Genomic DNA, 72,089 nt, shown 5'->3' with positions numbered 1-72,089 from the left:
CGCTGAAAACCGGCACTCTTGGTTCAAAAATATTCAACTTTGAGTGAAATCTCCGCTCGTCAATGTCAGTTCTCACACGGCCGTCCAATTACAGCGGAGGAGGGGCGGGACATTACCACAGCAACCAACCGGCTTACAGCTGAAGTATCACAGCTACCAAAGCGCTCGGCTGAAAAACAGCTGGCACTCGGCGTCCTCAAGGCATTTTCAGCCGCGTTTAAAAGTTTTGGTGTTTCCAGCCCCTAAATGCCTGTGGTGAACGACTGTTACACCTGAAATGTAATGAAATGTCTGCTAAATGTAGAAATGTAAAATATTTATGGAATCTTCTCCTGTGATATGATTTGGAGAGGTCAGAATCTTTTTGATTGAGTATGTTGTACAGTATGTTGTATGTTGACAGATACTGGTAAGATATAAATAAACCAATATGTGGTGTGAAAGTACAGAATATTGTGTGCATTCTCTCCCCGTGTATTAGTGCCATTGTTAATCCTGTAAAATGGGGCATACAGGCAGAGGCGAACCAACACTTGAGCCCTGTGCATACAGGTGCAACGCTGTTGCCCAAAAAATTGGTAAAGGGGGGCCTTTGAGACATCCGTGCCCAGGGCACATCATCGCCATAATCCGTCCCTGCCTTCATGACGCAAATTTCCACGTGAATGTCTCGAATAACTACAATTTCTTAATTATATCTTAATTATGTCTTAACATAATTGTATCCTCCATTTTATGTGTAATCACACTGTTAACCCAGAAATTGTCTTTACTCAAACAATCAAAGCAAAATCATTAATATTTTCTGTTTTGAAGCCAAAGCTTAAAAATTTTAGTTGATTTAACTGTTAACCTTACAAAATCTATTAAACTAAAACATTCAAGTAAAATGAACTTAAAATTATTAGTTCACGTTATGAGGAATACCCATAATCCTTTGCGCCTGACTATTTAGATTATTTTTGCTTTTTCACAAATTAAAAACTGATAAGACCTTTCTCTATTCAAATATTTGTTAATAAAATGTCATATAGGTTCAAGCTCTTATATTATTGATGTTGTTTTGTTGTAAATGATAATTTTGTGAAGTCACCGTTCAGGTGATCAGTGTTTCCGTACATGAACCCTGTTCAAAACATTTTATTGTATTTCTCTCCACTGTACTTACAATGTATGTCAAAACACATTTTTTGTGTGTTTCTGTGGAGAATCACGTTTATTCAATGATTGACTTAAAGTCAGTCATTAATTTTTGTTATAATACCATTTATAACATCAAAAGTAATATAAAGTGATAAAAACTAAAGTTATATGCAACAGGTTTCCTCACACATTTCTAGTAATGTCATCTAATCTGGGTTAAGAGTGCATTGGAAGAAATTAAAACATTAAGTACATTAAACTTAAAATTAATTGTTATTTCAACCAGGCAAAATCAACTTTTTTAGGGCAACGAGTTTCCATAAATTTTTTAGGTTCAATCAACCTGTATGGGCTTACAGTGCAGATAGCATGTAACCATTGAAACAATGTTAAAAATCGTTGATTTGTCAATGTTAATACCATTGAATCAATATCAGGTTTGCACCCTCCATTAATATTGAAATATTGATATTTGTTTGCTTTAGTTGGGCCCTTTGCTCTTGTGTTTTAATGTTAAGTTTTCTTTAGCTGTTGAAGCAGTGTTTTAAAATACATCTGCTATTGCAAAGAAAACAAAGAGCTAACGTCATCAAGTAGTTTAATTCTTGTAGATATACATAAATAATATTAATGAAATGCTGTTAAAGTTGTGCAAGAAATGGATGTTATAGTACTAGTTGGAAACAGTGGCAGGTTATTTTGAGGATTACAAAAACACATTTGAAAGGTTAAACCACTGAATCTATCTCTGACATCATAAATGCGTCTATGAATCTCATCAATGGTGACGATCAACAAAAGAAAGCTTCATACTGCAATGCATGCTGGGTATCATCGTAGTACTAAACTAATTTATAACTCCCAGCATGCATTGCAGTTGATTATTTTATCTGAATTTGTTTGATGATTGTCACCATTATTGAGATTTGTAGGATGAGTAATGATATCTGAATGTGTCAGCAGTTTTTCTGCTTATTATGTCACAGTGGATTTACAAACCAGAACAATTATAATGGTCAAAAATGGATCAACACAATCATATAAAGCGGTTTAATTTTATATCATCTTGACATCTACAAAAAAGCAATCGGTTTCAACTTAATTTTTAAACACATCTTTCTTTTCCAATGCACATGAGTTTCTACACAAACGAGTAAAAGAAAAGAAAGATTTAACTTAGTGAATGTCATGAGTCAAGGACCCAACTAAAGCAAACACTGATCACAATAATGTTGGTTTGTTGAAATTTCTATATTTTTCCATATTATTGGAGGGTGCAAACCTGATATTGATTCAGTGCAGTTAACATTGACAAATCAACTGTTTTTAACATTTTTTCAATGGTTTGCATGCTATCTGGGTAGCAAATATGAAAAAAAAAACATATCACACATAGACCATATTACCCATAGACGTAAGTCATACATACCACGTAATATTACAATATGTACCATTTGGTTATGAAATACTTAATTTTCCATATATTCTTACCCCCTAATTACCCCAAACTTAAAATATTGTTCCCTTATAACTACAAGTATGTACTGAAGAGGTACTCTGTTGTTACAAATTGGTAGGCTGTAAAATCGGTTTAATTACGCGGTACTTTGCAGGTCGTAAAATAAAGTGTTACCAAGATTTTTTTTAATGACACGTTATGTGATGTTGCAGGACTGAGATTTACTTATGTGATGTTGCAGGACTGCCTTTACTTTAACCTAGGTTTATAAGCAGTATATACTGTAAGCAGAACAATAAGACTTTCAAGGAGATGTTTGTGAAAGCCCTCCAAGTAGTCTGAAATTCACTGTTTTTTGCTTATTTTCATTCAGATCGGAAGTAACAAGTAACTGACTACTTGAGTAGTTTTTTCATCTGATACTTTTTTACTCTTACTCAAGTAAATAATTAGATAGTTACTTTTACTTTTACTCGAGTACAGATTTTGCATACTCTACCCACCTTTGCCGCACTGGCGCAAATGTGCATGTGACAATTCTGTCAACTACAGCCCAACCATCATTTACACTGAACCCAGGCTGTACTGTAAGTTGCCAGGTTGAGGTCACAAATTGGGTGAAATTTGTATGATGTGTTGATTTTGGGGTATTTCCTAAAAGATCTGGCAACTTGTGAACAATGCATTACTTGTATAACAAGGTTTAGGTTATACAAATTTAAGGAAAAATAGGAGTGTTTATGGGTATGTGTGCATGTGTGCATTTGACTTTGAAGAGGAAAAAGAGAAAAAATTTCCTCATCACATTGATGAACAGATAACTGTGCTGTTTTTACTTTTGACACACAAATGTCTCAGTTTAGTTTGCTGTTGGAAGACCACCAGATATAAAACTCAGGTAAGATTTTGATTCTCCTGATAATAAATCTATTGATGAACTGCCAGCAATACAACATTTTGTGTATTTAGTGGCGATTTTGTCTTTTTTCTGAGAAATTAAGTTTATGCTTTTTTTTAAATATTATGGATAGTCAATGATTGTGACATCATGTTGAATAATATGACTGGATCAAACTGTAGTACAGTATTAAGAAAGGAATAATTAACAACATGCCATTAATTAGTTGTAAATTTCATGCACTCAAAATAATGCAATGTTTTGTTAACTTGTAAGTTAACATGGTGAAGTAATAAAGAATTGTAATGTGGCTGACATCTCTTGAACTACTTCACAGATAAATCATGCACACATTAGAAAGTTTGTCAACCAATTAGAATTAAGCATTCAACAGCCCTTGGGTATAGTAGATGTAGTGTGAAAATGTGTAAACTCATCAATTTATGTTTTTACCAAACATCTTGTTTACACAATTTCTCGATTAACACAATTAAATTAATAGGTAAAGACTTATTCGATTTAATCTTTTTGTGCTGTCACAGTATTTAGGTGTGTATGTAGCTGTGTCTTCATTCTTGCTTCTGGATTAAAGCTAAAAGTTTTTGTTTCATTGCCTCATATGTGTTTAATAAGAGCTGGAAGATCATGGCTCTTTATGAGCAAGCGTCAGTTTGTTACTCTAATGCATTTTTTTCTCTCTAAAGAAACTCAGCCAATGACTTTGGATGAAATAAAAAGATACTGGTGTGTCAAAAATGGTGTCAACCTCTTTTAAAAGTAAGTGTGCTTTCTTGCTATTTAAGAGTAATTAATACTGATATAGATGGTTTCAGCAGCAACAACATAAACGGCTTTTGTGGCCCAAACTTAAAGTCCCAATGAAATCAAAACTGACCTTTTTTTTAATGGACTATTGCAGTGTTTATTATAAACATTTGATCTGTGTGGGTAATTTTTTTTCTTGCGTCATGTGCAGTGATGGGAATAATGACGTTATACTCAATTGGCGTTACGAACAGCGCTATTTTTTCAGTAACCATACTGGCAAAACAAACCTAATTCACTTCATTTTTGTAATTTCTACAGCTCATTTTTGAGAATTTACAAGATTCTGATGTTATATTAAATATGTTTTGTCACCATCGTGATGATCAGTGTTTCCTTTAGTTGGGTGTTTGACTCTTTGTTTTTATATTGTAGTGTGTGCGCTTGATTATGGTGTATGTTAAAAAAAATAATTATTGCACAAACCGTCTGTTAACAATGCAACTTACTCGTGGCTCACAACATCACTGAAAAGTGCATTAATTACATTGCTGGTCAGGAGTGGTGGTATAATATAACTGAGAAATTTTGTTGAAAGTAAACTTCTATCTCATGAAGTTTTGCTTGGAGCTGCAATCAACGTATTAAGGTGCATATGGGAAATGAAACCTTGTGGCTGTATTTAAAAAGGTAAAGTCCAGAGTTTTTTGACACATATGTGACCCGTCACGGAAACCAGTGTCACAAGTCGGCAGCACAAGTTTCGAGAAAATGAGAAACAAAGGTTTTTTTTCAAAATTTTTGATTTTCGTTTTATTGCAGAATCTGTTAGTTGAGATCACGAAGAAGCGAGAGATAGCAGTTTTTGTATATTTATATTTGAAATAGGCTTGTTTTTCCGGAGATTCTAGCTTGCAGCGGGGGGCGTCATTGTCTGTGTGTATATTTACATACTGGATAAGCTTGTGTTTTCGCCTCCGCCCCCAAAGGGAACAGCGTGGCTCCTTAAAAGGGATAGTTTGCCCAAAAATGAAAATAATGTAATTAATGACTTACCCTTATGTCGTTCTAAACTCAGAAGACCTCCATTCATCTTCGGAACACAGTTTTAGAGGTTTTATCGTTAGATTTAGTCCGAGAGCTTTCTGTCTCCTCCATTGAAAATTTATGTGCGGTTTCCATGTACAGAAAGGTAATAAAAACATCATCAAAGTAGTCCATGTGATATTTAGTGGGTCAGTTAGAATGTGTTGAAGCAGCGAAAATACATTTTGGTCCAAAGATAGCAAGAATTACGACTTTATTCAGCATTGTCTTTTCTTCCGGCTCTGAACCGCGTGAAGTCACGTGACTGTAGTGACGTGGCTGACCTGTCCATCAGACATTTTTGCTAAGTTTTTGTTCTTTAAACAAAGCTCGGGCGCACAAAACAAAACAAAAATAAAAGAAGCTGGGGGGCGGAACAGATAACAGCCGCCTCGTACGTCGCGTCACTGACTTTATGCTGCGCCGCAGTCGGATGATGTCAAAGTACCCGCGAGAGTAGTTTAATTTGGACTCGCTCTCGCAGTACTTTGACGTCATCTCTATGTCAGTTCTTGCAGCGCAGCATGAGTCCAAACACACAGAAGTTACACAGAGATCGTTGAATTCTTTATATAATTGGCTACATGTTTTGTCTATAAATATTTTCCATGAAGTCATTGGCTGATGAAGGAACGAGCGAGCAATTGGTTACATCCCTAAAGGACTTCACGTTTTCGACGGCGCTGTTTGGATTATCTATTATACTACCGCCCTATTTTAAATACAAACTTTGAAGGCGGGTTCATGTGTTTAACAGAACTTAAATTACCGGAGTGTAATCTCATATACCCTTACATGTTACGATGTCAATAGTCCTCAGATTGTATATTATATTCTATTACCATACGGTCATGCGAAATCTGATGTAAACAATAGACTAGCCGCCAGAGCGCCCAGAGCTGCCGACGCAGCCGCCAGAGCGCCCAGAGCCGCCGACGCAGCCGCCAGAGCGCCCAGAGCCGCCGACGCAGCCGCCAGAGCGCACAGAGGCGTGGACTCAGACGTCAGCGCAACCCCAGCCGTGTGCACAGTCAGCGCAACCCCAGCCGTGTGCGCAGTCAGCGCAACCCCAGCCGTGTGCGCAGTCAGCGCAACCCCAGCCGTGTGCGCAGCCAGCGCAACCCCAGCCGTGTGCGCAGCCAGCGCAACCCCAGCCCTGTGCGCAGCCAGCGCAACCCCAGCCGTGGCCGCAGCCAGCGCAACCCCAGCCAGATTTTGCCATTTTCGGCCATGAACCGTCCAGAACTCTCCCCAAGTTTACCCAGACTCCTTTCCCACCCTGGACCACCCCCTTTGAACTCTTGTGTTCCCCCACCCCCCCTCCCTTATTTTTATTGTCCCACCCTAGTCCTGTCATAGTTTTTTCCTGTTTGCCCTTGTTAGTCTTTGTTATGTTTTCGTGGGTTATGTCTTGTATGCAGTCTGTTTTGTCCCGTGTTTAGTGTTCCCCTTGAGGAGCGTCTAGTAGCCGCTCTTTAAAGGGACCATTTAACATGTCCGCCCCAAAAAAAATCAATTCATACTCCACACTCCAAACAGACGGGGGCAGTATACCTCCAGAAAAGTGAGTTGGTCTATTTTAATTTAGCAGCTGCAAATTTAGCAGCATATATCAAGTTTGATTTACCTTAGCAACTAAGTTATCATTAGTCACAAAAAAAACAACATTCGGTCTCATTAAAATTGCAATGTTATTAAAATTGCAATGTTTTCCGCTACGTTTCGTGCGTCCATTTGGTGTTCATTATAATCGAAGACATTTCAAGCTTCTTAGCTAATGTTACATTTTAGCATCAGCTTGGTAGATAACGGGTGAAAACCGGATCGGATCCGTGGGTAGAGCTAACTATTAAACGCTAACAGCTAAGGATGCGCAATAATTTGCATGCGATAGTCTTGCGCTTCTCGTCAGTGAAGCCGGTTTCTTGATTAAAAGTGAATCGCCATCAGCTGCTTTCAGATGGAGCCACATTTACTGCACAAAGCCGTAGTTCATGTACAAGCAATCGCAATGCCTATTATAAATGAACTTCTAGCAAATACTAACAGCATCTTACTTACCAATCGAAAACAAAAGTTGTCATTTCGGAGTCGAACCTCATTTCTTTCATGTCCATTAGTTGTCTCCAGCGATGAAAAGCAGTGCCAGTATTTTCTCTGGTTCGGTTACTTTATTTATCATATTTTATTTGTGAATCCGAGCGCGTTGTTCCCAGCAGCAAATGTTTGTGGTAGTGGTAAATGTCTCTTGCTTTAGCCATTCTTCCGCTCTCTTCCCTGAACTGAAATACGTCCGAAACCCCTATTGCAAGGCAGGAAGGCATCAAGGCATGTCAGAATTGCATTTCTCTGAGCTGCCTTCATGAATCTTAAGCGAACAAGTCAGCTGCCTTAGTTTTCGGACGCAGCGGTAGTAGTAGAGGGCTGTACTAATATCTATGGCTGTACTCCCACACATGCGGACTTATTCGTGTATTGCAGTTTGGCTGGCGGTTATGTGCGTGGCCCGCATACCGCCTCCCATGGTCGAAACTGGTATTACAACACCAGTCGGGCTGTAGCTAGTAATTTAGCATGCTAATTCAGATTGATATTTCTGCAGCACTATACGTTGTCATTTTTTTAATGACATCTTTGCCCTTATTTCTTCTCATTCTTTTGATGCGTGTAGATAATTTTTTTAAATCTTTTACCTCAATTATGACAAATGGCACCTTTAAGGGGGGGCTACTGTCAGGATCCGTCCGAAATCATCTGTTTTATTACATCTAGTCTTTGTGTTCGGGGTCCTGGCAGTACCATGTTTTATGTGGGAAATGTGTGGTTTTTGTATTGGTTTATTCTGACCACACATTTCCCAGGTCTCGTCACTTTTTCCCCGATCCCTTACTCGTGATTATTTTCCAGGTGTATGTAATTTACTTTCTCCCTATTTAAGAGTCCTTGTGTTTGTTGTCCAGTGCGCGTTCATCTTGTTACATATCCTTGTCATGTTCCTGAGTCGTGTATTTGTGAGTATTAAGAGTGTTAGTCTAGTTTATTATCTGTAGTTTATTGTTGCTTTATGTTTAGTTTAATGTTAGTTTAGTGTTACGTAATCCTGTCTTGTTTTGCCCCCTTGTGGGTTTTGTTTTCTCTGTTTTGTCATTAAATTGTTAATTTTTAGTTCTGTCTGCATTTGGGTTCGTTCTTTGTGTCAAACCCTCACAATAATGAGGAATGACATTGCTGGCAATAAGTACTTCCATTTATTGAGACGTCCTTTTATTTTTTCCATAACACCTTCCCAATTTCTTTGTGTTATTGATTCATCGCCAAAAACACACCTAAATATTTAAGACCTGATTTTACCCAATTTAGGCCTTCAGGCAGTTGTGGTCTTCCATTTGACCACTTGCCCAATATAACCGCTTCACTTTTTTTTTCAATTAACACTTGCCGAAGATAATTCTTTAAAATCACCAAGTTATTTTGACAAAGCCTCTATGTCACTTTGTCCGCTAATCATTACCATTAAATCATCAGCATATGCCGATAAAGTAATATTGTTATCACAATTTGGCAAACAAATACCCTGAAGTTTAAGTCTTATTTGGTCTAAAAGAGGTTTTATTGTCAGCGAGTATAACATACCAGACAATGAACAGCCCTGTCTAACACCTCTAAAAACATTAAAAGGGGCACATAAACCTCCGTTAACCTTCAGTATACTCTGAACAACACTATAGAGGACTTTAATGTGATTAATAAAATCTTGACAAAAACCAAAAGCTTCTAAAACTCTCCACAGATAACAATGCTCAACCCGGTCAAAAGCTTTCTCTTGATTGAGCGAAATTAGACCACAATTCATGTTAAGCATCCTGGAGATATCAAAAAGATCTCTAATCAAAGAAACATTATCAAAAATCAATCTAACGGGAATGCAATACATCTGATCAGTATGAACTACACACTCCATCACCCCTGCCAACCTATTGGCCAATGCTTTGGAGAGCAGTTTATAGTCAGTACAAAGTAACAAAACAGGTCGCCAACACCTACTATTAGGTCGCCTTTCTTCGGGAGGAGGGTTTGCACTGCTTTACGGCAGCTCAAAGGTAGTTGGCCTTCCGCTAAGCTCTCACTCAGTAAATCCAGCAAATCTTTGCACAGTACTGACCAGAAAGACTTATAAAACAGTGATTCTTGGGAATTTGGATAAAATTTAGAAAAAAAAGTTATATCATTGAAGGTATATCATTATAGATCAAGGTCTTGGCTGTTCAGCAATTTACTGGTGCAACCTCCCCTGTTTCAAAAAATAGGCGTTTTTCCAGTTATTTCTCATACAACATTTACTTTAAGCCTACATAGAAAAAGTAATGATTTTTTTATTTAATAAACATATTTTTGTATTAATAGAGACTATTAATTTAATAATTCAACAGCACTGAAGAAACATATTGGAAGCATATTCATTTAAAACAAATAAAACTATGTCTGATGGTGGTGACATTGGCCTCATTATTCCAAAATGTATATCACTCAAGTCAATGGCTTCTTGTTTAAACTTTATGTAAATATTTGGTCCAAAAAATAACAATCCTGAGCACTGTGATGAACAAATATCTAATCATAACTTCCTAAAATGCATAAAACCTGACAGAAAAGACAGAAAACCTGACGGTGGTGACAAAAACCTAATATAGATAAAAAAAATAGATGAGTTTTTATAGCCATCTTGTTTCTCCTCTGTTGCTAGCTACTTCAGACCTCTTCTTAAAAATGACACATTTATTTCATAATCTAATCTAATATTTTTTTTACAAAGATGACGTTGTTGACATGTTATGGTTGTCACAGTAGCAGTGTCCAAAAATATGAACAAGTTTAAGAGAAAATAGCAAACATACAGGAGCTTGAGTGATCTTGAAGTATGCAGTGGAGCTGAAGGTTTGAAAATGGGGTCCTCAGGAATGCAGTTTACCCTGTAGTTGTCTGATTTTATTGCTTTTTATAAATATCTGACGGTGGTGACGAATATGTGGGACACATTTTGAACATTCACAAAATAATAGTAAATATTGTTCAAAAGACACTGTTTGTAGTTTTTAATACATATTACAATGTACCCTTTCATGTGGTAAATATATTATTCAATTCAATTATTACTTTTGGCTTTTTTAATCAAGTTGATTATGATTATCTTATGGCCAGCATATAATCATTAAATTGATAAAAAATAAAAATAAACCTATAAAATAACCTTACATATGTGCAAAGGACCCCCTGATTATAACATTGATTCTTTTTCTTCATGAAAATGTTATTAATTTCCAACAGAATTAGCACTTTTCTTAGTGGGACATGTTTTTGCCAATGTTTCAAGAATCAGTGACAAGTCAACTGGTAATCCATCGAGTCCTGGAGCCTTCCCAGACTCCATACCTTGTAAGGCTTTATACACTTCCTCCATTCTCAAATCACCTGAGATTTCGGTGTTGGCTTCCTGCGACAGCTGAGGCAAATCATCAAAAAAGTACTATCATCCTTAAAATTATTCCCAATCTCATCTTGATATAAAAACTTTCATAAAAAGCCACTCTCCTTCGAATGTCTGCAAGGTCCGTTAAAAAGTGCCAGATTCAGAACGTAAGGCATGAATTGCCCTACTCTGCCCATTTTTCTTTTCTAAATTAAAAAAGCATTTTGATGGAGCATCCATCTGGTTTACCCTCTGGAACCGTGACCTGACCAGAGCTCCTTGTGTCTTAGTTCCCAGCAAATCAGCTAACTGAGTCTTTTTGTTTGCTAATACATCTATCAAATTGCGATCACCAGTTTGTTCAGCCAATTTTTGTAAATTTAAAATTTCAGTCTCCAAGATGTTCATATTAAAATTAGTCTCTCTAGTGATGTTTTGCGTATACTGTACACAAAATCGCTTAATTTGGGCTTTGCCATAATCCCACCACTGCCTCAACGACTTAAATGAGGCTTTCGTGCTCCTAAAATCTGACCAAAACAACTTAAATGTGTCTTTAAAATATTTATCTCTTAACAGGCTAGTGTTATACTGCCAATATGCACTCTTTGGCTTTATAGAGTTAACAAACACAAAGCACTGTACTATGCTATGATCAGAGAAACCCAATGGAGTGATCATACATCTCCTTAATATGTTACATTGGTGCTTAAAACAAAAAATCGATCCAGTCTACCAAGAGAAATCACGTTATCACACACATGTGTCCACGTATACTGTCTCTGTGTCCCATTAAATTGCCTCCAAATATCGCATGACTCATGCGTCTTAATGAGTTGGATTAAACGATTTCGAGAAGGCATATGAGGCTCGACGTGGTTCCTATACAGATTTGACATACAATTAAAATCTCCACCCAGGAAAAAGTAATCATCAACACAAAAATTCTGTAATGTGGAACATAATGAGTTTAAAAATAAAACTCTTTCCACTCCTGATGTTGGAATGTATACACATATAAAAACAAATGAGAATTCATCATAAGTGGCTCTTACTCTTAAAAGTCTTCCCTTAACTCTTTCACCGCCAGCGTTTTTTTTTTAAGTTGCCAGCCAGCGCCAGCGTTTTTTATGATTTTCACCAAAGTTTCATCCTACCTTCAGTGGTTCTTTTGTAATCAGGTTTTGAATATGGTAGGTACAAAAACACCATTAAAATTCAATTTTTGTGACGGACCTTTCATAGAGATCCCATTCAGACCGATCTTTAAAACAGACACGAACATGCAGCCGCTTGCCATAGGGCAATACTTCCGGGTTTTAAAAGTTGTGAAAGGGCGCCACCTGGTGGATAATAGCGGTATTGCGGAAAGACAGAAAATCTCGTCATTGGCAGGGAAGCGTTTTCTCTTAATTGACGAAATATCTTGTCAATGGCGGCGAAAGAGTTAATTATTTCATCCACCTGATAAGAGGATGGAGTAAAACTTTTAGCGAAAAGAATGGCAACTCCTCCACTGAGTGAAGTATTATGACTCAGGAAAGAGACCCCATCCCACTCTCTTGCCCAATTGGTAGCATTACTTAAATCACGATGGGGCGGTTTCCCGGACAGGGATTAGCTTAAGCCAGTACTAGGCCTTATTTAATTAGGAAATCTAACTAGGTTTAACAAACATGATTTACTAAGAACATTACTTTTGTGCATTTTGAGGCAAAACAAAGGGCACTGATGTATTTAAAGATATGTCAGTGCAAGTTGTTTTCAGATTGGACAGCTCTTATATTTATTTTAGTCTAGGACTAGTCTAATCCCTGTCCAGGAAACCACCCTAATGTGTCTCTTGCATCAAACAGACATCAATTTTTCTTTGTTTAATCAACTCAAACATTTCTGCTCTTTTTTCATTTCTCTGGCCCCGTTAACATTCATCGTTGCAATTTTGACTTCACAGAAAAAATAAAAATAACACCATTCTACGTGAATACAACACATCAAAGGCTAAAAAACTAAACTTTGTCTTCTCCATCATTAGTATTGTCAGCAGTGAGCTTCTTTAATATTTTCTTCATTCTGTACACCTCTTTGTTTGTAAATAAACCCTCTGACATAAACAGTCTAGTTTTATTTACAAACTGCTCATTGTCAGAAAAGAACTGATTTAGATTTACCTCTCTCTTATTTTTGAATATTTTGAAATGTTACATTTTACAATTTTTAAACGTTATGACAATGTCATGTTTTGATGTTCACACAATGTTTAAAACAACAACTGTTTATTATATTGACGTGTTTGATTGTTATGTAAATGATAAAGAAACATTTATTTTTATTATTTTATAAAACATTATTTCTAAATGTTCAGTAAATATATTGCTGTAGAAAACACAAGTCACAATTCATTAGGTTTAGATGTTGATGTTTTGTTTCATTTTAAGTCACAAATATTGTGATTAGTGTTTGTTTTAGTTGGACTCTTGACCCTTGACTTTTTGCTTGCTAGTTTTTTCCCTGGTTGTGTTACCTTTGTGTTTCTAATTGTTTGGTATGAACATGTGAAGATAATAGCGCATTTCTGTGGTGGTTGGTACATAATAGTAAAGATCATCACCTAATTAATTTAATAATCAAAAGCTTATTTTCTGTCAATAATGTATATGAGATCCAGCACTTTCACAGCAGTTTGTCATTAGGGACTTTTAGAAACTTTGGTCAAAATATATCCACTGTGTAATCGGGATGCACAAACATCAAGAATCAGAGTATGAATCTCAACCATGGTGACAATTAAATGAAAAACTTCATGCTGCAATGCATGCTATGTATCAACAAATTAAGAAACTCATTCAGGACTCCCAGCATGGATAAATAATTATTTTTTTACAATTTTATTTGTCACCATGGTTGAGATTGAGATCCGCTTAGAAAAGCGCTACGTTTTATTTTGTACCACCAAACTTGCTCGTTTAACTACTCGTCTTAAATAGGAAAAACGTTGATGTGTTTGGTCACTTCTAACTTTATCTCTGATTGGTACCATTGAATGAATGGGGCTAAGCTAAATGCTATCGTAGTGTCGCAGCGCGCTCCAGCGCTTACGTCAGGGGTGGGGTACCCTGGTCCTGGAGGGCCACTGTTCTGTAGAGTTTAGTTCCAACCCTAATTAAACACACCTGAAAATCTAATTCAAGTCTTCAGGATTACTTGGAAATCAAATTCAGGTGTGTTTGATGAGGGTTTGAACTATACTCTGCAGGAAAGTGGCCCTCCAGGACCCAGGGTTCCCCAGTCCTGGCTTACGTGCACGCACACAGATGATAGAGGGATGTATCAACTATTTTTAGTTAAGGTAATAACATAGTTTAATATTGAAAATGAGTAGACAATTCCTTTAAAACATGAAATTGTCATAATGTTTAAAAATGATAGAATGTAACATTTCTCTAACATTCAGACGACCAAGAAACATCTGAAACAGTTTGGAACAGGGGGGCGAGGACTGGGATTGGGGACCACTGATTTAGTAGACAAACAAACTATCAATTCTTAATTTATGCATTATTAATTGTGTTTATATTTTATTTCAGATGTTACTATGGCTCTGTTGACCATCATCTCTGTTATGCCGTGTAAGTGTAACCACATGTTGATTGTGCAAGTGAGACATTTGTCAATTATTGAAAACATACTTGTAACCTTTGCATTTAACCTATACCAGTGAGTTGTGGACACACTGCAGCGCCTAGTGAGCAATTGGGGTTAATACAGCAAATATTAGAGACACAGAAACAAACGCCATTATTTAAAGAGGCCATGTAACAAGACTTACTCTGGTGTCCCCAGAGTACACATGTGAAATTTTAAAGGGGCCATGGCATGAAAATCTGACTTTATCCATGTTTAAGTGCTATCAACCAAGAAAATATGACAAAGATCAACACAGTAACTTAGTTTTGGTAAACCATTCTCTACAAGCATGTAAAAAAGGTCATTGAAATTTGGATCTCCTTATGATGTCATAAGGAGCCATTTAGTGCAGAGAGAAAGAGAGAAAAAAAATATTTGAGAGCACAATTGAGTTTTAATTGCAACAAACCACCATCATTGCTATCAATGTTTGAATTTCATCAGCTCATTTGCATTTTAAAGGACACACCCAAAACGGCACATTTTTGCTCACACCCACAGAGTGTCAATTTTAACATTTTATAATAAATTATCTATATGGTATTTTGAGCTATAACTTCACATATGTACTCTGGGGACGTGAAAGATTTATTTTACATCTTAAAAAAGTCTTGTGACATGGCCCTTTTAACTCAAAATACCATATAGATAATTTGTTATAGCATGTTAAAATTGACACTTTAGTACTATTCGGACGGGATTAGTTTTCCAAACGACGTTTGAGTTTCAACGTGTCCCCCATGACGTCTGTGATTTTATGTACCGATTCGGACGGGATTAAAATTCTCAGGCTATTCCAGAGATGGGAGTGTCTGTTTCATGCATTTGGGCGTTGCAGAAGAGCACGTGCTCTGGATACGTGTTTGTAATGTTTAATATTTTTTCGTTAAATGTAAAATTATGACAGAACATGTAATTTATTAATTTAATTTTAACAAATCAAAATAAAATATACAAATCCTACTAAAGTAGCCTACGTGTTTTATATAAATGGTAAATGGACTGCATTTATATAGCGCTTTTAACAGACCTATGGCCATCCAAAGCGCTTTACAATTTGCCTCACATTCACCCATTCACTCACACATTCATACAACGACGGCGTATATAACTGGCTGCTTATAATAAATCTTATGAAGAAATAATGATTAATAACAATTTATTATCTTTATTAATTAACATTACCATTCCGGAGCTGAAGAACTTTGAACGGAGTTTCTTATAACGTTAATGATATTACAGTGGCCAGTCTTAACAGTGTTTGATATTCAGCTCGTCTTGATTTAATTATTTTATTTTGCTGAATGCGAAAAAACATTAATATCTGAATGAATGGGACTCAGGAAATACAATATACGCGCATTAGTAAGACCTTACGGCAGATCACGTTGGCCAAAACACGAAATGAACCGCGTTTTCAAAAGATATTGCGGGCAAACACAGACGGACGGGATTAAATTTCTCAGAGGACCTCTGAGTATGGCGAAAAACAGTAGGTAAATTGCTCTGGAATTCTTACGGAGGTCGTCAGAGAAAAACACAGACATGGCCGATTCGGACGGGATTAAAAACACAGAGGACCTCTGAGAATCACGATTTTCTCAGAGGTCCCCCTGTAAAACTAATCCATTCCGAATAGGGCTTTTGTAGGTGTGAGCAAAAATGTGGTGTTTTGGGTGTGTCCTTTAAAATGCAAATGAGCTGATGAAATTCAAACACTGATTGCAATGATGGTGGTTTGTTGCAATTGAAACTCAATTGTGCTGTCAATTATTTTCTCTCTCTCTTTCTCTCTGCACTAAATGGCTGTGCTGTGGTTGGATAGTGAAGATTAAGGGGCGGTATTATTATAATAAGATCTCCTTATGACATCATATGACCTAATTTTTCATGTGCATTCACGAGAGTGGTTTACCAAAACTAAGTTACTGGGTTGATCTTTTTCACATTTTCTAGGTTGGTAGAAGTACTTGGAACCCAGTTATATCACTAAATGGAAAAAGTCAGATTTTCATGCCATGGCCCCTTTAAATCCCAGCACTCCGTGTCTTGCCGCATTATCACCTTAATTTAGCATCCCTCTGTATAACCTCTGCATTTAATTAAAATTACTAACCTATTATTTATTTTAATTTTGTCAAAGGGCAGTGTCATTTTATTTTAGCTGTAAAAGACAGGTAAAAAGGAAACAATATTTTTTTTATTAGACAAATATTAAATGCACTTATAAACATAATTTAGTTTGTAGGGTATGTGAAACTCTCAGATCTACCCTTCTCCTCACACTGTGGCTTGCACTTAATTTGAATTAATAAACAAAATACAATTCGAATTTGCTTTTATTAAATACATTTATTAAAATGCTGTATATATTTTGTAGACAGATGTAGATTTTGTTTTTATATATAACAAATGTATGTATAACTATAACAAAGTAATTTTGCTACAAAAATGTGATACTCTGTTTACACTTATACAGCTTTAATTAAAGGCGGAGTCCATGATGTTTGAAAGCCAGTGTTGATATTTGAAATCGCCTAAACAAACACGCCCCTACCCCAATAGAATCTGGACCTTCTGTTGATAGACCCGCCCCACACATACGCAACCCGGCATTTGATTTGATTTGATTGGCTATAAGTGTGTTTTGGTAGTCGGCCCGTCTCCTTTTCCAAACCGTTTTTCAAACATCGTGGACTCCGCCTTTAAGCTATTGAAAGAAAAAGTCTTCATTGTTTGTAAGCTTATTTTAAACCATGAGCATTGTTCATGACTCAAAGCCTATAATATAAACATTTTTTATATTTACACAATAAACCCCACATGTATCTGCACATTTTTAATTTTTTTCTTATGTTTTCATCAAACAGATAATCTCTCCGTTGACCCCTGCGACAGCTACACTGTGCTGGACAATGCTTGGAGAGCCACCAACTATACCCCCTCCTCCTCTCCCATGTGTGACACCTCTGTCAATTGGGTTGGCTGGTATCGGCTTTACCTTAATGGCCAAAATGTTCGAATGCCAGAATCATGTGTTCTTAACTCAAGGTGTGGTACTTCTACCCCACTCTGGCTAAGGGATGGACACCCAAAACCTGAGGATGGAGTGGTCACCAGAGATGTTTGTGGTTACTCTTCCTATTACTGCTGCTTTTATCAGTCAAATCCCATTAGAGTCAAAGCCTGCACAGGTGGTTATTATGTCTATGAGTTTGTTACACCAACTACATGCAATATGGCATACTGTGCAGGTAATTATATTTCAGTCTGTCTATTTGTACATTTGATATTTGTTAAAAAATATATGTGTCTTTGTTCATTAACAACACTTCATAAAACTTTTCAGATGTTAGCAGTGTCAACTCCATCAATACAACAATCACTTCAACAGGTACAGTAATGTATACAGGTAGTGTTGTGTTGTCTGTGGTTGTGTGTGAGAGTTATGTGAAGTTAAATGAAGGGCTTGACAGGAACTTAACTGCAAGTCAACATTTTCACTCTTCCCCCTAAACAAGGTGTCTCAAAAAGACGTCTTACGATGTCCCATGAGGAGCCAAATTAAAGTTTTTATGACGTCTTTTTATGACATGTTCTGAACATTCAACATTGATTTCAAGGGGACCTCAATGCAAAGTAAAACTATTTGAAATGTGGCAATTTTGGACATCATATGTATTATAGATCATTCTAAACACTTACCAAAGATAGCTAAACACTTATTTGGAAGTTACATTTTTATTTCATTTCTTCATAAATTCGTCTATTTCATCCCCATGCCGCCTTCTCATAGCATTCACAATTTCAAATGTCTCATCTTTCTTCCCCTGCGCTGTTTACTACACTTTTTTACAGACTCTTTCGCAATTATTGCCGTGTGGCTCATCACAATGAACATTTTTGGAATGTAATTCTCGTGCTGCCCTGCACCAGACTATTTTACAATTACTGCAGTGTTAGTCTTAACACCCTGGACATGAATTACTACATGTTAGACAGAGACAAAATAGAATGAATGCCTAAAGAAGAAGAATTTTATGTTTTACTTGAGAATTATTATGTGATTTTAATAAAAACAGTTTAAAATATGTTAAAAAGAATAAAACAGGAGTAAAAGTGATTTGAATTTAAAAGTACATATAAAATATAGTCCAATCAGTTCGGACATAACATAGTGCTCATTCAGTAAATGCATTGCTAAACAGATGTGTTTTTTGAGTATGGATTTGAACGTGACTACTGTTGGAGTACATTTGATCTCTTTTGGAAGCTGGTTTCCAGCTGCGACTGGCAGAGATTGTCCTCACTGCAGAACATGAGATCCACTTTATATACTTTGTTCCGGCAAATGAACCTGTATATTTGCGTTGTTGCAGCCCGCAATTAATTGCATCTTGTGGTCGCCAACATTTGCTCTTATCAGTTTAAGTCTACGTTTGATTAATAATATAGTCGAGAATGATTCATAATTTAGAAAGTAATGATCACAGTTAGTGTACTAGGTGTCATGATTCACAAGAACGGGACCCAAGTGCAAGGTAACGGTGAACTCAGACAGGGTTTATTAAACCAAAAAACAAAGGCCCACGTGGGGGAAAACAGCACAGGAACAGATGACTAGACTAACTTGACTAAGACAATTACAAAGACTAACAGACTTGAATAGAAACTTTGACTGAGTTGCTAAAACCAGCACGGTACAAAACATACAAAACGATCCAGCACAGGACCAGGCATGAAAACGGGTCAGGGGTGAAAAAGGTGAGAAGGGCGCTCGAGGGGCGATGTGGCCTCTGAAGGGGCCGCGAGGTGGGAGGACCCCCCCAGAATAAATATTATGGGCTCATTAGGGAACATCCTGTAACTTAACTTATTTATTCTTCAGGCATGTGATGGGCCAAGGACAAAGAAGAAGTAAGGAACTCAACATCCCTCCACGTGCGCAGAAACAAAATTCCCACCATAACATACATGACCATTATTTCAATTATTTAATTCTGACGGACAATTTAGATTTAAAATGTAAACATTTGACTAGTAACAGAAACCATGTTTAATTAAATGGGTTTATAAATGTGGAAAGCTGTAACAAGTAGAATTCCCTTACTATTTTACATCTGCAATAATTTTATTTTGCCATAATCAGACAATCAGTCACAAGACCATACAATTTTAAGTTGGCCTTGCAATAGGGTGGACCTGAAGGCCTACATCTAATTTAAAATGACTTAATTTTACAATATAGTACTGGTTAAATGAATTACATTATGGTTTTTGAGTCATGGGTTGAATAATTTTCAGATAAGCAAAAAAGTGATGTGGGAAAATAAAATAAGAACAAATCAAGACATTACAAGCATATAAAATAGAAAAGAACAAAGTTACAAATAAAGTAAGATCTAACAGTATTGATTAGGTAGAAAAACAGTATCATATTAACATAACACTGTTTTCATACTATAAATTAAATATAATTAATCTTTTTAAAGCTATAAAAGTGATTTTCCTTTTGTCTTGTAGTTTGATTAACATTATGACTCAAACATAAGCATTTCTTATAAGACGAACTGTCCCTTTAACAACGGAGAAGCGATCTATACACTGACACATGATCAACTTCTCACTTATAATAAACGACTGTTTTTATGAGAATACTTTCAGAGACTGTGGTATTACAATAAAGTTTGTGCGTATATCTCCTTTCAAGCCCAAAAAAATATGCGTTTGCTTTGCGTGATTTTTGAAACGCGCGTTGGGCGTGGGCTTTTGAGTTTGTGCACGTATGCGCACTGAAAACAGTTCACTTTAGCATCTTTGTCGCTCAAATAGTCTAAAATCGCTTAAATGTTACTGTAAACGGTAAACTTTCTTATTAAATGTATTAGTAACAGTATGTTATTATTGCAGCATTTCATGCAATATTTTGCAGTTTCACCATATTTACATTTAAGTACTTACAGCCGTAGACTAGTAGACCAATGTGACTTACAAGCGGGGAGTACGTCCATAATTCGTTCCAATCCATTCCAACAAAAAATCTTTTAGGTCACTTTGCAGTGTCAGTCTGTGTAGATATGTTGTTTTAACTGGTTGATGCCTAAGAATTCTACAATGATAGTTTTACAGCGTTTTGTTTTGACTTTACGTCCCGAAGGCAGTCGCTCTACGCATCTTCAACAAGCTTGTATGACGAAGAACACAGAAATGCGGATGACATCACAGTAGCGCGAGAGCTGTTGGAAAGCAGACTTCCTTATGGCTTCTCGATTCACTCTCGTGATACTTTGATGTCACCTGCCTGCCTGTCGGTTTTTGCAGCGCAGCATGAACTCAAACAAATTTAGGTAACACTTTAGAATACTGTATCTTACTTACTGCATAACTAATAAGGAATTACTGCAGAATTATTCGTTAGTTCTTCATTAACACTCAAGTCACTACTATTAACTACTAAGGAATATGTGTCAATTAATCAGTATGTCATAGCGTTTTTTAAATTGTGTTAAGTAACTATTAGTTAATCAGTAACCAATCAATTCAGTCATGACTCCTGAAGAACTACGATGAAGTAACTACTAATTCAGCTTCAGGAGCAATAACTATTAAGTAACTATTAATGAACTCTGATGCTCAGTATCAGGTTATGGTCTGTCTTCTTTACTACTAATGTTAGTTGATTTATGCCTACTATACTGATATATATCACATTCAGGTTAAAGGTTGAAGGCACACATGTAATATCTGTGAGTTTTGTAATATCTCCCGTTTTGCAAGATAGATGGGACTGAGGGTTTCTAACTGTCAGCGGAGAGGTGCATCGCTCTCGCATTTTAACAATGCGCTGTCGACACTTAAACTAATCACTGTAGATACCACATTAATGAACTGTAAAAGCAGAAGAAAGTTGCGTCTCAAAGCTGCAATACATAATTATTCCATTAACGTTATGTTTTTTAAACGAATTGTGAATTTCTCTTGTTTTTCCTCGTGATCGACCATTTCCGTGGATGGCGCTTGAGTGTTAGTTTTTTTTATTTAAGTGTTGTCTGCACTGCAACCAGAAAATCAGGATGGAGCCGTGGCCTGCCAACACCTCAGATATGTTTATGGCCTTTTATATATTTTGTGTGTCTGTTTTTACTCAAGATATTTCACATCACTTTTAGAAAGTGATGGCAAATTAATTCTGTATTTAAATCAATGATGAAAGAATTACCACATCATTCTCAAATAATTACTTTGAACCCACTGATAATTAATAAAGAATTACCACATCATTATTAAGGAATTACTGAAAACCTGGAACAGTATTCTAAAGTGAAAACAATGGGAACCCATTGATAATTAAAGAATTACCACATCATTATTAAGGAATTACTAAGAACCCAGACCAAAATATTCTAAAGTGAAAACAATGGGAACCCATTAATAGCGGCAACCTATAACCGCTGAGGGGCAAAGTATCAGGAAGAAGCATTGCTGAGGCGTTCCACTTGTTTTTTGATCGGTTTTATTGTTGAGACATTCATGTTGTACACATATATGAAAACAACAAACTCATAAACAAAACACATACGATGATGCAAAACACTAAAGACATACTTGTTAACTGATCATAATGAAGTTGTAAAGCCACATTAAAATAGACCAATAAAGTTTTATGGTCAACAGAAAGTAAGCTTTCCCACTTACTTCCCTCCATTCCTTCCCATTGTTTTCACTTTAGAATATTTTGAGTAAAAACAGACACAAAATATATAAAAGGCCATAAACATATCTGAGGTATTGGCAGGCAGGCCCGGGGTGGGTAATCTGGAAAACCGGGAGAATTCCCGGTGGGCCGCTTCACTTTTGGGCCGGTAGAGTTTTTATTTTTTTTACATTTGTCACGTTAGTGAGTCTATCTTCTCTTAAATGACACTTCACACGTTTCGCATTGACACTGCAGCGCGCAGCCTCTGCATGGGTTGTACCATGTGAAGGAGTTTTCCCCTCCCCTCCCATAGAGTTGGTTCGGTCCATAGCACGTCCAAGAAAACTTTTCTCCGGTAGGCTGGGCCGGCCCTACCATAACAATACGCGTCTGAGAGGAGGAGGGCGTAAAAAACAGGTTGAAGAAAAAATCCATTGGAAGAGGATGCTGCCAAATGTGTCAAACTTACAGATTTATTTTCAAGAGGACAAAAAAAGTGACAACAGGTAACTTAAATAGAAATAAGTCTAGTAATGATTAGCATTAGCAACGTAATTATTCGGCTAATACCGAATAATAACCTAATAATTTTTTTTTTTAAATATTACCCTTTTGTGTATACATGGCGATTCATAGACTTTGCAAATATTATGAAAGCAGCTTCTGAGCAGCATATAAGCCAGTCCCCCGCTGAAAATGAGGATGCAATGAGTAAACAATATGAATTAAAGTTATTTAACCCTCAGGTTGTGTTCGGAACCCTATAACACCTTTTGTTTTCCCAGTCAAAAATGACCAGCCTAAAAAAGCTAAGAAATCACTTGTTATGCTATTCTTTTTTAATTAGGACTTTTATATTTCTATTTGCATTAATCATCGGCCTCATAGCAATAGCAATGCTAAAAATTTATCAACCTTTCCTTGTGGAATACACTCTAAAAAGGGCTGGGTTATTTATATATTTTATATATTGGACAGAACACGCTGCTGGGTTAAAATTGACCCAGTGCTGGGTTGTTTTAACCCACCTGTTGGGTTATTATAATGGTTGCATAACAACAACCCAACATTGGGTTATTTTTAACCCAGCATGTGTTCTGTCCAATATTCACCCATTATGGGTAAAAAGTAACCCAGCCTTTTTTAGAGTGTAGAGGAATATTTTTGTTAACTTCTTATCTTAAGTGAAATATTATATAACTTTTAACTTATTTGTTGAACCATGATATTAATAAAAACTATGAGCTGAACTGTTGCTTTATTTAACCAATTTGAAAAAAGTGCTAATTTGGAATAACACTATGGAAAAAGTGGGCCGGTCTTGGGCCTGAAACTCCCGGGCTGAAAAGTGGCCCCACTCCGGCCCTGTTGGCAGGTCACAGCTCCATCCTGATTTTCTGGTTGAAGTGCAGACAACACTTTAATAAAAAAAAACTAACACTCAAGCGCCATCCACGGAAATGGTCGATCACGAGGAAAAACAAGAGGAATTCACAATTCGTTTAAAAAACATAACGTTAAATGAATAATTATTTATTGCAGCTTTGAGACTCAACTTTCTTCTACTTTTACGGTTCATTAATGTGGTGTCTACAGTGATTAGTTTAAGTTTTGACAGTGCATTGTTAAAATGCGAGAGCGATGCACCTCTCCGCTAACAGTTGGAAACCCCCAGTCCCTATTCTCTTACAAAACGGGAGATATTAAAAACTCACAGATAATAAATGTGTGGGCTCAAATATTTAACCTTAATGTGATGCAAGACATGCAACATTGTAGCGTGGACACACCTACAGTAGTAGTGCAACTGATATATATATTTATATATCAGTATAGGTATAACTCTAAGTAAATCAACTAACATTAGTAGTAAAGAACATAACCTGATACTGAGCATCAGAGTTCATTAATAGTTACTTAATAGTTATTCCTCCTGAAGCTGAATTAGCAGTTAATTCATCGTAGTTCTTCAGGAGTCATGACTGAATTGATTAGTTACTGATTAACTAATAGTTACTTAACACAATTTAAAAAACACTATGACATACCGATTAGTTAACACATATTCCTTAGTACTTAATAGTAGTGACTTGAGTGTTAATGAAGAACTAATGATTAATTCTGCAGTAATTCCTTATAAGTTATGTAGTAAGTAAGATACAGTATTCTAAAGTGTTACCAATTTAATGACTGGGATACATGTTTGGATGACGGCGAAGGGCGCATCTTCAAACAACGGGCGCATCTTCAAACAACGCGCGCATACCCCCCTCCCCCAAAAAATGTTTTCTCATCGAATCTACATGATTCACGTGGGTCACCTTTTTTGGCTTCAAAACGGCGAATTTTGCCGAAAGGTGAGGGATTTTCATGCCTGCAGGACAGAACACACTGGGGCCTTAAATAAGAAAACTAAACAAGACAACGAGGGAAGGACAGGTGAGGAGAGTTAACCAATAATGAATTATTAACGAGGAGACAAGGGGGCGGGGATATAAACGAGACACAGCAGCACACTACCCAAACAAAAGACCATGTGCTGCCACACAAAACATGGGTACCACCACAATCCTGCCACATGACCATGAACAACTATGAATAACTGTGACAGACTGGCAGGATCATGACACTAGGGAGACGTTCCCGACAGGGTGATATCTCTGAAGGGATATTTGCGACACGCTTAGCTGTACATTATCCCACTTATTACACATAAAAACATACATTTATTTGATATCTTTTATTAGCACATTTAAAAAAAAACATAAACCATGTTTAGGAAACCTGTTTCCTAATGGCTGTAAGCAAAGACGCGTTAAAACAAGTTCAAAGTCCATACAAGATAAACATTCAATGTATTAATTTCTAAATAACTTGCCATATGTTAATAATTATACATATTTATACTGCATGTTGTAAGATTACTCGTAGTGTTCGAAATTTTTTACTCCAAAATATTATAACAAAAACGTACATTTCACCTTAAGGTCACTACTTTTATTGTAATCTTAAGTAAAGTTTGTTTTTCTGCCAAAAGAATAACTTAATTAAGTTACGACTTAATGCCGAAATGGTAACGCAACAACACGTGTATGACGTGTCTTGTGGTAAAACTGCCGACCAATCAAAATGTAAATGCAAAATGATTAGCTGGAGCAGGTGTGTTTGATTAGGGTTGGAATAAAACTCTGCAGAGACACCGGCCCTCCAGGAGCAGGATTGCACACCCCTGAGATAGGAGTTTTACTTAAACATGATCTCAGGGGCAGAAAGAAATATGATTGGTTCACAAAAATTACCAATGAAAGTGCTTGTTGGTGTTTTAAGCCCTCAACGGAGCCTTCAAGGCAGCTTCTGCAGTGAAGCAGTTCGAGCTCACCGTTGGTCAGGTGAGTAGTGCAGTAGGGTTGTGCCGATGGACGATATCATCGTCCATCGTGATGGTTGATTGACATCACGATGGAAAGACACCATTGTGATGCCACGCCCCGAGTCGACATACACTAACTCCATTCTATAGACTATAGTCAACCTAAAATCTTTGCGGGAATTGCTCTATAATATAACTAATGCATTAATGCTATTCTGAATACTGTAGTCCAGTGGGGAACCTTCAGGGCCTTGTACGCCTTCAGAGAAGGCCTAAAAAAATTAATAAAAAGATTTTTATTATAATAATACAAATAAATAATATAGTATTCAATAAAAATATGTTTTTACATTTTTAAATTTCTATTTAATTCAATTTAATACAATACATGTAATATATTTTCTTTCAATTATGTTCTAACGTTAAGCTTACTGGTCAGGTTCATGTCATGAAAACATCTAATCCAATCAGAATCGTCTGTCTCTATTAAGGCCCGGTTATCTGGCTCATTCATTGGTTAGGACTTCATGAATCCCAGGGAAGGCCAAGCGATGTGTTTTGGTGTGGAGAGTGACGGGCAAATCAACAAGTCACGTTTTGATTTCAAGTGGGCGGGCAAAAAACAAAACATTGTAAGCCTTCATGAAGTCCTAATCATGCAACAAACTGGATGCGAGCTGCCGTAAAACACCAAAGACGAAGATCATAGACCGTTAATATTAATACAGCCTAATGGCCCGAATCTCTGCGGTGAGAGTGGTTGAGGTAAATGGCGGAAAACGTGATTGACGTTGTGGTTAGCTTGATAGGGCTGAGGTAAAAACGAAATTACTTAAGCAGGTAACGTTACTCGTGAAGAGCACAGCTTTGAGAAGCGCGTGCAGAGGAGACTGTGCATATGACGCGAACACGAGAAAAATAATGGGTTTAATTATACTTTTACTTCCTGACAGTTTCACTTGTTACGTGAGGATAGTAATGACTGACAGACGACACCGAATTACATACAATATAATTTCCTAACTAAATCTGAGAGAATGCAAAAACATTTAAATATGTTTTACCTCGCTATACCCAATGGGCAGGGCGGAGATACATTTTGGTAGCCTGACAAGAATTCGCAATAGCCCCGGGACCTCGGGGCTCGGATGAGTGATTTTGCGAGCCCTGGATATCTTATAACAACAGTTATAAGCCACAAGGAGGTGCACTGAGAACGCAGGGTGCTATATTTCCCCTTATGAAAAAGATTAACAAGGTATACTACAGCTTAATATATATTTCCAAAAAAAAAATAATTAAAGAACACAATTTAAGCTTGTTAAATGCAAATTTACAGAGCCCCTGTCATTACAGAGCAGCAGAGTCTGTATTTGTGTTTATCAGTTAGATTAAAGTAATTTTAAACTTTAAAACTGCATTTAAAGGCAGACAATGCCCATTCTGTAATTTAACTTTGCGTGCTCAGAATTTTTACACGTTCATTGTATGATTTAACGAAATATGAATAGCCTAGTATTAGGGATGGAGAGGCATTTGCACTTCATTGCATATTTTGAAGGCCCAGCTGAAGTACCCACGGTTCGCCACTGCTGTAGTCTATGCCTGAGAAGTGACGTGTGTTAGTCCGGCCATTCCGTGGACCACTAGTGGTCCGTGAGGGTACTGCGGGTGGTCCGTGTAAAGGCAAAATAAAATATAAAATAATATATATTTTTAAGAATATGTTTTAAGAATCTGTTGTACTGATGTGATAACCAGTTATAGTTTTAGTGCTAGTAAGCCTATTTAGAGGTGCAGATAAATTCAGGACTGTGTGTAGACATATTATATTATGAGTAGGCTATTATGAGGTGGTCCGTGAAAATTATTGATTACAAATAGTGGTCCACACACACAAAAAGTTTGAAAACCCCTGTGTTAGTCTATGAAAATATCCTGTCAGACATTTGATCTTGACATTTTTCCAGAATCTTGTCTTTTTACATGTTGTACATTTAACTTAAAATATTTTATTTTGTACAAAAAAACAGCCCATATTAATAATTTATTAGTAGCCTATTGTAGTGTCTCGGGAGATCGTGCTCATTGTTACATAGCTATGTGGCTATACTGCACTGAAGCGGCAGATTAAGATATAAACACAGAATTCAGCGAACGCCAAGAACAAGAAAACGGGAACAACACTCTGACCGAAACGCGGGATTTACATACACAGGCCATGTTTAAATTTCAATGTTTTTGGCCAGAAATACCAACTTGTTCACTTTGTCTAGTTTTAATAAGCTGGGGATGGAAGTGTTGGCTGCTCCCTGCGGTGCTGAAGACCCGCTCGGACGGAGTACTGGTGGCACATATGCACAGATATTTACGTGCAACCTATTGGAAAGTGCGGAGGAGTCATTGGGTTCGTAAAATAACAAAATTATAGCTTTTAAATACAAAATAGTATTTATGTAAAAATATATATTAAAATAAAAAATTGCACAACTCTTCTTAAGGGGAAGTAATAAAGTAAACTGACGAATAATAATTATATAATAACTAATAATAACGAAAAATTAAAATACCCCCCGCGCCTAACAATATCATCGTCCATCGCGATGGATTAACGCATAACCATCGTCAACTGCCAATTTAGGGGACATCGCCCAACCCTGTAGTGCAGATATGGTTAGATAGGAATGTGACTGTATTTGAATTCAGATCGAAATGTTTTGAGCCTTTAAGTTATGTTTTCTGCGTTTTCACATGTGTCATGACTTTCTTTTTTGTGCCTGTTTCACGTATTGGTTACTCAATTGTTTTTCCTTTATTCTTACCATTGTTGCTTGGGATTGGGGTTAGAATGACTTTCTGTTATGTAAAATGACATCCTAACCAAAAACTGACAAATAAACATATAAACCAATGCTTAAAATGACATCCTAACCCAAGCCCCCTCGTGCGAAAACAGCTTAAAAATCAGACGAAAACCACAAACCTAACTCCAATCCCAAGCGACACTACTTTGAATAAAGGAAAAAAATTATTAAGCAATACGTGAAACTGGCACAACAAAGAAAGTCGTGCTATCGACACGTCAAAACGCAGAACCACATAACTTAAACCCTTAAAACATTTCAAGCTGAATTCAAAAACAGTCACATTCCTATCTAACCATATCTTTGCTACTCACCTGACCAACGGTGAGCTCGAACTGCTTCACTGCAGAAGCTGCCTTGAAGGCTCCGGTTGAGGGCTTAAAACACTAACGAGCACTTTTAAGATGTCAATGGTCAAGAGTCTACCTAAAACAAACACTGATCACCACAATGATGGCTTAAAATAAAACAAAACTTCAACATCTTAGCCCAATAAGTGAATAGTGTTGTCTACAGAAATATTTTAACAGAAGATTGACAAATATTGTTTAATACAATATAGTATTACATTGTCATAACATTTGAAAATGATAGAATGTAACATTTCTCTAACATTCACAAAATCAAGAAACGTTCTTAAAGACACACTATGCAGTTATTTTACCTTAATATAACAGCTTCAAAGTCATTTCGATGGTAAACGAAGTCATAGTATGGCGAATCATCCCCCTGTTGAAGCTCGGGAAGGACGCCGCTACCAAAACCAGCAATGCAAGCTTGAGAAAACCGCCCCTGACAAATCTCGCGAGAATCACGACTTGCTTTACGGCAACGACGTCACACACGTTAGGCTTGTTCGACTTCGTGCAGCGCTGCAAGAACCGGCAGTCGGATGACGTAAAAGTACCGCGAGAATGATCCGAGACGGCACTTTGACGTCATCCGGCTGTCGGTTCCTGCAGCGCTGCATGAAGTCAAACAAGCCTATAACAACATCTGCACGCGCGCATTTGAGACGTGATGCTCGATGAGGGAAACAGCTAAGAAAACCCGTTCGGAAGAGAGTAGAAAGCGAAAAAGAGAATCTGACCGAGTTAGGAACCGGACAAGAGTTCCACTCGGTCAGGTTTTTACTCGTTGGCGTGAGCTAATAGACAGCCCTGGATGCAAAAGGGATGCTGATCTGGCAATCTTGTTGATGGACAAGTAAGTCAATCACTTATTTGTAAATTTGTTTGCGGTCTATGTTGTATGTGGTTGCGCTTGCTTGTAGTGTGTATTTTTTTACTAAGCTGTTCATTCATCCAGTGTTGATAATTAGACCAGTAAAATAACTTCAACAAGGGTCTAGCTAGCTTACGATCATAAGAGCATTTAGCAGACTTGCTAACAAACACTCGTTTCCCTTACATGTTTTTTTTGGCCATCTAAACTCAAGTGTTGTGTTGTGATGTGTACAGTACGTAGTCATTTGTCTAATTTCGATTTCTTATGGCCAACGAATAACGGCCAATGTTGTGAAATAATGCAACGTATACAATTAACTTTGTCAATGAATTTTGTAATGTTTACATTACAATTAAAAAACTAATGAAATTATACAGTAGACATAACGTTAGACTATAGACTGTTTACTTGTGATTAAGCTGCAATCTTGTAAAAACGTTATAAGCCAGCAAACGCGGTAGGCTACTTTTATTATTATATGCCTACTCTACACTTGGCATAAACTTCATATTATCCTTACCATCATCTGTAGTTTAGTAGACATGCAGTAGCCTAATATTTGTATGAAATTGTGAAACATTCCCTGGTCATTATCTTCGGAGTCCATCTTACGCCCAACACTATCCTTACAGGTACGTACAGAGTGGGCGTGCGAAATTACGACAGTTGCAAGTTTTCCCCAGTGACTCTAGGGGTCGCTGTTTGACAAAAACATCAAACTGCATGGAATGCCTTTAAAACAAAAACTGGACCCTTTTTATGTTGGCAGAAAACATTTTGGGAGCATTGGAAACATTTAAGGAACATTCTTAGAACTTTTCTCTGTTAGCTGGGAGATTGTTTGAAACATTTCCTCAATTAACACACTAACAAGCTGATCAACTGAATCAGGTGTTTCATATAAGGCGAGGACCTGGATCCCGGGAACCACTGCACTGGAGGACCTGTGTTTTACTTGATTTTAACTTGTTTGCTTGTTATTCAAAAAAGCTTTCTTTTGATAGTTATGACTCTTAGTGATGGGAGAAACACTATTTGAAGTTTTCAGAAACAGTGTTTTCATAACAGATTATCTCTTTGCAGACCCCTGCAACAACTACACTGTACTGAGAAATTCCAGAAGATCTATCAACTATTATTCTTCCTCCTCCACGTGTGACACCTCTGTCGGTTGGGATGGCTGGTATCGACTTTACCCTAATGGCCAGAGCGCTCGAATGCCAGAATCATGTGTTGCGATGAATAGGTGTGGTACTAATATCCCACTGTGGCTAGATGGTGGACACCCAAAACTTGAGGATGGAGTGGTCACCAGAGATGTTTGTGGTCACTGGAACAATGAATGCTGCTATTATCAGTCAAATCCCATTAGAGTCAAAGCCTGCACAGGTGGTTATTATGTCTATGAGTTTGTTACACCAACTTACAACTGCTCCGCATACTGCTTAGGTAATTCAACTTTATTAAATACACCCACCTATGAACAGATGAGCTGATCTATTGAATAGATACAGTGATATATACGGTATAAGTGCATTTATATCTGTTTATAAAGTAAAAACAGTGTTTAAAATGTACAGTTACACAAGTAGTTCTTGTAGAAACCATTATCTCCTAAATGTAAAATCATAGAAAAAGGTCATAACAACAACAAAGAAAACAAAAACGTAAATCAATCTATTAAAATACTGAAATCTACTAGACGAGCTGTGTTTTATGCTGTATGTGCTGCTTATTATTCAGTACAGCTTTCCTTAGTTATGACTCTTAGTGAAGAGACAAAAAATGCTTTAAAGTTTTTGAGAAAGCAATGTTTTTATTAAACAGATGATCTCTCTACTGACCCCTGCTACAACTACACTGCGCTGGACGAAGCTTGGAGAGCCAACAACAATTTTCCCTCCCCCTACAGGTGTGACAGAGATGTCAGTTGGGTTGGCTGGTATCGGCTTTACCTTTATGGCCAAAATGTTCGAATGCCAGAAACATGTGTTCAAACATTTAGATGCGGTACTGATATCCCACTGTGGCTAAGTGATGGACACCCAAAACTTGAGGATGGAGTGGTCACCAGACATGTTTGTGGTCACTGGAACAATAGATGCTGCTTTTTCCAGTTATATCCCATTAGAGTCAAAGCCTGCACAGGCGGTTATTATGTCTATGAGTTTGTTAGGCCAACTGTATGCAATGCTGCATACTGTGCAGGTAATTTCTTTTTGCCTGTGATTCTTATGTTCCAGTTGTTGTGGCTCTGTTCATTAACTCCATTTAATCAAACACTTTCAGATGTTGACAGCATAAACAAAACCTACATAAGTGTCCTACCAGTGATCATCACACCCGGTAACGATAATAGTCATTGGTATTATATTTCCACCATGCAAACTGTGCAATGCAAGTAGTTGTAGCGGGCCAGCATTCGTCAAACTTTTATGACCCCCTCCCCCACCCGGTGACAGTTGCTGTCTGACAGGTCGTTTTTATGACCCCTTTGACAGGGGGGCGGGACCATCAATCAAAATCTGTACAAGTTGTCAACTTTAGACAGAAAGTATTTAATGGTTTTATTGCCGGTCATTTAGAGTGATTGTTTTTCCTGAGTGTGTTTTATGTCAAGCGTATGGTGTCATGTTTAATGACGGCTCGTGTTTCGACATTTGCTGTTTATTGACATTTGATGTCAGATCTCAACCATCCTCCCTCCTTTGCACGCCCCGTGCGCTTCTCACTACTGACTGTCACACAGTGATGTGTGTGTTGTTGAATCTACAGTTTTGCAACATTAAAAGTTTATTTTAAGGCAATCACTAATCATATATATATATATATATATATATATATATATATATATATATATATATATATATATATATATATATATATATATATATGTGATTAGATGTAACTGGTTAAACTTAAAGCCGATATTTTCTATCGAACTAGTCTATTTTCTGTTCAGACACAAAGTTTTCTGATGCTGATATTATGTCAGTGTGTGTTTGTGTGGGGGTCGTGTGATGTAATCTTTGAAAGTTTATGACCGAACCTTTATTGGGGAGCAACAAGAGATCTCCCGGAATCAGTTTGGATGGAGCAGAGCTGTTATACTCAAGTCTATTGGTATGTATGTGTTTCGCTGTGTTCGTTCCAGTATTTTGTCTGATTTATTTAAAAACTAAAAATTCGATCTGGTATTGCAGCGAAATTGTCTAAACTGGTATTAACTATTCCTGGTAAATCGCGGAGAAGAGTGGTCTGAACAAAAAAGTCAGCCCGAGACTAGAACCTCCCGCAGCGTAACAAGGAAATCTTGGAACAAAAGAGACGCCGAGTGGATCGTGTTGTGCGGTGTGTATCTATATAATCCTGTTACAATAGATTTAAACAAACTGGTTTGTTTTAATATTTTCTAATAATATGTGTTATCTGTTTACAGATTGGATATCAGAGGCAAAGCGAGTATTGTGTGTACTATTGCAAAAATATATATATCGGATCTCCACGGTACGTTTATATTGCATAAGAAAAAAGTTGTTTTATTTAGATATTTGTCCTAATAACTTGTTTTTATCTGTTTACAGGTTAGGATACAGACCACAACGCTTTGGACGTATCTTTAAAAAAGAGAAAAATCAGAGACTTTTTGGATTTGTCGGGGGACATTTTAAACATTTGGGTCAAATTGGATTTAAAACATTTCGGATACTGGATACCTAGTTTGATTTGTCCACAGAGCTTGTTTAAGACGTTTTCACCTCATTTTAGGGTTTATTTTTAATTAAAGGCTTCTTAAAACATGTATGAAAATGTGTATATTATACAATGAGTCTTATATTGTCTGCTCTGACAAAAATAAATTATTATTTTAGATCTTAGGTCAAATGACTGCGTGTGTTTTATGTCAAGCGTATGCTGTTATGTTTAATGATGGCTCGTGTGTGACAGCTCGTGTTTTGGCATTCGATGTCAGCTCTCACCCTTCCTCCCTACTGTCTCACAAGCCATTCATTCACAGGGGTGCGTGTTGTAAAGCGAGTAAAGATTTCTAAAACCCAACGTGGGTAAAATAATTCCCCATTACGGGGGTCAAAAAAGTAAATGTTTATTTTAGATTTAGACAAATCATGAACAATGTTATAATTAAAACTTTTGTTTGTAACATCACAAGTTATTTAATGAAATATTCCGTATACGTGTATAGTTTAAGCAATGACCTGAGCCATATCCTTCGGCGCCGTCAATACTACAATATTTAGACGATAGTCTAAACTAAATAAAATTTTTAAACGGTTTCAGGAACTCCGTGAATCTTTTCATAACCTGCTCTATAGTTTCACGCGTATTAAAGATCCGGCGGTGCCTGACAAAGCGCCGGGTGTGTGTTCATATATGCCGTTTTAAATTAACCTTAATAAAACGTAATTCTGTCCACTATGGCAAAATAGGAGTTTATTTTAGATTTAGGGGAATCTTTAACCAAGGCTCTGATTAAGACATATGTATACGTGCACCGATGGTGACAGAGAAACTTATAGCTGACGTTAATAAACTTTTTAAATGTTTTTAAGACGTCTACAACTCATTTTAGGGGTTTATTTTTAATTAAACGCTTCTTAAAACATGTGTGAATATGTGTATATTATACAAAGAGTATTATATTGTCTGCTCTGACAAAAATAAATTATTATTTTAGATTTTAGGACAAATGACTGTGTCTATCTTATAAATACAACTTGATATATACGTTTGTTTTGTCAAGAGACTTTTTTAAAGTCACGCAAGAATAAAATCTTTTAGTTGTAATTGGTTAACATTAAATGTACTATTATCTATTTAACTATAAGCTATATTTTTCTGATCAGATATTTTTCTGTTTCTGATGATGGTCTTATAACAGTGTGTGTGGGATGATGATGGCTGCACAGCAGGTGGCGGGTTGTAAACTAGGATCTTTTTAAAACTGTAGTGGTAAAAATGTAATAGCACACTGACAAAAATAAAGCATTTGGTTGTAACAAATTATTTAATGAAATATTCAGTATGTGTATAGCGATGAACGATGTCAAAACCCCCGTAGGTCGACATTTCTTTAGACTAAATCCTATTTATTTTAAACTATATAAAAGCTGATTCGCTTCACGAGATCTGTGAAGCATTTCAAGCAGGGGGTTCTGTTCAAGCCATTAAAGATCGGGGGCTCCGGCGTTTACAATAGAACATACACGGATGCGGGGACATATGGGGCATTAAGAAACTTTTAAACGATTAAAAACATATTCATATCATCTTCTGGGTTTTGTTTTAAATTAATGACATCTTAAAACCAACTGGGAATATGTGTTTATTACACAATAAAATGTAATTCTGTCCGCCCCGGTATAATAGGGGGTTTATTTTAGATTTGGGACTTTCTTTAACCAAGTCTCTGATTAAAACACGTGAATGCGTGTACTAACGTTGCCAGAGAACGTGCGCTGAGGTGCTCTTATGACGTTAAGAACCTTTTTATTGTTTAAGACATTTTGACCCCATTTCCTGGTTTTGTGTCCGCTGTGGATCCCAACCTCTATGTGTTTATTATACAACAAATGCAATTCTGTCAGCATTTCTAGTTTAGAACGCCTCTGATTTAAACATGCGGGTTTTAAAATGAAACGGCCATGTGACTTTTATGACAAAAGCTATTCGATCTTAATTTTTTTGTTTTAACATCCAAAAGTTTTTATACACATTCCATAATTAAACATCAAGGTGTGTATGAGTAAGTTTATATCTAATGTCACACGAGCAGCACCAAATCGCGCTTGTGTCTCTGTGTGTGCATCCAGGCTGTTTATGTGGGGGCGTGTTTATGAGCCCGTGTCTTTGCAAGGTGTGTGTGCGTGTGTGTGTGCGTGTGTGTGTGCGTGTGTGTGTGCGTGTGTGTGTGTGTGTGTGTGTGTGTGTGTGTGTGTGTGTGTGTGTGTGTGTGTGTGTGTTTGCATGGTGGTCTATGATGTCTCTGTTTGTTACTAAAGTTTTGATATTAAGTCTGTGTCCTCATTGACAATAAGTAAGGGTTTTTAGATGTAGGCTTCATTACACAGATACTGATTAAATCATGTTATCCATTATTTGCGATTTAAAGAAACTTAAAAGGTTTAAGACATTTTATCTCACATTGTGGTGTTGTTTTTTAATTAATGTAACCTTAAACCCCTCTGTTATCCATTTAGGGAACAATAAAATGTTAGCAAATATTATTTATCAAAGTTGACGATGTTATAAGCCAGGATGTCACTAACGTGACAACAAACATTTATTTAAAGACAAAACATTTTAACAAAATTGCCATGGCTTACAGTGACACACTAGACTTAATAATAAAAATAAAAATATACTATTCGAACATCCTAACCTGATATTAGGTTAGATTAGGTTTAAGGTCAATCAGAGTCTTTAGCTTTACAACTTACAGCACAAACCCCCCCCCCCAATGACAGGATTTTTATGAAGTGGAGCAGACCCTTGGTATGCCTGTGGGGATAGGTTCAACTAAGGTCAACATCTATCAGTGCATAATAAGCAAACATGAAATTATATTTTACCTATGGTTTGTTAATGATGTTGCTAGGTTCGCGTATTTTTTCTGAAACAAATTTTTCTTTTCAAACTTAGTTAGGATACACATGTTTGTCGCCTCAAACACCTGATCAAAGTTTTTTCTTCGCTAGCGACAACTAATGTCTGAGATTTTGTAAATTCATCAGATGTTTCTTACTTGTGTATTTTCTTAAACAAACTATTCTTTTCAATCTTAGACAGTCTTCATACGTTTGTCTTTCGATAGTTGTTCATAGTTTTTCTTCGCTAGTGTCAACTCATGTCTGAGATTTGTAAATTTCATCAGATGTTCTTACATGTGTATTTTCTAAAACAAATTTATGCTTTTCAAACTTAGGTAGTCATCATACTTTTGTCTTTCGATAAGTTGTTCATAGTTTTTTATGTGGTAGTGTCAACTTATGTCTGAGATTTTGTAAATTCATCAGATGTTTCTTACGTGTATATTTTCTTAAACAAACATTTTTTTTTGTTTTCCAAACATAGTTAGGATACACACTTTTGTCGCCTCAAACACTTGATCAAAGTTTTTCTTCGATAGTGTCAACTAATGTCTGAGATTTTGTAAATTCATCAGATGTTTCTTACTTGTGTATTTTCTTAAACAAACTTTTCTTTTCAATCTTAGACAGTCTTCATACGTTTATCTTTCGATAAGTTGTTCATAGTTTTTCTTCGCTAGTGTCAACTCATGTCTGAGATTTGTAAATTTCATCAGATGTTCTTACATGTGTATTTTCTAAAACAAATTTATGCTTTTCAAACTTAGGTAGTCATCATACTTTTGTCTTTCGATAAGTTGTTCATAGTTTTTTATGTGGTAGTGTCAACTTATGTCTGAGATTTTGTAAATTCATCAGATGTTTCTTACGTGTATATTTTCTCAAACAAACATTTTTTTGTTTTTCAAACATAGTTAGGATACACACTTTTGTCGCCTCAAACACTTGATCAAAGTTTTTTCTTCGTTAGTGTCAACTAATGTCTGAGATTTTGTAAATTCATCAGATGTTTCTTACTTGTGTATTTTCTTAAACAAACTTTTCTTTACAATCTTAGACAGTCTTCATACGTTTGTCTTTCGATAAGTTGTTCATAGTTTTTCTTCGATAGTGTCAACACATGTCTGAGATTTGTAAATTTCATCATATGTTCTTACATGTGTATTTTCTGAAACAAATTTATGCTTTTCAAACTTAGGTAGTCATCATACTTTTGTCTCTACATACATTTGTTCAAAGTTTCTTGTAGCTAGTGTCAACTGATGTCTGAGATTTTGTAAATTCAACAGATGGTCTTACGTGTGTATTTCTTAAACAAACATGTTGCTGTTCAAACTTAGGCAGAGGTCATACGTTTGTCTTTTCATAAGTTGTTTATAGTTTTTATTTGTTAGTGTCAACTAATGACAGAGATTTTGTAAACTCATCAGATTCAAACAAAACTCATTCATTTCTGTAGTTTATGTAACACCTTGTCAAACTCTTAAAGGTAGTACTAACTGTTTAAAACAACAATGCAAAGTATTTTAGATTTACTTGATAAATCTTTTACATCAAAACAAACTAGGATAGCAATATGTCTGAATCTGTAACAGGTGATACCACCAATAGCGTGTTGTACATAACAAAGTCTGCAAAATAATAAAGATTGATTAGGTTTTTATTTAGTAAACCTTTTAACATAAAGTGTAGAGTCTTTTGTATGTAACAACAAAGATGCGATGAAACAACGCAAAACAAGAGAGGATGCGTTTGTTAAAACACATATAAATTAAGATGCATACATCTACAAATGGGGCAATGTTTGAAATAGTTTGCCCGTATAGCATCTAAATTCGGGACCAATAGATTAAAGACATTGCCCCATTTGTAGATGTATGCATCTTAATTTATATGTGTTTTAACAAACGCATCCTCTCTTGTTTTGCGTTGTTTCATCGCATCTTTGTTGTTACATACAAAAGACTCTACACTTTATGTTAAAAGGTTTACTAAATAAAAACCTAATCAATCTTTATTATTTTGCAGACTTTGTTATGTACAACACGCTATTGGTGGTATCACCTGTTACAGATTCAGACATATTGCTATCCTAGTTTGTTTTGATGTAAAAGATTTATCAAGTAAATCTAAAATACTTTGCATTGTTGTTTTAAACAGTTAGTACTACCTTTAAGAGTTTGACAAGGTGTTACATAAACTACAGAAATGAATGAGTTTTGTTTGAATCTGATGAGTTTACAAAATCTCTGTCATTAGTTGACACTAACAAATAAAAACTATAAACAACTTATGAAAAGACAAACGTATGACCTCTGCCTAAGTTTGAACAGCAACATGTTTGTTTAAGAAATACACACGTAAGACCATCTGTTGAATTTACAAAATCTCAGACATCAGTTGACACTAGCTACAAGAAACTTTGAACAAATGTATGTAGAGACAAAAGTATGATGACTACCTAAGTTTGAAAAGCATAAATTTGTTTCAGAAAATACACATGTAAGAACATATGATGAAATTTACAAATCTCAGACATGTGTTGACACTATCGAAGAAAAACTATGAACAACTTATCGAAAGACAAACGTATGAAGACTGTCTAAGATTGTAAAGAAAAGTTTGTTTAAGAAAATACACAAGTAAGAAACATCTGATGAATTTACAAAATCTCAGACATTAGTTGACACTAACGAAGAAAAAACTTTGATCAAGTGTTTGAGGCGACAAAAGTGTGTATCCTAACTATGTTTGAAAAACAAAAAAATGTTTGTTTGAGAAAATATACACGTAAGAAACATCTGATGAATTTACAAAATCTCAGACATAAGTTGACACTACCACATAAAAAACTATGAACAACTTATCGAAAGACAAAAGTATGATGACTACCTAAGTTTGAAAAGCATAAATTTGTTTTAGAAAATACACATGTAAGAACATCTGATGAAATTTACAAATCTCAGACATGAGTTGACACTAGCGAAGAAAAACTATGAACAACTTATCGAAAGATAAACGTATGAAGACTGTCTAAGATTGAAAAGAAAAGTTTGTTTAAGAAAATACACAAGTAAGAAACATCTGATGAATTTACAAAATCTCAGACATTAGTTGACACTATCGAAGAAAAACTTTGATCAAGTGTTTGAGGCGACAAAAGTGTGTATCCTAACTATGTTTGGAAAACAAAAAAAATGTTTGTTTAAGAAAATATACACGTAAGAAACATCTGATGAATTTACAAAATCTCAGACATAAGTTGACACTACCACATAAAAAACTATGAACAACTTATCGAAAGACAAAAGTATGATGACTACCTAAGTTTGAAAAGCATAAATTTGTTTTAGAAAATACACATGTAAGAACATCTGATGAAATTTACAAATCTCAGACATGAGTTGACACTAGCGAAGAAAAACTATGAACAACTATCGAAAGACAAACGTATGAAGACTGTCTAAGATTGAAAAGAATAGTTTGTTTAAGAAAATACACAAGTAAGAAACATCTGATGAATTTACAAAATCTCAGACATTAGTTGTCGCTAGCGAAGAAAAAACTTTGATCAGGTGTTTGAGGCGACAAACATGTGTATCCTAACTAAGTTTGAAAAGAAAAATTTGTTTCAGAAAAAATACGCGAACCTAGCAACATCATTAACAAACCATAGGTAAAATATAATTTCATGTTTGCTTATTATGCACTGATAGATGTTGACCTTAGTTGAACCTATCCCCACAGGCATACCAAGGGTCTGCTCCACTTCATAAAAATCCTGTCATGGGGGGGGGGGTTTGTGCTGTAAGTTGTAAAGCTAAAGACTCTGATTGACCTTAAACCTAATCTAACCTAATATCAGGTTAGGATGTTCGAATAGTATATTTTTATTTTTATTATTAAGTCTAGTGTGTCACTGTAAGCCATGGCAATTTTGTTAAAATGTTTTGTCTTTAAATAAATGTTTGTTGTCACGTTAGTGACATCCTGGCTTATAACATCGTCAACTTTGATAAATAATATTTGCTAACATTTTATTGTTCCCTAAATGGATAACAGAGGGGTTTAAGGTTACATTAATTAAAAAACAACACCACAATGTGAGATAAAATGTCTTAAACCTTTTAAGTTTCTTTAAATCGCAAATAATGGATAACATGATTTAATCAGTATCTGTGTAATGAAGCCTACATCTAAAAACCCTTACTTATTGTCAATGAGGACACAGACTTAATATCAAAACTTTAGTAACAAACAGAGACATCATAGACCACCATGCAAACACACACACACACACACACACACACACACACACACGCACACACACACGCACACACACACGCACACACACACGCACACACACCTTGCAAAGACACGGGCTCATAAACACGCCCCCACATAAACAGCCTGGATGCACTCACAGAGACACAAGCACGATTTGGTGCTGCTCGTGTGACATTAGATATAAACTTACTCATACACACCTTGATGTTTAATTATGGAATGTGTATAAAAACTTTTGGATGTTAAAACAAAATAATTAAGATCGAATAGCTTTTGTCATAAAAGTCACATGGCCGTTTCATTTTAAAACCCGCATGTTTAAATCAGAGGCGTTCTAAACTAGAAATGCTGACAGAATTGCATTTGTTGTATAATAAACACATAGAGGTTGGGATCCACAGCGGACACAAAACCAGGAAATGGGGTCAAAATGTCTTAAACAATAAAAAGGTTCTTAACGTCATAAGAGCACCTCAGCGCACGTTCTCTGGCAACGTTAGTACACGCATTCACGTGTTTTAATCAGAGACTTGGTTAAAGAAAGTCCCAAATCTAAAATAAACCCCCTATTATACCGGGGCGGACAGAATTACATTTTATTGTGTAATAAACACATATTCCCAGTTGGTTTTAAGATGTCATTAATTTAAAACAAAACCCAGAAGATGATATGAATATGTTTTTAATCGTTTAAAAGTTTCTTAATGCCCCATATGTCCCCGCATCCGTGTATGTTCTATTGTAAACGCCGGAGCCCCCGATCTTTAATGGCTTGAACAGAACCCCCTGCTTGAAATGCTTCACAGATCTCGTGAAGCGAATCAGCTTTTATATAGTTTAAAATAAATAGGATTTAGTCTAAAGAAATGTCGACCTACGGGGGTTTTGACATCGTTCATCGCTATACACATACTGAATATTTCATTAAATAATTTGTTACAACCAAATGCTTTATTTTTGTCAGTGTGCTATTACATTTTTACCACTACAGTTTTAAAAAGATCCTAGTTTACAACCCGCCACCTGCTGTGCAGCCATCATCATCCCACACACACTGTTATAAGACCATCATCAGAAACAGAAAAATATCTGATCAGAAAAATATAGCTTATAGTTAAATAGATAATAGTACATTTAATGTTAACCAATTACAACTAAAAGATTTTATTCTTGCGTGACTTTAAAAAAGTCTCTTGACAAAACAAACGTATATATCAAGTTGTATTTATAAGATAGACACAGTCATTTGTCCTAAAATCTAAAATAATAATTTATTTTTGTCAGAGCAGACAATATAATACTCTTTGTATAATATACACATATTCACACATGTTTTAAGAAGCGTTTAATTAAAAATAAACCCCTAAAATGAGTTGTAGACGTCTTAAAAACATTTAAAAAGTTTATTAACGTCAGCTATAAGTTTCTCTGTCACCATCGGTGCACGTATACATATGTCTTAATCAGAGCCTTGGTTAAAGATTCCCCTAAATCTAAAATAAACTCCTATTTTGCCATAGTGGACAGAATTACGTTTTATTAAGGTTAATTTAAAACGGCATATATGAACACACACCCGGCGCTTTGTCAGGCACCGCCGGATCTTTAATACGCGTGAAACTATAGAGCAGGTTATGAAAAGATTCACGGAGTTCCTGAAACCGTTTAAAAATTTTATTTAGTTTAGACTATCGTCTAAATATTGTAGTATTGACGGCGCCGAAGGATATGGCTCAGGTCATTGCTTAAACTATACACGTATACGGAATATTTAATTAAATAACTTGTGATGTTACAAACAAAAGTTTTAATTATAACATTGTTCATGATTTGTCTAAATCTAAAATAAACATTTACTTTTTTGACCCCCGTAATGGGGAATTATTTTACCCACGTTGGGTTTTAGAAATCTTTACTCGCTTTACAACACGCACCCCTGTGAATGAATGGCTTGTGAGACAGTAGGGAGGAAGGGTGAGAGCTGACATCGAATGCCAAAACACGAGCTGTCACACACGAGCCATCATTAAACATAACAGCATACGCTTGACATAAAACACACGCAGTCATTTGACTTAAGATCTAAAATAATAATTTATTTTTGTCAGAGCAGACAATATAAGACTCATTGTATAATATACACATTTTCATACATGTTTTAAGAAGCCTTTAATTAAAAATAAACCCTAAAATGAGGTGAAGATGTCTTAAACAAGCTCTGTGGACAAATCAAACTAGGTATCCAGTATCCGAAATGTTTTAAATCCAATTTGACCCAAATGTTTAAAATGTCCCCCGACAAATCCAAAAAGTCTCTGATTTTTCTCTTTTTTAAAGATACGTCCAAAGCGTTGTGGTCTGTATCCTAACCTGTAAACAGATAAAAACAAGTTATTAGGACAAATATCTAAATAAAACAACTTTTTTCTTATGCAATATAAACGTACCGTGGAGATCCGATATATATATTTTTGCAATAGTACACACAATACTCGCTTTGCCTCTGATATCCAATCTGTAAACAGATAACACATATTATTAGAAAATATTAAAACAAACCAGTTTGTTTAAATCTATTGTAACAGGATTATATAGATACACACCGCACAACACGATCCACTCGGCGTCTCTTTTGTTCCAAGATTTCCTTGTTACGCTGCGGGAGGTTCTAGTCTCGGGCTGACTTTTTTGTTCAGACCACTCTTCTCCGCGATTTACCAGGAATAGTTAATACCAGTTTAGACAATTTCGCTGCAATACCAGATCGAATTTTTAGTTTTTAAATAAATCAGACAAAATACTGGAACGAACACAGCGAAACACATACATACCAATAGACTTGAGTATAACAGCTCTGCTCCATCCAAACTGATTCCGGGAGATCTCTTGTTGCTCCCCAATAAAGGTTCGGTCATAAACTTTCAAAGATTACATCACACGACCCCCACACAAACACACACTGACATAATATCAGCATCAGAAAACTTTGTGTCTGAACAGAAAATAGACTAGTTCGATAGAAAATATCGGCTTTAAGTTTAACCAGTTACATCTAATCACATATATATATATATATATATATATATATATATATATATATATATATATATATATATATATATGATTAGTGATTGCCTTAAAATAAACTTTTAATGTTGCAAAACTGTAGATTCAACAACACACACATCACTGTGTGACAGTCAGTAGTGAGAAGCGCACGGGGCGAGCAAAGGAGGGAGGATGGTTGAGATCTGACATCAAATGTCAATAAACAGCAAATGTCGAAACACGAGCCGTCATTAAACATGACACCATACGCTTGACATAAAACACACTCAGGAAAAACAATCACTCTAAATGACCGGCAATAAAACCATTAAATACTTTCTGTCTAAAGTTGACAACTTGTACAGATTTTGATTGATGGTCCCGCCCCCCTGTCAAAGGGGTCATAAAAACGACCTGTCAGACAGCAACTGTCACCGGGTGGGGGAGGGGGTCATAAAAGTTTGACGAATGCTGGCCCGCTACAACTACTAATGCATGTAACACAATGAGTTGTTTATAAGTTTATAATATAGATAACGGACATCTTGGTTTTCTTTCTTGGATCATATTGATTTGTTACATGGCTGAAATTTGTATTTATGAACTGTTTCAGGATTAAATATAACACAGCTCACAAATTGCACGGTAAGTTGACAGATTTTTTAGCTTATATCTATATTCTGTCAATTTAAAGAGCACCACAAATACAGTATAATAATTCAGACATCACGGAGGTGAGACATTAAATGGTCGTCTGAACATTATTTTGTTAAATAGTTTGTATAAAAGTGGATTTCACTTCACACTATAGTTACAAGTCAATGTTTTTCCTTTTATTCATATTTTGCTAATAATTTGAGTGACAGACATCGTATTTCATTTATTACTTTCTCTTACATTTTTTCCTCTATTCTGCTGACAGTACAATATTAAAGTATTTTTTATTGACAAGATGAATATAGATAATTGAAACAATTGTATAGTGTACATTTTAGAACCTTGTGGGAGTGGGACAAAAAAACTCTAGTATAATGTGTCCTGTTCATTCACTTTTAATGATTTTTTTACTCTGTATAAAAGCAAAAACAATAAACTGTATGATGTCTTTAATATTGAGAAACATTATACGACAAATCCCTAGCAATACTCAACAAATACTGTTCCTACTGTCACAGCCACAACCACCTTCTTCACTAGTCAACCAAAATCTTGTAACAGTATGTTCTTGTTCACAGGGAACTTCATGTGTACAGAATCTCCTTGACCGGTTAGAGAATATTACAGTTCTCAATGTAACGGTAAGTCTATCAGAGACAAATGAGAAAATATTTGTATTGATACAAATCATTGCAACAAATATTTGTTAGTGACATCTTTTTGGAACCTTAGCTCTTTACTTATTTACTGAATTAGGATGTGACCAAACTTTTGGGCATGGTCTTTATTACATCAGAGAAGATAAATTCATCATCCAGTGACCTGAAGAAACAAGCGTCAGATGTGTTAAGAGTTGGTGAAAAGCTCGTGTCAATGTTGGTGAAGCCAACAAACACCTCTGACAATGTCAGTTTCACTCTTGCAGCTGTGGGTAAGAAAGACACAACTGTCACTGAAACAATATACAAGTAACAATATTCAGGATGGTGATGGCGCAGTGGATAAGACACTTGCCTGTGGTGTGAGAGACCTGGGTTCGAATCCACTGTGACACACCATTGAGCAAGACACTTAACCCCTAGTTGCTCCAGAGGCGTGCGACCTCTGTCATATACATCAATTGTAAGTCGCTTTGGATAAAAGCGTCAGCTAAATGAATAAGTAAGTAAGGAATAATTGACGATGGGTCATTGAATCATTCGATAAGAAGGCACACCCGGTAATGCGGCACAATGTGAAGCGGATTGCCATTACACTGTTATTTTCAAATAATTCTAAGGACCAGAGTTGATTATTCTGCTTATACCACGGTTACCACAGACATTGCTCTGGTGGTTATTTTAAGAACATTTCTCAACTAATCAGAATAAAGCAACAACATGATATAATGTAACCAGAGGCATCATGCCCATTCAAACCATTTTGCCCCTTTGGATTTTTGAGCCAAGTGGGTTTTGCATGCCATCTCAAAATCAGTTAACCATCTTTTCATCTGTTACTTTGTTTTCCGTTACTTTGTTTTCCGTTACTTTGTTTTGCAGATTAACTGCGTGCAAAGATGATAGGTCAAATTCCATTTCTTAATGTTTATATCTAGATTCAGCCCTAGAGGAGGTGCAAAATCATTATGTTCTCTGACTTTGAAGTAAAATGGCAAAAATGCGTTACTGTAATAATTTTATATAAATGTGTTGGTAACACTTTACACTAAGGTTGTATGTGTAACAATTAGTTAATGAATTAGCTAAAATAAACTAAAAATGATCAATACTTTTACAGCATTAATTCATCTTAGTTAATGTTTATTTCGGCATTTCTAATACATTGGTAAAATGAAGTGTTTACAAATGTTTACTAACACAATCTTATTGTAAAGTGTTTGTTTTTAAAAAAGTGCTTTCAAAGCAATTAAATAAATAATTAAATGAAAAATGTTGATAACAGCATTACATTTAGATCTGTTTATGTTGCATCAAAGGTTTCTTTTTATTAACTGTTTTTGCAGTGATGAGCGTTACAGCAAATGAGCCCATGTGTTTATAATAATAATATGGCATATAAAAGGTTTTGATGTTTAATTAATGTTACTAACTATGATAACAGTATGAAGGGTAGCTGTGCACATGTGCCCCTTAAAACATTTTGGTGCATGTGCTCATGAAATAACCTTTAATGTTTTATATGACATAGAAATGTGTGTTTCTTTAAAAATCAGAGGCACAAGTCTTCATGGTTGGACGCCTGGCTACTACCTTAAATCAAATTCCTCAGCTCGACACAACAAATGCTTCTATAGACGTTGATCTCATTGGAATCGCCAAAAACAACAACGCCACAGGTATACAAAAAAAAACTTTTTTTTTAACTATTGTTAAAAGACATTGTCAGAAAGCAGATGTATATGGTTTCATTTCATCTGTAAAAATAAAATGTGTTAATTATATTCATAAGAGTTGTTAAAGGAATAGTTCACCAAAAAATTTAAATAACTCAGTACTTTAGTCTCGACTGACTGAAATACCTGTCAAAAGGCACAGCAAACTTGACTACTGAGTGCCACAATTTCCCTAAAGATACTTTGGCTACATCATCACATCCTTATTGATATCTTCTCATCAAATTGATTAGCAAGTCAATCAGTATATTCATGGCAGACAGAAATCGTGGTTTCCATTAGACTCTTTCTTGCTAGATCATGTTTTAAACATTTTTAAAAATTGATTGGTTAGACAGCTAGGACAGGGAGATAGTTTGGCACATGGATAGACTGATTAAATGTCTTGGCCAGTCATGTATTTCAGGTGTATGACCAAACTTATTATCTTTCCTAAAATGTCTTATTGCTGATTGATAGAGTGAGTAGTAGTAATTTCCTGTTATACAGGAACAGCATAACGGCATGAGCCAAACACGTCTTCTTTGGAGACCAAATGTACCATTCAATAATCGTCACTGTATTACAACCCTAGGATGCAATAAATAGGCAGTTGTGAAAGACGCCCCTAGCTTCTTCCACCCTGAAGCTATTTTGGGGATTTTCGCCTGGATTTGGCCTACCCAATTTCAAAAGCTTCCCATACCCACATGCAGAGGTTTACATACAAAAGTTTGGTATCATTTTACAGGAAACCCTTTGAAATTACATAAAACACTGTTGAAAGTGCTAAACATGGTTGCATGTGATGTCAGGCCTCTAATAAACACAAAAATAAATAGGCGCTTTTTATGTTTTTTTTCTAAAGTTTTTATTTGAAAGTATATAACTCTGGTCCTGGGTATCTCAGGTCCCTCATAATATATGCAAAAGTTATTTTACTCCAACTGATGGGAGGAATAATACGCTTATGGTGTACAATTTCTGCCAAAAAACATTTTAAGTGCTACCATAACCACATACAGTGGAATAAATGCAATTTCTTTATATCATTTTAAAGAAAACCCTTTGAAGTTACATAAAAAGCTGCTGTTTGTGACAAATATTGTTATTTATGTTGTTTTTCATATGATGAAACACCAAATTTTATTTTTTATGTTGTAAACACTGTCTTTGATAGTGTATAACTCTGGTTCTGGATGCTCTAGCAGACTGCAGACAGTTCTGGTTGTTAGCAGACAGTAAACACCCAAAAAAAGAATGAACTCTTTATCATGTCGCATTCAAAAGATATTCTTATTTTACTGAAGGGTGTGAAAATAAATTTTTCATAAAAATATTAATTTTTTGTTTTGCACATATAATAAAAAGCTAGGGATTAATTATGCAAACAACCAAAGAAAATGCTGTGAATGGACTCATTGTTTAGAGTAGGACCTAAAATAAAAGATGGTGTATCATTTGTGGCTATCTGTGCTATCTGAGGCAGTTCACACTCAAGTTTCACATATGTTTACAAAAGACCATTTTTACCTTATTATTCATTCGATGATTGTTGGATATGTGTTGATATTAGAACAAAAATAATGCAGTAGCCTTATTCCTGAGAGTGAGAGCTTTCATTTGATATAAGACTTGCCCATGTTTGTCATTTTTGAAAAATATGAAATATGTGAATATTATATGATATCAAAAAATATTGGGGGGGTGATAGTGTAAATTAAGTGTAAATAACTTTCTTACAGTAAAAGATATGTCAAAGTGATGCATATCTGCAGAAAGTAGAGACTCTAAGCTTTCAAACAGTATCTCATATGTGTTACTGGGGTCCATGACGGAGCATTAAAGATTAAAAGAATCTTTTATATTAAGTCAAAATACGAAATTTTGGACCCGGGACAGGGTCCTCAGGGTTGAAGAGGCTAGCCTTCAGAAAAAGTACAAGCCAGACTAGATGTTTTTTTTTTTGTGGTTAAAAAGGAAGTAAACAGCAAATATCTAAGGAATAATTGACAACGGGTTGTTTAGTAATTTGAAAATGATGCACCCAAGGTGGTAATGTGGCATGATGCGAAGCAGAGTTGACCTCAAAATAATTCTAGAAAATAAAATGAGAAAAAAAACCCTCGTTGAATAAACAAATATATAACACCTCTACCTACTCTGAGATAAAAAAAAAATACAAAAAGGCAGGTCAAAAGGATTATCTGCTGATCTTGAATGTTTTCATAGTCAAGAAAGATTACATAAACTTTACAAACAATGGTTATTCAGATGCTGGTCTGGCAGCTGAAGGAGCCCTAAGCTCCTCGAATGGCTCAAACATTTTAGTTGCTAATCACAGTGACGAGGTGGAGATGGAAATTAGCGATGGGGCAGCGACTCCCTTTAACACCTTTAAACTACACCAGGGTTCCCCAAATCTTACCCTGGAGAGTCAGAGCACTGCAGAGTTTAGCTCCAACCCTGATCAAACACACCTGAGCAAGCTAATCAAGGTCTTCATGATCACTAGAAAATTACAGGTGAACCAAAAAAACATGTACCAGAGTATATTCTCAGTTTTGCTTGCAAGTTTGTGTGAGAAAACATGAAACAATACAGCACAAGAAATGGTATTGAGAATGTAAAAAAGTAATGCAGAATTAAATCAACAGAAGCTGTTGTAATGCGCTCACCCAAACCCCTTCATAGCTGGAACAGATTTGCAGAAAAATACTGTTGTTTTGCAAAGAAAAATATTTTACAGGCAGTTACATATACTTTTATATAATTTTGTGTTACATGTAAAGGGCTTAAATTGGCTCATTTTAATAAGTCCCAAACTCTTTCTATGCCACTGTAAAGTGCTGTTCTGGTGTAAATGATGTTTGCTTCATGTATAAGAGTTATGTAATGTATTTAGAGTTAGGTTATAAAAAATTACGGTTTGTATTTCCTTACTTTATCAAGCTATTTTTCATTTTTATTCAAAAACTGGTGGGACCAAATACATCTGTGATAAGCAACCAACAGAAACATTATTCAGCACCTCCTGTATATGTGTGGATACTTTCATGTATGTAGTGGGGTGGGGGTGTCTGTCTATTCAATATTTCACTCTGTGAAATATTTGTACAAATACACTTGCAATATTTAGACTCACTTTGCATTTAAATCGTTAAATAAATTGGATTGTCCTTCTCTGTATCTGTTGCAGGATCAGCTGCTGCTGTGGCTTTCATGAGCTACAACACAATGGAGGACCTACTGAAACCAGACTTCTTCAACACATCAGATGACACAGTTAAAACCATGATGTCCACTGTCATCTCTGCTACTCTTCCTAAAACCACCAACACAACCCTCACCAAACCAGTCAACTTCATACTCAAACACATCAGAGTGAGTTACTCTCATTGACTCTGTCATCTTAATTTCTAATCTAAATGTCTCTTTATTTCAAAAATAAGCACTAATAAATAACTTTGAATAACTTGAATATTTTTTTATTTTATGAAGGAGTTTGTATCTGGAGGAAATCTTTCCTGTGTGTACTGGAACATCAGTGAGTGGATTGTAGATGGTTGCTCTGTTGTAAAGACCAACAGCAGCCACACCGTGTGTTCATGTCTTCACCTGTCAACATTCGCTCTCATCATGCAAACCAGCAGAAGACCACCAGAGGTAAGACCAGGGGCGTCACCAGGAGATTTTCCCAGAATGTATTTTGAAAAGTTGACTGAAAAATATGAAACCGGACAATAGCCTATGTAAACCTCTTAAATCAAGTTGCCTTATTTATTATTTTTAAACCGTTTTCGCGCGAGGATAAAGTTGGGCTTGGGTAAGGATGTCATTTTAAACATTGGTTAAAGATCCAGTATGTCATTTTTTTCAACACAAGAGGGCGCAGTTTCCAACAATAACAAAGGCGAAGCTTGATGACGCAGGTCACGATGGGAGATGTCATTTTCAATGAGTTTTCACCATCTATCAATGCTCTACGTCGAATTATTGAATCATGACCACGGATGAGGTAATTTATTCGTTTTTGTATTACCTTTATGTCTGATAGCATTATTTAATGTCATCATAATCAATGAACTGCAAGGAACATGACATGTTATCCTATATTATCCCGTTAGAATTTAGCAATTCGTCAAATTATTTTTTGGGGTTAATGCTGTGCAGTTTTATGGTTTATAGTTAATGGCGTGTTGTTTAACGTGTTCAAACCAATCGTTCTCAGTAAATTTGAACGAACATTTGCACGTAGGGATAGATGCCAACTCTCACGCTCGTTTGAGCATGTGAAACCAAATGCGTGAATGTTACGGACAATGTGTGAGAGTTGGCTGCTCTTTAATTGTACTGTCATAATCTCAGTCACTAAACGTGATGAAAAGCCTTACCGAATTACAAAGAGCAATATAACTGTTTATAAGTGCTATTAAAATCGTCTACGGATACTTAAATATTAAAATAGATTTGCTTACCTTTCTATTAATACACTCGCAAGAGCAGAGTCTCTGTCAAGTCCAAGAGTCGCGAAGCTCTCTCTATCTGGAAAACGCCTGGCCGAGATTTACTCAGGTTTTATCTCTCCGTTTGTCACAAAGTTTGCGTGTATCCGAATATGGACGCTTACGTTTTGTTGGCACTTCCATAACGTTACTCGCCAAAGAGTAATCGTGTTCCATATCAGCCGATAACAGCTATAATGCTATAACCCGCACTTCCGCATTTGATCATGTGATATTCTGGTGTGGTGGAATATCACATGGTCTACACCGGAAAAATGCGATAGTGCGGATATTGCGTCCCTGAAAGGCGACGTTTTTTTCCGGGACGGACAATTATTTAAAATCTGAATTTATCTAAAACAAAAAAAAATTGAGACTTTTGAGATATTGTAAGCAGGGCTTAAAAACGAAAAAAATTATCAATCGTTTCACTCTGAGCAGAATCGATATTTTAACGTTTCCGTTTTTGCGTTCCTCATTGAACATTTACGTTCCGAAAACGGTTTACTTAGAAAAAATACCGGTTAATAACGTTATTTTAATTCAGGCTATACTTTAACAAATGCATGCATACAGACAAATTTTCACACAAAAATAATAACATAACACATGATATAACTAAACTTCAACATTTGATTAATTGTTAAAACCACAAAAGAAATACCTGCATTCATTTTAAGTATAAACAGCTGAAAAAAACGACCCGTTTTCAACCATGTCTTTTTCTGGTTGAAACCGCAGCATACTCTGCTGGATGTTTATGTTAAATGTGCCTCTGTAAGTTACCTCAGCAGAGGTGTAAAGAGTAGCTGAAAGCCATACTTGAGTAAAAGTACAAATTCCTTACTGTAAAAATTACTCCACTACAAGTTACAAGTCACCAATTTAAATACGACTTGAGTAAAAGTATTAAAGTAACCCAATTTAAAAGTACTCAAGTATTTTTACTCATACTGAATGTTGGCTCAAAGATGCACTAGTCCTCAACACAAAGAGACATTGTAGGTCTGGGCAGTGAAAACTAAGAAAGTTTATTTATGAGGTTTTATTTCCTAATATAGAAAAGAAATCAAACACCTCAAAATTTTGACCTGGCAGAACAAACACAGATTAAACATAGTCATAGTCTTCTTTTGACTAAATTTTTATTTAGTTTTAGTCATATTTTTGTCATCTGAATTGATTTAGTTTTTTGTCTAATTTTATTCATCTAAATGCCATAAGATTTTAGTCTAGAAATCTAAATTACATTTAATTTAAACCCATTTAATTTTAGTCTAGTGTCATTGTGTACTTGAATGTGCCATGCTGAAAAATATATAGCCTAACTTTGTGATATAAATATATGGTAACAATTTACAGTGGGGTTCATTTGTTAATATTAGTTAGCTACATTGGTTAACATGAACTGATAATGAGCTGCACTTATACAGCATTTATTCATCTTTGTTAATATTAATTTCAACAATTACTAATACTTTATTAAAATCTTGTTAACATTAGTTAATGCACTCTGAACTAACATGAACAAACAATTAAAGCTTAAATTTTTATTAACTATTATTACACGGCTCTCTGGAATGCTTGATTCTGATTGGTCAGTTGAGACATTTGCAGGTTCGTTCTTTTCAAATAATAACCGCTCCAAAATAATAACGCATAGCCGGTACTACTTTGCACGAGTAAAATCACTCCGCGCCAATAAAGATCAATAAAGATTACTGTCTGTTTGGCGCCATCTTGTGACAAACACTCGACAACCACGACAAGACACAGAGAGCTTACTGAGACTGAACTTGACAAAATAGAGCATGACAGCTACGAAGCCAACACACAAAAAAATACAGAATGGGCATTAAAACTTCTCAAAGACTGGCTTAAAGAGAAAAAAATGGAGACAGACAAGTATGAAGCAGAGGATCTTAATAAGGTATTACGATCATTTTATGCATCTGTGCAAAGTTTCGCGGAAGGATAAAAATGTTAATTTAAAACATATGCCAATAAAATGTTTCAAATTCATATTCATGTCCAGTTTTTTTTCTTATGTGGCAAGTAGCCGTGTAATAAGCGGGATAATGTAGAGGCAGCCGGTAGTTATTGGGAAATAAGCCCCTTCAGTGTGATACAAGACCCTCCGCTTCGCGTCGGGTCCTGATCACACTGTCGGGGCTTATTTCCCAATAACTACCGGCTGCCTCTACATTATCCCTTACTTAACAAAGATGAATAAATGATGTAAAAAATGTATTGCTCATGGTTTGTTCAAGTTGGTTAATACATTAACTACTGTTAACTAATGAACCTTGTTGTAAAGTGTTACCAAATATTCTTATATAGGCCTATCCCAAAAAAGATATAATTTTTATATTTAGAAAATTCCAGTAAACTAAAATTACACTAACAGAAATATGATAATGCATATTAAAAACGTGAAGTTGTTCATTTGAAAGATTAATTGAAAACACATGTAGTACGTAACACCACTATCTCACATTAAGTGCACTACATTTCTTCCGTCATGCATCCCTCTTACAGTAAATACATTACAGCATACTTGATTAAATGTGAGGACAGTAAAATTGTACACTTATTATCAATCTTATAATGTACTTAAGTTACTCGGGCAATCAGTACAGGACCTCGCTGGTTTATTTTAACACAGTCTCACCCCATTTCGTCAATATTTGACGACACTTGACCATTCGTCATATGTTGACGTGAAGGGTATACCTTTCGCGTCATTTTTTGACGAACTGGGGACTTCAATACTATTACGTCCGTTGCATTCTCTTTCCTATTTTATTACCATTTGCGCGTCGGTTTAGGGTTAGATTACGCAAAATTAAACAGTGTACGCGAAATTAAACAGTGTACGCGAAATTAAACAGTGTACGCGAAATTAAACAGTTGTCACCTGGCGTTGGGGTTAGAAACAGTTGTCACCTGGCGTTGGGGTTAGAGTTAGGTTTGGGTAGGGATGTCATTATGTAAATCTAACCCTAAACCGACGCGCAAATGGTAATAAAATAGGAAAGAGAATGCAACGGACGTAATAGTATTGAAGTCCCCAGTTCGTCAAAAAATGACGCGAAAGGTATACCCTTCACGTCAACATATGACGAATGGTCAAGTGTCGTCAAATATTGACGAAATGGGGTGAGACTGCTTATATAGTAAGTTATATCAAGTTATGTACAAGCTCAGGTTAGCTGATAAGGTAGCATCAGAGTATATAAACATTTGTGCTTGCCTTTGAGTTGCGGGATGACCCGAGTAGCATCTGCCTGCACAAGCGGAGACTGCAGTTTCGGGACCGCAGTCATAGGACCGCAGTTATAGGACCCTAGGTTTTTAGTGACAACGCCACCTAGCGAACTAGAGGACCAACAAAGATGGATGACAAGCAGAGTGTGAGTATCAAGTTTGAATCAATTTTTATTTGAACATTAAATACAATCGTGATGCATTTCATTGGAAAGTTAACATAGCCGATTAACATAGTGATTGTGATTTGCTAAATAGTCTTGCATATCCATCATACGTAATATGGCAAGGCACGTTTGTGTAGCACATTTCATACACAGAGGTCATTCAACGTGCTTTTTATAGAATAATGCTGTAAATAACTTGTTAGCACATTCGTTTAATTAAACTGTTGCATAAAAGCTTGTGTTGACTTAGTGACAGTACAAGAAAACTGTATTACGCTGGTTGTAAAAACTTGTTAGTTAGTTACTCGTTTTTTTTTTTTTTTAGTTAAAATAATATAAATATGTTTTAACTGTCACATGATCACAGTCAGCCTTTTTGACGTTACCACACAATACATGTTATGAATATGTCTCTTCATTTAGATGTGGTTTTAATGTTGATTGAGACATGTGACATTTTTATAGTCAGACATAACAGTAGGCCATCATAATAATTGACTGTTAAAATACCATGTGTTAGATTGTGTCATGTACTGTTTACTGTACTGTACTGTACTGTGTACCACTTTTTAACAGCATTTTTGTTAATCAGTGATTATGTTCTTTATGTACTATTTCAGTGAAGTGGAGGAATTTAATCGAATCATAGACAAACAATTGAAAAAAAGAGGGGAGAGCATCCAGTTGCTGCTGCATACATCACAATGTGTGCTTTAAATATTTAATATTTATATTTATCTATCTCTCTCTATTATTATTTTTTATCTGCTCAGATGTGCTTTATTGACATGAATGTTTCAAGAACCTTTGCTCCTGTAATGAACACTATGCAATACTAATATGAACATTACTTGGTATGAAGATTGATATAAAGTTTGAAATCAAAAATTAAAGAGTTGTTGAACATGTTCAACTAAATGTTCCTGGTTTCATTCATTTATTTATCTTTCTCTCACTTAGGAGTCAGTGAAGACGTTGTCCATGCAGTTCTTATGTTGTTCACATCATTAACAAATTTGGGTAACACTTTACAATAAGGTTAATTAGTTAACATTAGTTAACTACATTAATTGCATGGACTAATAATAAACTGCACTTATACAGCATTTATTAATATTTGTTTATGTTAATTTCAACAATTAGTAATACTTGATAGTTGGTTAATGAATTGTGAACTAACATGAAAAAACAATTAAACGCTTTATTTAGCTTAATTAAAGATTAAGGTTAATAAATACTGTAACAAATGTTTTGCTTATGGTTTGTTCATGTTAGTTAATACATTAACTAATGTTAACTAATGAACCTTATTGTAAAGTGTTACACTATTTTTTTGTGTGTGTTCAAATTCAACTGTTGCAATATATAATTTTATAAATACAAAAATTTTAAATCTACCCCAGAGTCATCCTTGTGTATTCCCTCTGTTCTTGAATATGTGATTGACTAAAAAGGCTAAAGTACACGATTCCTTGTTTATTTTACTTGATGAGTTATTAAATAATGCAACGTAGAGCCAATAATTACTTAACATTCCTAAAAATCTGATTTAATTTAAATAAAGAAAGCAGTATTTGGGTGTAATAAACCTTTAAAAACATCTAAAACTTTAAAAGTAGTTTAAATTGGGTGAAAATATGCATTTGTGGCACTTTTTTCGAGTAGCATCTGCCTGCACCACCAGAGGCTACAGTTTCGCTAGATGGCGCTGTTAAAAAAAAACGAGGGTCCTAAAACTGCGGTCCTGAAACTGCGGTCCTGAAACTACAGCCTCCGCTTGTGCAGACAGATAATGTTGGATGACCCTCCTGCAATCGCGCATCACTTCTGTTTTGATTGTAGCATCACATGTTTAACAAAGGGTCCCTTGACTGAAGCAAATGTGATATGCATCCATATGTTTGCTCTTTATCTCTTCTCTCAGACCAGACGCGAACTTTTCTCTACAGTTTATGACATACGCAGCACGCAGATGTCCCGCTACGGTGGCTCAACGCAAGCCATTCAGCGTTTGACATCAAAGTACCGCGAGAGCAGACTTCTCCATATGCATTTGATTCGCTCTCGCAGTACTTTGATTTCATACGATTGCTCTGCGCAGAGCCAAATGAAGTCCCTCAGTTGTGTGTGTCCGTGTAACCTCGCGACCACAGATTCTATCCATCATCACCCTCTGACACTTTCGTCTCGTTTTTATTTGACGAATAAACAATGTAGCGAGTAACGTTAAGTGTCATTTCAAATGTAGTGGAGTAAAGAGTACAAATACCCAATCAAAAATGTAATTGAGTAGAGAGTAAAAGTTGCCTATATTTTTGATACTCAGTACAAGTACAAAGTAGCCCAAAAAATACTTAAGTACAGTAACGAAGTACATTTACTCGAGTACTTTACACCTCTGTACCTCAGTGATTCCCGGCTACTGTACTTCTCCCCCACATCCTTCAATATTGCAGACAGACTTGTTAAGACAGCTTGTCGTAAGAAAAATAATAACGAAAAGGAATTTCTTGGTGGCGACCCATCTAAAAAGTAATTGACAGTGGTATAAGTCCCCTGGCTTTTTTGAGTTACAGTTTGCATCTTCATATTTCCAAGCAAGTTTTAACTTAAACATACCTCTGAACATTTGATGGGTAGCTTTGTGGTTATTTAAGACAAATGCTATCGGGCCGGAGACTCGATGACTGCTGCGCGGGCATTTCACTCACGCTATGTGTCAAAGTCACTCACGCTTGATGCGTCAAAGTCACATGTTGTACTGTTCAAATCATGATTGGTCACTGATAAGTACAATATTAAAGAAAACGATAAAATTACGTTATTAACCGGTTAATGGTAATTTTAAATAGACGTTTCTGTTCAGAACGATTAAAATTGATTTTGTTTTTGTTTTCGTTTTTGTTCCTGTTAAAATTTCATTCGTTTCCGGTTTTCGTTTTCGTTCCTTGAACCGGTTCAGAGCCCCGATTGTAAGTACACTACTGCTGGAAATATATCACACTGTGCAAGTTATTTTAGGAAATTTTATTAAAAAATATGCATATTGGAAATGCATATTGGATCTTTAATGTTTATATACATCAGATTTTTTGGGTTGGGGTTAGAGTTGGGCTTGGACGTCATTTTATGTAACAGAAAGTCGCTCTAACCCTAATCCCACATGACAATGGTAAGCAAATAGGAAAAACAATTGAGCAACCAATACGTGAAACTGGCACGAAAAAGAAAGTCTGGACTACGTGAAGTCATCAAAGTGTGGACTCTGAGGAGGACCACAGGTCCGGAGTGTGACATTTGGGACAGGGCCGTTGAGGGCTTAAAACACCAACGAGCCAGGAGGTCACCTCCTGCTGAAAAACTGTGCTAATTAGCAAATCTAGGTGATTGGAACAAAATACTGTAGAGGACTTTTACTCATGGCACATGGTTTTTACACCTCTGTTTTTTATGGAGACCAAATCATTATTTTTACTTTGGTAAAAAAAAATCCTGTCTCTAATTTTTTTATAGACTGCCTCTTTTTCTGGAAAAAGTAATAATAAAATGATGAAGAAAGTCACAATATTAAATGCAATAGATAATTGAACACTGCCGTGTGTATATATGACTCCATCTTACAGTTTAAAAAAAGTTAAAAGCTCCAATCTTTCACTTTTGCCTCTTATCATTCCTGTAACTCTGCAAGGAAGTTTTAATTTTAGTATTCAAACAGAGATGCTGATAAGTTCCTTGCAGAGTTACAGGGATGATAAGTTTAACTTCTAAAGAACGGCTGTAAATCTGGGTAATAAAGTAAGTCACCACTGAGTCGATTAGTGTTTCCTATAGTTGGGCACCTGGGTCTTAAAGTTTAGCATTTTCTTCTTCTGTTGGTTATAAAACTTTAGAAACACAAGCACATCTGTTAGAGTAGAAGATAATGTTATAGATGAAGTCTGAAACTGTTAATATGCTAGTTGCTAATTATTGTGATTCAATCATCTCAAGCAAAAAAAGAGTTACTGTATTTAAGTTATTTTATGTTCTATCAATCATGTTATGCTTCTGTACTGTAACCATGCTGTGAAAATCCATAAAGCCTGAAGAGTTGTTTTTTCACATAAATCTAATCTGTGGTGTTCATCTGACACACTGAGACATCAACAATCAGCCTATGAAACGCAACAATGGTGACAACAACAACAACAAAGCATCATCCCGCAATGCATGCTGGGTACCAGGATTGTAGAAAACTCATTTATAACTCCCATAATGCATTGTGCCATAATAAAATTGTGCAACTTTCTTACCATTTACCAGGCCCGGGGTGGGTAATCGGGAGAATTCCCGGTGGGCCGCTTCACTTTTGGGCCGGTCAAGTGTTTTTTTTTTTTTACATTTGTCACGTCAGTGAGTCTATCTTCTCTTAAATGACACTTTACACGTTTCGCATTGGCAGCGCGCAGCCTCTGCATGGGTTGTACCATGTGAGGGAGTTTTCCCCTCCCATAGAGTTGGTTCGGTCCATAGCACGTCCAAGAAAACTTTTCTCTGGTAGGCTGGGCCGGCCCTACCGTAACAATACGCGTCTGAGAGGAGGAGGGCGTAAAAAACAGGTTGAAGAAAAAATCCATTGGAGGAGGATGCTGCCAAATGTGCCAAACTTACAGATTAATTTTCAAGAGGACAAACAAAAGTGACAACAACAGGTAACTTAAAGAGAAATAAGCCTAGTAATGATTAGCATTAGCAACGTAATTATTCGGCTAATACCGTTGTCAAACTATTTACAAGCCAACATTTTTTTTTAGTTAAAATATTAGCTTTTTGTGTATACATGGCGATTCATAGACTTTGCAAATATTATGCAAGCAGCTTCTGCGGCCGGTTGCATAAAACTTTAAGTCTAGTCTTAAAAGTTAGTCATGAATTTTTTTTTACTGTTTTAAGTATGTTACATAGAAAGGTAGATTGGTCTAATTTAAATTTTAGAAAATTTTTTTCAAAACTGCGTCATTGCGTCATGGAGCATGATTTTTTAATACTATATCTCTTTAATGTTCGTTTACCATTTCACGTTTTAATTTTAGGCAGCCTTATGTCATGATATATCACCCCTTTACATCAAACAATGATCGAGTAGGGTAAATAAAACACTGTTAAAATTGCTAAAAAGGGGAGAGTTAGTTCAATGAAAGTCAAAGGACAAATGCCTAACTAAAGGAAACACTCATCACAATAATGGTGACTTTAAATGAATCTAAAACAAATGCAAACTGGAGATTTAATGTAATAATTTTTTGGTAAATATCCATTTGACTTGTGATTACATCATGTCAGAAAGAAGATTTGTTTACTAAATGACGTGTGTGGATGCTGGAATAGTTGAACATTTGTATCTTGTTTTGACAGCAGTTGTTTAGAAGTTAAACATCATCCATGCTTAGAAAAGAACTCTGCAAGCAAGTTGTAATTTTAGTAAAAAAGTAAAACTAATGATATTGGTCTCCATGAAAAACAATATTTTTACTTTGTTTCAATGTAACTTTTTATCTTGGGCTGAAGAACTATTTTGTTTGATATTAAATTAAAATTTTTAAGTTTCAACCGAATCAAAAATATAGTTTGGGAAAAACAAAAAAAATTAGCTGTAACAAATTACAGCACTTTTTTAAGTTGATCAAAGGATAATTTTTTTCAGTATAGCGCACATTAATTGCCCAATAATTATTAGTAAGTATTGCTTAGGTTTTGAGTAATTGTTGTTATAGCAGCACACAGCGCATCTTGTTCAAATTCCGATCGGCTCGAACAGAAACCCGCTAGGCCTATTGAAATTCAAGCACTTCAAGAAATATAATTACTTTGACCCATGATAGGCGATGCAACGGCTAACATTCCAATGCCGACCGGCAGCATGAGCATGTTGTCAGACTGATATAAAGATATTTATGTAACACCTCACACCATAAAAGTATAAATAAATGCGTACCTGTACTGTAAAAACTATTACTATGATCTACTCAATATTTTTGTGAAGCATTTTTACACTTAAAATTTTGAGTAAATTTGAAAGCTGTGAAATGGAGTCGATTTCAATAATTCCATTAACTTCCTATCACAAATTAAATTGAGTAGATGGAATCAAAAATAATAAAAATGTTAATTAGATGTAGCTGAAAATTTTGTGAATATTATTTAACTAACATAAATTAGTTTTATTTACTTAATGTTATACATTTATTTCATACTGAACCATCAATTATCAATAATAAACAAAGCAGTTTGTACATGTTATTTTATTGAAAATGGCAAACATTGTACATGTTACAAAAACAATCAGCTGAATAAACTCTGAGAGGTCTCTCAAATTCGCACTTGTACCTGCAACAACCCACTGAGCAAGGCGTCTCAAAAAGACGTCATTTCGACGTCCCATGAGGTGCCAAAATGAAAGTTTGTATGACGTCTTTTATTACTTGTTCTGAACATCCAATATTGATGTCAAGGGGATCTCCACGCAAAGTAAAACTTTTTAAAATGTGGCCATTTTAGACACTATATGTGTATATATAATCTTTATATATGAATAAATGTTCAAAAACCTTGTTTATAGTTAATTTCCAAAAATACAAGTTCCACCTTAACTATCTGCATCTACAATCCCGCTCTCTCTCTCTCTCTCTCTCTCTCTCTCTCTCTCTCTCTCTCTCTCTCTCTCTCTCTCTCTCTCTCTCTCTCTCTCTCTCTGTCATACAATAATTGAAGTGAAGTGACGTGAACTTCACTCTCCCTCGCTTGCTCTCGCTAGATAATTGTTAAATGTACATTCGCTAAAACAATGTCATCACTGTTACAAAAAGTTGTTTTAACAAATCATTATTTTAAAGTAGGACCATACTGGCTAGACAAACCAAATTTACTCTATTTTTTGTCATTTCTACCGCTCATTTATGAGAACTTACAAGATTCTGATGTTTTATTGAACATGTTTTGTCACCATCGCAGAGGTGTAAAGAGTAGCTTAAAGCCATACTTGAGTAAAAGTACAAATTCCTTACTGTAAAAATTACTCCACTACAAGTTACAAGTCACCAATTTAAATACGACTTGAGTAAAAGTATTAAAGTAACCCAATTTAAAAGTACTCAAGTATTTTTACTCGTACTGAATGTTGGCTCAAAGATGCACTAGTATTCAACACAAAGAGACATTGTAGGTCTGGGCAGTGAAAACTAAGAAAGTTTATTTATGAGGTTTTATTTCCTAATATAGAAAAGAAATCAAACACCTCAAAATTTTGACCTGGCAGAACAAACACAGATTTAACATAGTCATAGTCTTTTGACTCAAATTTAATTTAGTTTTAGTCATATTTTTGTCATCTGAATTGATTTAGTTTTAGTCTAATTTTATTCAACTAAATGCCATGAGATTTTAGTCTAGAAATCTACATTAAATTTAATTTAAACCCATTTAATTTTAGTCTAGTGTCATTGTGTACTTGAATGTGCCATGCTGAAAAATATATAGCCTAACTTTGTGATATAAATATATGGTAACACTTTACAATAAGGTTCATTAGTTAACATTAGTTAGCTACATTAGTTAACATGAACTAATAATGAACTGCACTTATACAGCATTTATTCATCATTGTTAATGTTAATTTCAACAATTACTAACACATTATTAAAATCTTGTTAACATTAGTTAATGCACTCTGAACTAACATGAACAAACAATTAAAGCTTACATTTTTATTAACTAACATCAACAAAGATGAATAAATAATGTAACAAATGTATTGCTCATGGTTTGTTGAAGTTGGTTAATACATTAACTACTGTTAACTAATGAACCTTATTGTAAAGTGTTACCAAATATTCTTATATAGGCCTATCCTAAAAAAAGATATAATTTTAATATTTAAAAAATTCCAGTAAACTAAAATTACACTAACAGAAATATGATAATGCATATTAAAAACGTGAAGTTGTTCATTTGAAAGATTAATTGTAAACACATGTAGTACGTAACACGACTATCTCACAAGTGCACTACATTTCTTCCTTCATGCATCCCTCTTTACATTAAATACATTACAGCATACTTGATTAAATGTGAAGACAGTGAAATTGTACACTTATTATCAATCTTATAATGTACTCAAGTTACTCAGGCAATCAGTACAGGACCTCGCTGGTTTATTTTGGCTTATATAGTAAGTTATATCAAGTTATGAACAAGCTCATGTTAGCTGATAAAGTAGCATCAGAGTATATAAACATTTGTGCTTGCCTTTGAGTTGCGGGATGACTCTCCTGCAATCGCGCATCACTTTTGTTTTGATTGTAGCATCACATGTTTAACAAAGGGTCCCTTGATTGAAGCAAATGTGATATGCATCCATATGTTTGCTCTTTATCTCTTCTCTCAGACCAGACGCGAACTCTTCTCTACAGTTAATGACATACGCAGCACGCAGATGTCCCGCTACGGTGGCTCAACGCAAGCCATTCAGCGTTTGACATCAAAGTACCGCGAGACCAGACTTCTCCATATGCATTTGATTCGCTCTCGCAGTACTTTGATTTCATACGATTGCTCTGCGCAGCGCCAAATGTGTGTGCGTGTAACCTCGCGACCACAGATTCTATCCATCATCACCCTCTGACACTTTCGTCTCGTTTTTATTTGACGAATAAACAATGTAGCGAGTAACGTTAAGTGTCATTTCAAATGTAGTGGAGTAAAGAGTACAAATACCTGATCAAAAATGTAATTGAGTAGAGAGTAAAAGTTGCCTATATTTTTGATACTCAGTACAAGTACAAAGTAGCCCAAAAAATACTTAAGTACAGTAACGAAGTACATTTACTCAAGTACTTTACACCTCTGCACCATCGTGATGATCAGTGTTTCCTTTAGTTGGGTAGTTTGACTAAAGGTTTTATATTGTAGTGTGTGCGCTTGATGATGGAGTTTGTTAAAACACAAAATTATTGCACAAAGTGTTTGTTACAAACACAGCTTATTTGTGGATCACAATGTCACTGAAATGTGCTCATTAATAACAATGATGATCAGAAGTGGTGGTATAATTTAACTTTAACATCACAGATAAAACGAGACATTTCTTTAAATAGTAAATTTTTATCTCACTCTATATTCTTTGTAGCTGAAATCAACATATTTAGGTGGACACTTCTACTTACTGTAATCAAAAATGTAAAGTTTAGAATTTTTTGACACAGATGCAGACATCAAGAATCAGCCCATGAATCACAACGATGGTGAGTTTTCTACATGTTGCAATGCATTGCACCAGCGTATTATAAAAACTCATGATTCACAAAGATTGTCACCACTGTTGTGATTCATGGGGTCATTTTGATGTCTCCATATGTGACAATAAAATCTGCATTTTAAATTTTGTATAAGCATTCCCAAGTGGTGGTATGAACTTAAATAATAAGTTGGATGTGACCTTACAAATCAACTGAGAAATTGAGACAATTCTACACTGTTTATAAAATGAATTTACAAAAACTCTTTTTTTAGTTTAACAGAGATGAGACACATTTAACAATTATAGAGTGCGCGCACGAGAGACAGAGAGAAAGAGAGAGAGAGAGAGAGAGAGAGAGAGAGAGAGAGAGAGAACGAGAGAGAGAGAAAGAGAGAGAGAGAGAAAGAGAGAGAATTTGAATTGAATTTTGAAAAAATACTTTATTACAATATTTCACATAAAACACCAACAAAAACACAAATTAACATTCACCCTTACAAAAACCAAAACCAAATTCTTACATTAACAGAAAAGAAAAATGTATATTTCCATCAATAATGTAGCACAAAGCCCCATTCTGACACCATTTTGTCTCAAAAGTTAGAATATCATTTCTGGATGAATAAAAATGAAAATCAACAAGTATTCTGGATTTAATTGTAGCCAAGAACAAAGTAATGATATCTTGATCTACACCCAAGTCTATCTTATTCTTTCTGCTCATATATATTGCTAGTTTTGCTTGGCCTATGATAAAATTCAAGCACTGACAAATAAACCTCTTTTTTCCAGCATATTTAAAACCAACAATAAATACTTTTACAGAAAAAGATTCATTAAAACTCTCAAACAAACCATGTAATAAATTAAACAACCTTTCCAGCCTAGGACAATCCATAAAAGCTTGAAAAATGGTTTTTCTCTTTAAACAGAAAGGGAATCCTGCAGTTACATCAGAATTTAAGACACATATAAAAGCATTAACTGCCAGAGCACCATGTAAAAGTCTCCATTGTATGTCCCCAACTCTTTTACCCAATGGTGGCTTATACAACGATCTCCACTCTGGTTTTTCATCGTCACTCAATTTTAAAACACTACGCCATGGTGTGTCAACTCTTTCATTAAGCATTTTCTTATTAAACACAAGAACACAAGCTTTATAAAAAGACTTTCCAACACTTGAAAAAAAATCGAGACATAGGGATTCCCCAGAACTTAAAAACATTCCCGAAACATCGTTTAAAACAGGTAAAAGACAAAAAACAGGTAAAACATCATCTTCATTAGGCACAATCTTCCTTTCACAGTAAGCAGATAAAAGATTAAGTTCATCGAACATGAGTCTTTTTTTCCATTTTTCTAATAAATGAGAAACAAAACGTCTTGATTTAACGTTTAGACTCATAGCAACTTTTTCTGTATTTTCAAAGTCCGTGCCTATCAAGTTAACTAGGCTCCCCAATGTACATAATTTGGAGGTCACAAGCATTTCAGTATACCCAGGAATTGCACAGTCATCATTCAAGTCAAAACGTGCTCCATGAACCAATGGTTCTTCAAGGAGCCAGTAAAGAGATTTAAAATGTCCTTCCCTTTGCACTTTGAACATGCCCCATACTTTAAAAACATTCCGATAAAAAATAGGCATTCCACTGATGTTCAGTTTTGACAAGTCCAAGAAAAAAAGATTTCTGTCCAACTTCAGATTTCCAAAATTTTGTAGAATTTTACACGCCACTACTTTCCAACTTGAGGTTATCGAACCACTTAAAAGTCTTTGCAAGAATTGTAAACGGAAAGCTGCTGTCCTACTTTGAAGATGTATCAATCCTTGTCCTCCTTCTGTAAAAACAATATGCTCTGAGGAACCCAATGTAACTTATCCCAGAAAAAGTTGACTAAAATAGCTTGAATCTCTGCTAACAAACACAAAGGAGGATCCAAACAAGTTAGTTTATGCCATAAGGAAGAAGCTATTAAATTATTTATCACTAATGTTCGACCTCTATATGACATGTTTGGGATTAGCCACTTCCACTTCTCAAGTCGACCTTTAACCTTTTCAATAATTCCCTCCCAGTTTTTTTGTACAGTTACTTCGTCTCCTAGAAAAAAAAACAAATATTTAAAGCCTCCTTTTTTCCATACTAACCCAGGAGGAAGGGGAAAACACCCTCTTTTCCAATCTCCTGTTTGTATTGCCTCACTTTTTTCTAAGTTAACTTTAGCAGAAGACAATTTTCTAAAATCATCAAGTATACTCATTAAAACTTTTACATCATTTGGTTGATTAACAAAAACTAAGACATCATCCGCATAAGCAGAGAGACTTATACTTTTTCCAAACATTGGCACACTAAACCCTTGTACATTTTTCCGTACTTGCTCCAAAAAAGGTTCAATTGCCAATGAATATAGCATTCCCGAGAGTGGGCAGCCCTGTCTCACACCTCTAAAAACTTTAAAAGGAGTGCATAAGCCACCATTGATTTTGAGTATGCTCTCAACGTCACTATACAACACTTTAATTATATCTATAAATGTTTTACTAAAACCGAAAGCTTTTAGTGTTTCACATAAATATACATGTTCCACTCTGTCGAATGCTTTTTCTTGGTCTAATGAAATCAATCCAGCGTCAATATTTAAAGACTTAGAGACATCATAAATATCCCTAATAAGGGAAATGTTATCGAAAATTGACCTTTTGGGTACACAATAGGTTTGGTCCGGATGGATCACCTCATTCATAATTTTTGATAACCTGTTCGCCAAAACCTTTGAGAGAATTTTATAGTCACTGCACAGAAGTGAAACTGGTCTCCAGTTTTTAATCTCCGTGAGATCTCCTTTTTTGGGAAGGAGGGTAAGGATTGCTCTACGGCAACTCAACGGCAGAAGACCTCCGTCTAAGCTACCATTGAGTACTTCTAAGAGATCTTCCCCTAAAACATCCCAAAAACATTTATAGAAATCAATTGGTATGCCATCAATTCCAGGCACTCTTCCGGATTCCATGCTCTGAACGGCCTTATGCAGCTCTCCCAGGCTACACACACCTGAAATCTCCGCATTAGCTTCATCAGACACCTGTGGTAATTCCTGGAAGAAGACACTCTCATTCATATTGACTGATCCTAGTTCACTTCTGTATAGTTTTTCATAAAACCCAATTGCCCTCCTTCTAATTGCTACAGGATTGGACAACAGAAACCCTTCTTCAGATTATAAAGCGTGAATAATTCTTTTTTGTCCATTTTTCTTTTCGAGAGCCATGCTGAAATAAATAAATTACCAAAAAAACAGAAATAAATCCAGAATCTTAGTATTCTTAATCATCATTTTCATTTAAATCAATGCCAACTTTCCTCACAATCTTTTTCAAACGATAAATTTCTTTGTTTGAAAGACACCCTTCTGTTAGTAAGCTTTTGGCTTTGTCATAAAACTGCTTTAAACCAGGAAAATACTCCTTCACAATCACACCTCTCTTATTTTTTGTGATACTAAGAAAACGTCTTATGTCATCACCATCATAGCTTCTACTTACACCCTCGGTCTGCGACAACACTGTGCTTGCATCAGACATTTCGCTTTCACTTTCTGTCTCGTTCTGTTCCTCACACCCTTCTCCTTTGTTGAAACACTTTAAACTACTGATCTTTTCCACATTTTTCCTTTTTTTTCGGTACTTTGAACATCCTATTCTCAGCCTCTATTTCAGACACATTCTCTTCCCTCGCGTTTTCAACATCACTGTTAGACACTCCCGTTTCAACATTTAAAGGTGTTACTGAAATATTCCTACCTACATCCGTTGAGGTCGGTCCGGCTTCCACAGGCTCCGCAACAGTCATTCCTTCCCCAGCAGTTTTATCCGCGGTCGGCGCTGCTTCGGCCAGACCGATCTCAAACGGTCTAACAGCGGGCATGTTTTCTTTATTTGCAGTACTGTCATTACTACCTCCAGCTGCGTTCATTTTGTCAGGGCATGAGCGGATTAAATGGCCCGATTTACCGCATCCAAAGCATTTCATTTTGTCCGTAGTTACAAATACAACATATTCAAAATCATCCACACGAAACTTTAGTGCCAAGTCCAGTTGAGCGTCGTCTTTGATTATCATAAATGCAAATCTCCTAAATGAAACAATATGTTTCAACAAAGGAGACTCACATCCGATCGCGATCTTTTTGATCGGTGAAACTAATTTACCATAACGTGAAAGCGCTTGTATCAAAACTTCATCACTAAGGAAAGGAGGGATATTTGATATTGTGACGTTTTTAGATGGTAGCATCAGAGGTAACACAGGTGTAAGCATTTCATCAATGATTATTCCTCTCGCAACCACCTCGTTTGCTCTTTCCACCGTGTTCAAAAAAATCACGGTCGCGTTATTCATTCTAGATGCAGAGTGAATGTTTTGATGACCAACAACTTCCCCTACACCCAGACAGCAAGCCTCTACACTCGCCACAGATACAATTTTGACTCCGTGGCGGCGTGAAAGGGAGTCAAGCCCCATCCCATTCTGAGCTGCCATGCTTTCAAAGAAAGCAGGCAGCACCAAACGAAAACCACACAAAATATGCAAATAAAAAATAAAGAGAAGTGAAAAAATAAAAATAAAATAAAGAATAAACCCCAAAAAAGAGCAAATACACGCGCTCACACTCACGAACCCCTCACACACGCTCAAACGCCAACACATGCACAGAGAGAGAGAGAAAGAGAGAGAGAGAGAGAGAGCATTTAAGGTGGAACTTTATCTATGAACAGTATTATGTTTTTGAACACTCATTCATATATAAAGATTACATTATTTTAACAGCTTAACAAATTTTTTCTACATAAATACACGTGATCTTTATGTTTTTTGACTCAGAACTCAGAGACCAAATTTATATAAACTGTTTTTGTATTGATTTCCCGAACCCCTTTTAGACGTCTACCTGACATCCAAAGAGGGGTCATAGTCAGACATCCAGATACTATACCAGATTTGCACGTTGTATAGAGGTACAGATAAGGTGCTAGACCAACCGACCCAATATAGACATGATCTGAACGTCGGGCAGATGTCTCGTTTGCTGGCTAAATACACCTTAAGTTGTTTACGCAAGGACACATCAAATATTTCATTAAAAACAAGTGTAAATTTCAATAAACTCAACACTTACCAGTATTTTTGGGGTTGTTTGTCTTCCTGCAAGAGGTGCAGTTTCTACTGCTGCTGATTAAAAAACCGTTGGCTTTGTGATTTTAAAATTTACATCTGATTTACTTAATTTTTTTGCCTACATTTACTCAAATAATACAATGTAATAAATGTTTCACCAAAAATATTGAGTAAATCATAGTTCAAATTAGGCTAAACTTTTTTGTCATTTATTTTGGTTTGTCCAACTAAAAAAAATCAACTTAGTGACATAAAGAGATTTTATTAAGTTATTTTAATCATTTATCTTAGTGATATTTACAAAGCCACTTAATTATTTTTTACAGTGTGCTCAACAAAAAGTCTGCTGTGTCAGCGTCGGTTTTCAGTCCCATATCTCCCTGAAGCTTGCTCAACAGTCAATGGCGGACCCTATATTAATTTGACTTTGAGTCCGGCGTTTGAGTCTCCGTTTTTATCTCTGCTTTTTCCTCTACAGATTTTCTCTTTCTTCCAACCTTGACTGTAGGGACAAGCAGGGGCCGCTTGCTGCTGTCGGTTTTTTTTTTCTGAGCTGTTGCTACTTTGCTAGAAATTTCATGTCACAGGAGGGGGCGGGGTGGAGTGCGATGGGGTGGAGATGCGAGCGCCAGGTGGAGTTTCAAGTGGAGCGGGGATTGGATGAGAGCAGTCGACCAATGTAAGCTGTCCGGCCGGACAGCTTACATTGGTCAACATCTCTGCCGCTGTACACCCAATAGAGTGAATGGATTTTTTTCATTCTTTTTTCTCTTCATATTGTTAGGATTTTACTGTAGAACCATAACCAGCATCTAAACAAGGTTATTAATAATGAACAATCTTTGAAATCGTAGACCATAGCTTTAATCTAAAATATACTGTATATTTATTTTTTTAAGTTACTTTCTCAGGATGGTGATTCTCTGATGGAGTTGGGGAATTTGGTGGCTGTGGTCCTGGGTCTGGTGTTTACTAGTTTGGCTCTGTTGACTTTTTCTTTCTGTCAATGGAAACCTGGAGTGAACAATGTAGCTCGAATCAACCTCTGCATCAGTCTGCTGTTGGCTCATCTTCTGTTCTTACTCACACAACAATTCATCAATCTCATAAAACCTCACAAGGTGAGATTTTTAAACCATTTTAATTACAGTATACTAACTAACTATACAGTACACTAACACTAACTCTGTCTTCAGGAGTTGTGTGCTGTAATATCAGGAGCTCTTCACTTCTTCTTTCTCTCCTGCTTTGTGTGGATGTTCATTGAAGCTGTGCTGCTCTTCATCTGTGTGAAGAACCTATCACAGATCAGCTCCAAACAGAGGGCGGTGCTTAACAGTGGATTCTTAATCGTGATTGGATATGCGATCGCTTTTGTTATAGTGGGTGTGTCTGTTGGACTGGTTCCTGAAGGCTATGGCAGTGAACAGTAAGTTTAAAGATTTATATTATATATCTGTTATATAAGCAGAGACATGTTTACAAATTACAGATAATATTAAACTCTGTCAGTCATGTTAATATTTCAACACTGGACAGCTGAAAAGTATTTTCAATGTTTTATGGCATTTCCTGTAAACAGATGCTGGATTAAACAGGAGAAAGGCTTCATCTGGAGTTTTCTGGGACCTGTTTGCTTCATTCTTGCAGTACGTTTAATTTAGATGATTTTTTTTACTCTTTTACCACTGGAAAACAAAATGATTCTCTGTGTTTTTTCTGCAGATAAACACAATTCTCTTCATCAGTATCATCATCAGTCTGAACTCAACTCTTAAAAAGCTGAAGGCTGAATATTTACGGAAGAAACAAACCAAGTAAATATCATTTTTAACACATATTGACAGTCAAGAAACACATGGATAATTTTTCTTTCTCTCTGTGCAGGATTATGGTTTTTAAATCTCTGGCCCAGTTTGTGATTCTTGGTTGTCCCTGGATTCTGGGTTTCTTCACTGAGAACAATCAGATGATGAAGATTCTCTTCCTGATCCTGAACTCACAGCAAGGAACCTTCATCTTTCTGGTCTACTGTGTCCTCAGTGATGAGGTAAATCATCATTTACTCCATCACAGACTCATTCTGTCATTATATTTGATACACAATTATTTGAATGCTACCTGAGATAAAACATCACCCTCATGTAACCCTAAACACATTAGAAAGAAAGAAAGAAAGAAAGAAAGAAAGTCAACGCTTTACATTTCTGTATGACACCAGACTGAATATGGAAAAGTAATAATAACCAATTCCTGTATTCTTTGTTTTATTTTGTGCAGTGTTGTAATCTCCTTCTTCTCCTCTCATCTTTTGTTCAGGTCAGGCAGCAGTATGTGAAGTGGATAAGAGCTCTCCTCCCTTGACCATCAAAAGTGCCCTTAAAAAACACTGGGAACTAGACTGAATGAATGACTTTATTCATTTGAAGTTGTATGTAGCGTTTGCCTTTCTATCACACTGAAAAAAATGATACTTTGGATCAACTTAAAAAAATGCTGTAATTTGTTAAAGCTAAATGTATTAGTTTTCTTAAACTATATTTTTGATTTGGTTAAAACTTAAATTTTTTATTTAATATCAATCAAAATAGTTATTCAGCCCAAGATAAAAAATTACATTGAAACAAATTTAAAATATTGTTTAACTCTGCAAGCAAGGTGTAATTTTTGGTTTCAAACAGAGATGCTGATAGATATTTTTGATTTGGTTGAAACTTACAAAATTTGTATTTAATATCAATCAAAATAGTTCTTTAGCCCAAGATAAAAAATTACATTGAAACAAAGTTAAAATATTGTTTTTCATGGAGACCAAATCATTATTTTTACTTAGGTAAAAATTTTCCTGTCTCTAATTTCTAATAGACTGTCTCTTTTTCTGGAAAAAGTAATAATAAAATGATGAAGAGTGTCACAATATTAAATGTAATAGATAAATGAACACTGTTGTGTGTGTATATATGACTATATATGAATAAATGTAGCAGTAACAAATTACAGCAATTGTGAAACTGATATAAACACTGTCTTGAAGTTTATCTACTTACTCCATAA

General features: G+C 35.6%; 1 protein-coding gene and 2 long non-coding RNA genes across 5 annotated transcripts; 2 read left to right on the top strand and 1 right to left on the bottom strand.

The window, feature by feature from the left end:
• Positions 1–32,566: 32,566 nt before the first annotated feature.
• LOC141280716 (uncharacterized) lies at positions 32,567–33,540 on the top strand. Of its 2 annotated transcripts, XR_012335009.1 has the most exons (4): positions 32,567–32,785; positions 32,866–33,013; positions 33,102–33,169; positions 33,247–33,540. It is a non-coding gene; the product is annotated as an uncharacterized lncRNA (long non-coding RNA). The 2 variants fall into 2 exon arrangements; XR_012335008.1 differs by having other exon boundaries at positions 32,567–33,013.
• Positions 33,541–42,783: 9,243 nt separating this feature from the next.
• On the bottom strand, positions 42,784–43,608 carry LOC135719267 (uncharacterized). Of its 2 annotated transcripts, XR_010521051.2 has the most exons (4): positions 43,389–43,608; positions 43,161–43,308; positions 43,005–43,072; positions 42,784–42,927 (listed from the first exon to the last, which is right to left on the bottom strand). It is a non-coding gene; the product is annotated as an uncharacterized lncRNA (long non-coding RNA). The 2 variants fall into 2 exon arrangements; XR_012335010.1 differs by having other exon boundaries at positions 43,161–43,608.
• Positions 43,609–44,799: 1,191 nt separating this feature from the next.
• Positions 44,800–71,776, top strand: LOC135719261 (adhesion G protein-coupled receptor E3-like). The gene is made up of 12 exons (XM_073811786.1): positions 44,800–44,903; positions 45,019–45,193; positions 46,478–46,600; positions 49,836–50,020; positions 50,138–50,302; positions 51,883–51,897; positions 69,968–70,156; positions 70,232–70,464; positions 70,618–70,684; positions 70,761–70,852; positions 70,923–71,085; positions 71,355–71,776. The coding sequence occupies exons 2-12, from the start codon at positions 45,040–45,042 to the stop codon at positions 71,397–71,399; spliced, it is 1,431 nt and encodes a 476-aa protein (XP_073667887.1). The 5' UTR covers positions 44,800–44,903; positions 45,019–45,039; the 3' UTR covers positions 71,400–71,776.
• The last annotated feature ends 313 nt before the right edge of the window (positions 71,777–72,089 follow it).

The sequence above is a fragment of the Paramisgurnus dabryanus genome, chromosome 14 (assembly GCF_030506205.2).
Source record: "Paramisgurnus dabryanus chromosome 14, PD_genome_1.1, whole genome shotgun sequence".
Classification (NCBI taxonomy): domain Eukaryota; kingdom Metazoa; phylum Chordata; class Actinopteri; order Cypriniformes; family Cobitidae; genus Paramisgurnus; species Paramisgurnus dabryanus.
This window is presented reverse-complemented; position numbering and strand designations above follow the sequence as displayed.

Coding starts and splice junctions, on each gene's coding strand:
- LOC135719261 (XM_073811786.1), top strand. CDS start 45,040: ATGGTCTTTATTACATCAGAGAAGATAAATTCATCATCCAGTGACCTG. Junction 45,194..46,477: donor TTTCACTCTTGCAGCTGTGG/GTAAGAAAGACA, acceptor TTTAAAAATCAG/AGGCACAAGTCTTCATGGTT. Junction 70,465..70,617: donor GAAGGCTATGGCAGTGAACA/GTAAGTTTAAAG, acceptor TCCTGTAAACAG/ATGCTGGATTAAACAGGAGA.